Raw genomic sequence first — 72,089 nt, forward strand, 5'->3', positions numbered from 1 at the left:
GTCAGGTAAAATGTCTACCTCAGAAGTGTCTGAGTTGGTAGGGGCAGAGGCCCTGTTTAAATACCCAAATGTGCATTTGAAGTGGGGGAGTTTTCAAAGAGTGGCTTAAGAGTGCACAAGGTCCCCTTTCAGTTCAATCCTGTCTGCCAGGGTCCCAGTAGGGGGGTGTGGCAGTCTTTGTGTGAGGGCAGGCTACAGTCTTTTCACATGTAAATGTCAGACAGCTCAGGAAGACCCATTCAAAATGCAGATGTATGTAAGTGAGGCTGAGTATACAGTGTTTGGGGTATGTCTGAGTGAATGCACAAGGGAGCTGTCAACTGAACCCAGCCAGACATGAATTGTAAGGCACAGGATTTAAGTGCAGAGAAATGCTCACTTTCTAAAATATTAATATTAAATCCAACTTCACCAGTCAGCAGGATTTTGTATCACCATTCTGGTCGTACTAAATATGACCTTCCTATTCCTTTCAGATCAGCAGCTACCACTCCAATAGTATATGAGGGTAGCCCCAATGTTAGCCTATGAAGGGGGCAGGCCTCTCAGCAGTGCAAAAACGAGTTTAGGAGTTTTACACTACCAGGACTAAACAGGTACATGTCCTGCCTTTTGCCTACCCAGCACCCTGCCCTATGGGTTACCTAGGGCATACCTTAGAGGTGACATATGTAGAAAAGGGGGAGTTTCAGGCTTGGCAAGTACTTTTAAATGCCAAGTCAAATTGGCAGTGAAAGTGCACAAACAGGCCTTGCAATGGCAGGCCTGAGACAAGGTTAAGGAGCTACTTAAGTCGGTGGCACAATCAGTGCTGCAAGCCCACTAGTAGCATTTAATCTACAGGCCCTGGGCACATGTAGTGCACTTTAGTAGGGGCTTATGAGTAAATTAAATAGTCCAATTAGGTATGATCCAATGTTACCATGCTTAAAAGGGAGAGAGCATATGTACTTTAGCACTGGTTAGCAGTGGTAAAGTGCGCAGAGTCTTAAAACAGTATCTAAAAAGTGGAGGGAGGCAGGCAAAAAGTTAGGGGTGACCACACGAAGGCTGTCAGATCTAACATGAGCAAAAAGACAATACATGAAAAAAATTACTCTCAATACCTTCTGAACATCTTGGTTATATCGTGTGCATTGTTGGGTGTCAAGTGCAGTAGCTGATTCTGTATTCTGCTGGTCCCACAAAAAGAGCAGCCAATACATCAAAGGGTCCAAAAGATAGGGTCACCTTGCTATTTGAGCAGCACAGTTTAGCCCCGAGCTGATTTGTGTATCATAAGTTCTATCTTTGCCCTAATGTCTAACGTCTTCTGATACCATCTCCAAAATGTTAACATGGTAAGACAAGGATTAGGTCCCTATTCGCGGAAACAGCCAAAAAATCAAAGAATGTTGCCGTCCCCAGGTAGCATCAGCCTGATTGTTGCTACTTTGCTCCATTTCTTGGACCATGTTTGTCTAGGCCATTTCTCCCTTGTTGATTGCCTGCCTCTGGTTCAGTGATCCCCAAGAGCCTCCAGGCCTCCTCCACCAATCCTGGTATCATTTGGTTGTGCTTCCATCAAATCTGCAGGTCCTTGAGGAAGCTGCAGCATCATAGGATCTGTTTTGATTTGAGATGTACACCACCTTTTGATACATCATGGTATCATTTGGTTGTGCTCCTGTCAAATCTGCAGGTAATTCACGAAGATCCACCATCTTCCTGAATGACATGCAGATTGTGGAGAAGTGTGGCACAATGGCTAGAGCGGTAGAGCCTAATGCAGAGATCTGCCCTGGGACCAGGGTTCAATTCCCACCTCAGCAGGTCTTAGGCTCAATTCCTTTGGACCAGTTAATTCTCACCTTGGTACCTAATCTAATAAATGGGTCCCACTCTAGGCAATAGCTTGCTTAATCTCCACAACAGCTCTCACAGTGGTGGGATGCCTGGCTTCACCCTGGGGCTGTCCAGGAGTGGGCACCTCACAGGGAAAAGCCAGCAGGGGTTCCACAGTGGTATGTTAACAGTGTGTTGAGACCCTAACAGGTGAGTAGTGTGCTATGCAAGTGCAGAGTTTACAGTTTTTTTTTTTTTTTACAGCATCATAAGATGTGTTTTGATTTGAGATGCTACACTACCTCTTGATAGAGCAGTTGTCTTCTTGACATGGTTACTGCTAGTCCTTAGTGCAGCACTACCTGACTTTCCCTAAACTGTCTCCCTAAAGATCATTGAGAAATCATCCTCATATAGGATTGATTAGACGTGAGGGTGGACACAGCCTTGAATGTCACCTTCCTCCACTCCATCTCTCAGGTTTTTGATCCTAATGTTTTCCCTCTAGAAATTATTCACAAGATCCGTACACATGTCAGTGAATACTTGTATCTTGGAGGGTAGCATTGCAATGGAGGTTGTGACTACCTGACCAGTATCTGACATAGACTGTAACATGTTCTATTGCTTCTACTCTCTACCCCAGTCCCTGGATGTCTTTCTTGAGGTCTGAAATGTCCCTCCTTATGTCAATAGGTCTTTTGATAATCTATCCTCAAAGCCCCTTTCTAAGACCACTAGGCAGGAGAGAAGGTTTTCCTTTGTAAGTGGAGTTTTTTGTCTCCAAAAGTTACAGTGTACCCTTGGCTGTTGGGCCTCAGGTCTTGAGGCTAACAATATTGTATATCCATACAACGCATAAAAGAATGCTGGGCAGATTTATTAAAAAGCCACATAACGCAATGCAGCAAGACAAGTTGCTGCACTGCATTGTGAGACAGGGAGAGAACAAAAATGTGCCATATCTCCTAAAATATGATGTATTCTTGCTCTCTTCCAGTGCTTGCCTACTCAGTGCTGCTTAGCACCAATGGAGGCACCCTTACACCATGGTGCAAAGGTGCCTGTGTTACAGTTCAAAAACAATCCCTTGAGTCACTTTCCTCTTTATACATATGCTGCAGTATGCAATTTCAGGTTTACTAACCCTTGCATATTTTTGATTGCATCAAAATCTATGGAACACCTTCCCAATGCAGATTATTGCAAAGGCAGAAATTTGTGCTGCCTTGCCTTACTTTGGATTTACTAAGCAAAGCAGAGCATGTAGGTTGGCTTTGTATGATCTAGTACTAAAGGGCTTGTGTCACCTTGAGTAATGCAAGGACAATGCAAGCCCTTTCTAAATGTGGGCCAGGAAGGGTTTTATTGTAGGAGGCCTGGGCTATGCCTGGTCCAGTCCCAACAATGCTGCTAGCACTGACATCTGGATGCATCTAGTAGTGGGACTACAGTTTCACCATTAATGAATCTCCACTTGCCACTTTCCACTAATGTACCAGTCACATCCCAGCACTGACGCTGAGATCATGATCAAAACAGTCTTGATATCCAACCCCATCGAGCACTCCTTCATAATGAACCTCTTTAGGGACCATGTGAGCACACAAGTCAAAAAAGCCGGATCATCTTCTTCGGGTAGTCACAACACTGCGCAATTGTACTCCTCCACTTGACATTGCATTTGCTGGCCTGTGTTCAAGGACATAGCACAGGAAGAAAACTCTACCTTACGTTGAGCCAGACCATGTGGCTGTGCCTCAATTGTTTATGAGGCCTTTTTTGTAAACCTTTATTTTTGAGCTTTTATACCAACAAATACAGCAGAATTTACCATAGTAAACAGTACAGAAGCTGCAAGTCTAGTTATGCTAGCAGCAATAGATGGCATAGGTACAAGAATTAATGACAATAAATATGATCTCCCAGCTGTTGCAACATAGTAGAGGGGACAATCGCATGCATACATAGAGAAAGGTTCAGAATGGGGTTGTGAGTTTTGAAGCAGAGCCAGCAAGAAGAACATGAGAAAGTAGAGTAAAACTACATCAAGTGGTAGCTGGAGAGTGGATGGACCGGTTGTACATGTGGGACTCTGCGCAAGTGGTGGCACTGTCAAGAGATAGTTTAGAAGTGGCTGCCATATATCTTTAGGTCTTGAGGAGAGTGGCTGCAATGTTGCATAGTTTCGCTGGTAGTATCACAAAAGGACATATCGTAGAGCCAGGCTGACACAGTAGGGAGAGTACCACTTCCCCAATAAAGTGCAACCCGCTGCTTTGCAAGAAGTAGGGTCAGGGCAGCGAACTACCAAATGTGTTGAGGCAGTGGTTTTACATATCCCAGCAGTGTTAGCAGCGGCGTTGGGGTGAGTGGATGTCGTATCATCTGTGCGACAATACAATGAGGCCCATATTAGCGTCAGTTTAGCGTCAAAAAATTTAGCGCCGTCTAACGCCATTCTGAAGCGCCATGCGGGCGCCGTATTTATGGAATGGCGTTAGCCGGCGCTAGCAGACCGGCGCTGCCTGGTGTGCGTGGAAAGAAACCACGTAGACCAGGCAGCGCCGGCGTAGGGGGAAAATGGCGTTAGGGCGTCTTAAAATGGGGCAAGTCAGGTTGAGGCAAAAAAATCGCCTCAACCCGATTTGCGCCATTATTTTCGACGCCCAGACGCCATTTAAATGACTCCTGTCTTAGTAAAGACAGGAGTCATGCCCCCTTGCCCAATGGCCATGCCCAGGGGACTTATGTCCCCTGGGCATGGTGATTGGGCATAGTGGCATGTAGGGGGGCACAAATAAGGCACCCCTATGCCACCCAAAAAAAAAAAAAAATGTAAAAAATTATACTTACCTGAACTTACCTGAATGTCCCTGGGGTGGGTCCCTCCATCCTTGGGTGTCCTCCTGGGGTGGGCAGGGGTGGCAGGGGGGGTCCCTGGGGGCAGGGGAGGGCACCTGTGGGCTCATTTTGAGCCCACAGGCCCCTTAACGCCTACCCTGACCCAGGCGTTAAATAGTGGTGCAAATGCGGGGTTTTTTGACCCGCCACCTCCCGGGCGTGATTTTTGCCCGGGAGTATAAATACGACGCATTTGCGTCGCCGTCATTTTTTTAGACGGGAACGCCTTCCTTGCATCTCATTAACGCAAGGAAGGCGTTCACGCAAAAAAATGACGCTATTTGCCCATACTTTGGCGCTAGACGCGTCTAACGCCAAAGTATAAATATGGCGTTAGTTTTGCGCCGAATTTGCGTCGAAAAAAACGACGCTAATTCGGCGCAAACGGAGTATAAATACGGGCCTGAATGTATTCCCAAAAAGCGCAAATCGGGGCACAATTCCAGGCCAAGATGCAAGTCAGCATCTTCAGCAGAGCACTTGGGGCAGGTATGTGCACAGAAGGGGTCAAGCCTGGCCAATAGCTGTTGTGTAACATGTGTGCGATGCAGGAATTTGTAATGCAGCAGTTTGTGTCGATGATTGTTGGAGATCAGCTTAGTTTGGGCGTAGCAGTATAGCCATTGTTTGTCAGTAAGAGTGCTACCTAAATCCAGCTCCCAGGCAGCCCCGGGAGTTCTGCAGTCCAATGGGTCATCGTGTCAGCGAGGCGCTATAAAGCCTGGAAATCAGATGCGTTCCCTCGGGGGCAGCAAAGATCAAGGAGAGAGGTGGAAATTCAGGTGATTTCACCGGACACATAGGCAGAATTGTGCGCAACGTACTGTGTAGGCGGTGAAGGATGAATCTATCTGCATATGTCACGCTTCCCCCTCCAGTAGTGTGGGCACAGATTTAAGGGTGCCATCGCTGTAAAGCTCCCCCAGATTATACGAGCAATGAGTGATGAGGGTACGCTGAGCGTACCGCACCAGAGTGAGTGGTATCCAGGGATTGTTTGACAAGGGCAGGTGTGGGAAATACAGAGTGGTGCGTGAGTAGTTTGAACGAGTAAGAAGTGTCTGGATCTCATTCAGGCTTTTAGGGAGTCCCCACGGAAGCAGAGTGGGGTTGGAAATAGGGGAGCGCTTGCAAGTGTTCAGGTTTAAGAAAGGGTAGACGCGTGTCTGGCTGGTAGAAAAAATGAGCAAAATGTGCCTGGGCCACAAGATAATAAAGATGCAGGTCGGGCACTGCAAATCCATTTCTGTCATAAGGTAGAGTTAAAGTATCCCAGCAAGCATGAGGACGCTGTCCAGCCCAGACAAGTTTAATAAGCAAACCCCCAAGAGTGTTAAAAAATCTATTATAGAGAACAAGGGAAATGTTTAGAAACAAGTATAAAAAGTGCAGCACAACCATCATCTTGATTATAGCAATTCTGCCATCCATAGATAAGGGAAGTGCAAGCCACCTGTTGGTCTGCATTGTAGTTTGTCCACAGCAGGGCCATAGTTCAACCGCACAACTTCAGCATTGTCTCTATGGAGAAAAATGCCAAGGTATTTTTGTGGGTCCACGCACCACCTGAAGGGTACTCCAAGGAGCAGGGCACCGTGGCATCAGTCAATGGGAATATATCAGATTTTCTCCAGTTAATAGATACACCGGAGTTGGCTCTAAAGCACACAACCTCCCAAATGAGGGGAGGGAGTTTTATAGCGGAGTCCCAGACAAATAGTAGGATATCATCTGCATAGAGGAAGGCCAGCAGTGGGCCCCGAGGAAACATCAGTCCCGAATCAAGATGAAAAAATCGCACTAAAGGATCCATATCTATTATAAATAGCAGAGGGGACAGCGGGCAGCCCTGACGAGTGCTGCGGGTAAGGGGGAAGGTCCCCGATAGTGTACCATTCACCTGGACAAGGGTGAGAGGGGCTGCGTAAAGCAAGATTATCAGCTCTCTGGAACCTTTGGGGAACCCCAGCTTTGCCACAGTAGAATGAAGAAAGGACCGTTCAAGAGAATCGAATGTCTTTTGGCGTCCAGCAGCATCGCCGCAGCAGACACAGTCAGTTGATCATGGCGAAAATAGTAAAGAGGTTTATCACCGTTGAGTGGTGCGGTACAAACCCTGATTACATAGCAGGTATAATTTGGTTTATCAGAAAAGCCAGCCGAGTGGCTACAACCTTTGCCAGTATCTTTTTGTGATGGTTTAGCAACCATAGCAGTGTATACAAAGCACATTAATGTGACGGCTTGCCGGGTTTTAAGAGTAATATTATCACGCTTCCTTCACATTAGGGTGGAGGTTGCCAATCTGCTGGGACTCAGCATAAACCTCAAGTATGTGTGGGGTTAGAATATCTTTGTAAGTTTTATATAAGTCCCCTCAAAACCATCCATTCCCGGGACCTTTGAGCCACTCAGAGAATCGATGACGTGAGAGATCTCTTCTCAGGTTATAAGGGCAGCAAGGTACTGCTGCTGATGTCTCTCAAGCCACACCATGGCCACCTCTGAAAGATACTCTGCAAGAACCTCGGAAGAGGCACTGCTAAGCAAGGTGTATAATTCACAATAGTAAGTAGTGAATTCGGAAACAATGTCAGTGGTGGACATAAGTTCTGTGCCATCTGAATGACCCAATCTATTGACATATGTGGCCTGGTTTTGGGTGCGCAGGAAGCAGGCCAAAGTGCAACCCAGTCTCTCGCCCTCTCCATATTGGCGGGGTCAGGCATACTTACTAAGGTGGGCTACCTCACACAATGCCAAGGTGTGAAATTCATACAGCAGTTCTGCCCTCACGTGCGTAGCCGCATGGTCTGTATGCTCTACGAGCTAGCTGTCAATGTCAATCAGCTGTTTTTCTCCCCTAGCCAGGTCCCCCCTAAGAGCGCAAAGGACACCAGAGTGCTTTACTATACAAAACCCCTTATGTATGCCTTAAATGCTTCCTATAGCATGGACACATGTTGGACCGAGCCAATATTGAAGGTAAAATATTCAGTAACCTCAGACTGAAATACTTCGTCATGCAGTGAGTTTACAGGTAGCTGCCATGTTCTAACCATGGGGGTGGCACAGGGTATTTGTCCAAAGGGGGGAAATAGCAGTGATCAATACGTGTCCATGTGCTGTGCGGTGCAGAATAAAAAGTAAAGTCTGGCGTTTTAGGATGCTGGGTGCACCAAGCATCTGAAAGATTAAACATGTCCAATAGGTCTGTTATGATGTGTATAGCATGAGGTTTGGGGACTCCCGAGTGTCCTGTTGAGTCTAACAGTGGGTCATGGGTTATACTGAAGTGGCTACTAAGCAGGATCTGCTCAGCGGCCAAGGAAGTAATTTGGGTACGGAGATTAGCAAAACATTTAGGGGTGTCAACATTTGGAGCACTGACATTAGCTAGCAGCACAGTAATCCCCGCCAACATCCCGTGAAGCAGAAACTACCACCAATCTGGGTCTTGATCACATCATGGCGCACAAAGGGGACACTCTTATGTATTAATATACAAACTCCACGCAAGTAAGAACTTTAACATGCAAAATATCGGTTAGTTCCCCACTGTTCAGCATAGGAATGCTCAGTCCGAGGTGGTAGATGAGTCTTTCGAAGAAATGTCACTTTTATCTCATGTCTATTGAAGTAAGATAGAACCTTTTTACCTTTCTTCAGATTGCTCAGGCCCCTAATGTTCCAAATCATACACGCTATCTTAGTTATATGTGCAGCTGTGGCGTGCAGAGATGTATCAGAGAGTGGGTATATGAACCGATCAGCTGGTAACAATACCAGTTAAACCAGAATTCAGAGAAAGCATCAGCCTCTGCGGTATTAAGCATGCAACACAACCGAACCCTACTCCCCCCCCCACACTGATGGGCAGAATCCCCGCTGAATCCCAACACACAGTTCAACCCATAAACATTGAAAAGTTCTGGTGTTCACCAAATGTGCAGCATACAACATGGCATACTTAATATTGCACTTTTAGAGCAGTGACTTAGGGGGTCATTATGAACACGGCGGTAAACACGAATATAGAATAAAAACCCATTGCAAGGTGCAGCTCATTTATTGGGTACCTATAGTTCTTAATGAACCTACAAGCCCTATATATCCCTGCAACCATAGGAGTCCAGCTGACGTAACGGTACATATAAAAAATCTGACATTGCAGGAAAAAGTTACAGAGTAAAACGTGGTGGAAAATGGCCTTTTTTTCCCCCTCAATTTCAATATTTTTTTATTTCAGCTGTTATTTTTTCTGTAGGAAACACTTGTAGGATGTACACAAATGACCCCTTAATTAATTTAGAATTTTGTCTACTTTTCAGAAATGTTTAGCCAGTAAAATGTCAAAATTGTATTGAAACATTGGGGTTTCCAATTCAAGTCTGCCTGTTCCTGAAAGCTGGGAAGATGGTGATCTTGCCACCCCAAACCCTTTGTTGATGCTATTTTCAGGGGAAAAACCACAAGCTGCCTTCTGCTGCCCTTTTTTCCCATTTTTTTAAAAAAAACACAATTTTCACTGTTTTTTGGCTAATTTCTTGGTCTCCTTCAGGGGAACCCACAAAGTCTGGGTACCTCTAGAATCCCTAGGATGTTGGAGAAAAAAGGACGCAAATTTGGCGTGGGTAGCTTATGTGATCAAAAAGTTATGAGGGCCTAAGTGCGACTGCCCCAAATAGCCAAAAAAAGGCTTGGCACAGGAGGGGAAAAGGCCTGGCAGCGAAGGGGTTAAGGCCACCAGGAAAAGCCTGGTGGCCCTGATCAGAATTTTTTTTTAATGACCTCCGCAGTCTGGGAGAAAAATTGTAGGGTGTCGGAGCCATTTTTTTAAAAGTAATTTGGGGATTTTTGTAAATGAAAAAAACGGTTTCTTAAAAAAAATGTCATGCAACCTGGTGGTGACTCAGCAAACATGATGGCAGCTTCTAGTAAGGCAAAGAGATCTCTGACATAAGATCTCAAAATATAGCAGGGAGTCATCTGCCTCAGTGACAGATACTATAACCTTGCTACCCTGGTAGGAAGGCGGTCTGACCACCAAATATTAAATTATAAAACACTTTTTTTTCCAAGAAAGTGATATAGTCAAAGGATTAGAAATCAACTGTCAAGGACTAAGAACATGTACTTTACAGGTTTTGCAGGCTATGCAGGTTTTTAGTTTGATTCTCTTTTTAGCTGTCTGTATCTCATGAGTTATGTGAACTGGGAATTTATATTTTGTTGCAGATAGCAACATATTTTGAGGTAAGATAAGGTGCTTAACAACATTATGCAAAACTATCTATACAGTTTAAAATCAACAGTTCATATTTATGATATTGTTGTTATTTGACATTTAGAGGTGAATTGCAGTCCCACTAGGGTGGTGTCTGTTAAAACCTTGCTATTCCACCATATAACCTCCAATGATACTTAGAAATCTCGGCCTGCCTGGTGAAGATCTCTGTGGCAGTGGTCCTGTGATAGTATTGCATGTCGGCTGTGCAGCCAATAAAGAAACATTTTAGTTGTTGAAAAACAAGCTCACAAAATAGGAGCTCATGGCCCTGACATTATGGGAGTTTCTCTCAGGGTAGGAGGGGTCATTTAAATGTTTTTCTGTTTTTTCTGTATGGGACCTTTATACTTAGCGTGAAAATCCTGAACAAGAAAACGTGCATCATAGTATCAACATTGCATATGAGAGACGTTCTGAGGTACTTAGACTGATGGCCTGATGTCCAAATTGAGCAAGAAGTCCATCACCTTGGTTAACATGTTATTCTACCATATTAGCTTAATGAAATTATTATCCAGCGCTTTCCTAAAAATGCTACTAGTATACTTTTGCATTCATTTTTCATATTCTAAATTTTGATTAATTAACTAATAAGTCTATGGCCGTCACGTGCAAAATGTTATTAACTAAGCATTTGCTGTTTAGTGCAAAACAGGCATGGAAGCACTTGGTGCATGAGTACATACGCTTTGTTGTTTTCAAATATGTTACATAATTGAGTATTCTCTTAGGTCTATAGGGTGAGGAGAAATTTGACTTATATCGTAATATGTTGAACCATCACTCTGGGCCTGACTACGACCTTTGCAGAGGGGATAACTCCATCACAAACGTGACAGATATCCCATCCTCCATATTTAAAGTTCCATAGGATATAATGGAACTTACAGTTTGGAGGGTGGGATATCTGTCACGTTTGTGACAGAGTAATCTCCTCCGCAAAGGTCGTAATCAGGCGCTCTATCTGAACTTAGCATTTTAAATGCGCAAGCACATGCAATGATAAATATATTTATAAATGTATATGTTCCTCTTTTTTAGCATATCTATGTTAAGCCTCATCCATATTTAAATTGTGCTCAAATTGAGGTGTGGTGCATTGAACTAGTTGCAAATTACAGAGTGGAATTAGAATAAGAGACATGTAAATGAGATTGTATGACAATATATTGAGAAAAACAATATTGACATACAGAAATATCGCCAAAACATATTAAAAACATAAGTTGTGTGACCCCATGCTTAAACAGTAAAACACAAATATTAATGAAAAATACATTGGGGAAAGAAATATCTAAAAATACAACAACATTTGAAACAAAAAGAGAAATATCAAATATTGCTTATGCATTAAAACTATGAAAACATAACAACAACTAAGAAAACAAACTATTGAACACCAGAAAATCAACATACTGCTAAATAGAGCACATGATATTACATTAAAGATAGATAAACATGTATAAAAATGTCTAAATAAAATTTATATACATTCAATAAATAACAAAAACACTAATTAGAATTTACCATAAATGGTAAAAAAAAAAAACTAGTCTCCATCCAACTTATAAAAGTAAACTCAAAAAATGTTAAGAAAAAGAAATGTGTTTCCAATTAACAAACCGTTCAAAAAGGGTACAATGCTTCCTAAAAAAGAATTACAATAGGACAGCCATGTTCTGCTGGATTGCAAAAATACAAAAGAAGCCTGTGACCTTTCAACAAATCACTACACACTACAAATAAAGTAATTATGACAATAAATAATAGCTAACAAAATTAAAAAAGCAACTTAAAGTATATTAAAATAGCATAATTTACATTAGAGGTAAAAAAGGTCTACACAGAAAAGAAAAGAAAGACACGTGAACTGAATTACTTAAACTAAAAAAGACCACCTTGAAAGTAATTATGGTGACCAAAGTACAAAACTAATATTAAACTAAAAATTGAAAACACCTTAACAAAATAAAAATAAATAAATAAAATAAACAAACCTCATCTACATATTTACATCACAATTAAACTACCACAGCTATCAATGTTTTCCTCTCAACAGACTGCACCAAGAAAACTGTGCCAAAAACAACACCAAACAGTCAAGCAAAGCAAAAAATGACAATTAAAACGAAGTAAAGACAGCATCCAGAATGTACATTAGAACATGCATCTGCAATTTAAAATGTTAAAATAAATCTACCATCACATATTGTTTATGTAAAAATTAATACATGCTTTCTAGACACTAAATCCCACAGCCCAAAAATTGGTAACAGCAAAATACATCAAAAACTGTTATTACATTATAAATAATATAGTTATGTTAAACAGAGTACCACCAGAGGAAGAACACTCTGGAAAGGCAGTGAATGTGATTCAAATGCATGCTAAGGGGGGGGGGGGGGGCTGCCGATAAAAATGAAAATGTTTAAAGCATTAGGGAAAATAACAATCCCCGATATTACTGAAATATAAGTCAGAAATATTTACAGAACCTAAATGAGGCCAGTAAAAGGTCACAAAAGCCAACAGGAGCTATACTTAAAATAGAACAAGAAACAAGCCAACTCCCTGGTGTGCCAACCCTAAAATCATTAATTGCCAGAACAGGTAGAAAGTCCAGGAAAGCACCAGTACCACCTAAAAAAAATTAAGCTACCCCCAACACTTAGGGCCTCATTACGAGTTTGGCTGACTTTTGACAAGACCGCCGCAGTGGCGGCCACCAAAAGACCGTCTTGTTAGCAGCAATCCAATCGTATTAAGAGTCACACTGTGAAGTCTGCCAAAAAACAGCCGAATTTCCGAAACTGCCAGGACAGGGGAGGACGGAAAAGAGGCGATCACACCACCAGCACCATCAGTTCAACAAAAATGCACCCATCAGATTACAATCCACAAATCACGAAAGCGGTTCTTCCATGGCGGAAAACCATTGACGGTGCAAACCGCGGCGGACTCAATTCACTTCTGTCAGAATACAACACCACATTGGACAGTTTGAATACCCCACACCGGATACATATCCACATCCCCGACTCATCTATTCACTGCACTATATAACACACCCCAACACAACCCACAACCCTTTGCAATCAAAATGCCAAACACAACAACACAGACAACCAACATCCCAAAATGTTCAAAATAGCAAGATTAGGCTACATACAACCCCAACCCATTGACACTTCACTAAGCACACATCACACACCTGCACAACATACCAAACACAAACATTAGTAGCACACACAATACACAATTCCCATCACACACTCACATCACAGCACCTACACCTCACAGTTTTCTAAACTCTGCGCCCATTCACTTAGCACACAACCACATCGTCTGCACAACCACTGCCATGTCCCCACAAAAAAAAAAAAAGATTCACTGATGAGGAGTTGAGGGTTATAGTAAATAAAATTGTAAGGGTATATCCACACCTATTTGGAGCACAGGTCCAACAAACATCTATTGCCAGGAGAATGGAGTTGTGGTAAAGGATAGTTGACAGGGTAAATTCTGTTGGCAGTTATCCATGCACAAGGGAGGACATCAGGAAGAGGTGGAATGACCTCAATGGAAGGGTCCATTCCATGGCTTCCAGGCGCCAGCTAGCTGTACTGAAGACTGGCAGTGGGTCCTTACCTCCTCCCCCTATGTTCACATCATGGGAGGAGAAGATTTTGAACATCCTGCATCCTTAGGGCCTGACAGGAATTCCTGCGGGAGTGGGGTCTGGTAAGTACCAACAACATTCATGTCACACAATTGTCCTGCATGCCGCCTCACCACCTATACCCACCCAATTTTCAGTCTACCCACTACAACTCTCTCCTAATCACCTAATACCTGTCCCTTGCATGCCAGATGTCCACTAAACACATCTAGCAAATGGCACGTGAAGCAATGGCTAATTATTGCACTAAAACTCCCATAATGCAAAATTCCAACATATTCAACACAAGTATTGCTTTGTCATGCATGTCAAACCAATATTTGATCCAACCCATCTTGATTGTGCTATGGTGGAACAGTACATGGAAATGAAAGCAATGCAGTGACTTATACACATTAAAATCCCAAGAAAAACACAGCTATAGCTGACTGCCAAATATAATGGCCACAGATCAAAGATCCCAAGCTAGAAATATCCTTTCCTGGTTTGTAAAGTCAGATGGCTGAGTGGATGCACATGCAGTGCATCGAGATACAGGTCAATGTCCATTGTAACCTCAAAAACTGTGTTCCTACAAACATACCAATGTGCATTCTCCAGCTCTTATTTGTGCCAGCTGTCATGCCAGACAGTTCACTAGGTAACAGAGGTGAACAGCTATGTCAATTATCAGACATTATAAGATGCCAACAGTTGTACTATCACTACCAACATAGATTACCAACTTAAAACATAGTGTATAGAATTGAAGTTACAGAGTTTCATGTTGTACCAAGTTACGTAGTGCATCAGCTATCAACGTCATTGCTGGGGATCATGTCAAGTCACTGTCTGCACCTCATACAATAGCTACCACACCCCCATTGTAACCTGAACTCTGTGTTCCACTCCCTCCACAGGTAACCTTGCCATTGTCAGCATGGAGAGGATACTAGAGACTGCCAGTACCCCTTAGGATGAAGATCCCAGTGAGGACAACATCCCTGGATGTCTGGACACTGATGAAGAACTTGGTCCATCTTGGGACACCTGGTCAGTCAACAACTGTCAGCCTCACCCTGCCCACATCAACTCCTCCCAGCCCTTTTCCTTCTATATCACAGGCACCCGTTCGCCCCAACCCGTGTCCCAAGGACTGTTTCATTCATTGTGCGCCCCACAGTACAGGTACCTGAGTCTCACCTTGCCACCCCCGACAATAATGGACCTGCCACCACTCGGAGTGGGCACACTATGCCAGGGGCACAGGCACATGGGGACCGGGTGTGTGGGAGAGATGCTGTGGGCCAGAGGATGGGGTCTCAAAGGGACATTACTGACCAGGAAATCATCTCCCAAGTTTTGGGAGCCTACCAAAGTTCCCAAGGCATAAAGGGCCACGTAATCACCATGTTGGGGGAAAACCAAAAGCTGCAGAGGGACAACCACCTGGAAGTCATGCAGCAGTGGCAGGCACAAAATACCCACGTGGCTTCCATTGCAGGGGTGCTGAGAGACTTGAATACCATACTGAGTAGGTCTTGTAACCAACATCTGGCCCCTTCCACTAGCAATGATATATAAGGTCCTTCTACATCTGTTGTTGCTAGTGGAATGAAGGCCCTGCCAGGGGACGGACATGCCTCAGACATCCCACTGTCTGGAGCTGAAAAAAAACCTCCCCCTGCAAACGTGGACGTCCACCCAGTCATCCAGCACGAGCAGATGCCAAGACCAAACACACTGCCAGGAAGTAAGCCTCTCCTGAACTGTTCCCCTTGTGTGCCACAGATGCACCCTGTTGACTGCTCTGTAACCAATCTCCATTTTCCTATGGTGCAAGGACACTGGGCCTGTGTTCCCAAATGGTGTAGCAGCTACCCTGATGATGTCATCCGCCATGACTAAACCTATCACCATTATCTGTGTGTGTCTAACGTTTATAGTCTCATATGTTGTTTGTATTTCCACAATAAGTCACACTTTAACACAGGTCCTGTGTATGTCTCATTTATCAACCATGTACAATAGTTAGGCATGACAGTTCTAGTCTGATCATGTCCCTCTGTATTGTACACCCATTGTTATGGACCCCATACATCCAATCCATCAACAGGAGACTCATTACAATAGGATTGTACCAGGACAGATAACAACTAGGTTGTGAACTACACACAATCAGTGAAAGATATGCTCATAACACAAAAAGCATGACTGAGAGTAGTATCAGGATGTCTGCTAAGGTGTAACACAATGCTAAACTACATGATACAGATGTTAGGGTCATATCACTCTACCAACAAGGCAAGAGGCACACAGATTTGTTCTTTGTATCACCTGTACCCGTGCCATAGCTTCCAAATATACAAATCCTATGGTACAGACAGAGGTCAGTACTGATTTACGCATACCTGGAAACTTTCTCTTGCATTGGTCACAAACCCGTAGGCTTGTCACTCACCTATGTCAGTCCACAGTGACATGTACGTTGGTCTGCAAGGTAGGAACACAGTGGCAGCTACATTCAAGGTAGGATACTTTAAACTGTTACCATTGTCCAGGGAGAGGCTATAGTACAACATTTACAATTGGGCCAGACACATATTCAGACACAAATGACAGCTTCTGACAATCTCATGTACCCTTCAGGTTACCTTGACAGGAATACACTTTTACACTCCAGTGTCCTGACAGTCTAACAATGTCAGTCAAACTCCACATAATCAAGACTCAAAGTACCTGGTATCAGCCATGTCCACTTCTCATGTTTGTCTGCAATTCCCATGTGCTTCTGACACTATCTGTCGTTTACCAACAGGATCTAGGCAAATCTAAGTTTGTAATAGAATACACTCCTTAAATCAGAGAAGTCATGTCCAGAAGTGTAACTTTGCATCTGCTATTTCAATACATGAGACTGTAGACCACTCTGTTCTGTACACAATACCAATTACAGTTTGCATGCACATCTCGCTCATAGGCATTGGAACTATCTACATCCCCACAGATGATGCAAGAAAAGAGGTGGCATGCTACCCATCTACTTCAGGTTGCAAATTTGAACCACAATATTATGTCTGCTTCACATACCTTTTAGTCAGTTGAATTACTGATTGATAAGATTTCCCATAGAGTCTCTTGCTTCATCTTCCTCTGGCTCTTCAACACTTGGCAAATCTGCATTTCGACCCACAGGTTCTGCTGGATCCCCCATATCTGGTATAAATGGTATCTGTTGTCTCAGGGCAAGATTGTGGAGCATACAGTAGGCAACTATTGTTTGACATACCTTGAGAGTAGAGAAGAGCTCCTCCTGATCTGTCCAAGCACTTAAATCTTATCTTCAGGAGCCCAAAACTCCACTCAATGACACACCTTGTCCTCCTGTGAGCCTCACTGTAGTGGACTTCCCCTGGCGTGGTTGGGTACCTTACTGGTGTCAACAATCAAGGACGGTTTGAAAAGCCATACTCGCCTGTGAACAAATTGGTAGCACAACACACACATATACGTGGGACATCAAACATTGTGATGGCAGGAGACATTCATTGTAAACACACATTCAGTTGTAACTTACGAACCAGCCAGGCCCTCTCTGTGTGGAGTTGTGTCATCAGCAGTGAGACATTACTGTTACGCATGATGAAGGAATCATGGACTGATCTTGGATACTTGGCACTGATTTGTGGAATGTGCTGGTCTGCTAGACACACCACCTGAACGTTTATGGAGCTGTAGTGTTTCCTGTTCCCATACACTTGTTCATTGGCATTGGGGAACCAAGGCTACTTGAGTGCCATCTATGGCTCCAACCACATGTGGAATGTGCCCCACAGCATAAAACTCTACCTTCACGTAGGCCAGATCTGCAAGTTGGGGAGACCTGATGTAGCTGTCCAGGAGTTTCAACAATGCATACAGCACACCCCTAAAAACCAGACTGAACATGGGCTCAGACATTCCTGCAGTTAGGGCCGCTGTATTCTGAAAGGACCCAGTGGCCAGGAAGTGTAGCATTGACAAGACTTGAACAATGGGAGGTATGTTATACGATACAATGGCAGGCATCAGATCTGGCTCCAATTGATCACAAAGATCAATGATAGTATGACAATCAGCCAATATGCCTGGATACAATGTCGCTCCTCCATGGTGTGCAGGTCTACTAGTGTACGGTACACTGGTGGTTGACGTCCTCTTCTCATGGCATGAAAACTATGTGAAAAAAATTCAAAATAGTATGGGCCTGATTACGACTTCAGAAAAGGGGATTACTCCGTCTCAAATGTGACAGATATTACGCCTGCCGTATTACGAGTCCATTATATCCTATGGAACTCGTAATATGGCGGGCGGGATATCCGTCACATTTGGGACGGAGTAATCCCCTCCGCCGAAGTCGTAATCAGGCCCTATGTGACATGCAGCATGCAGATATCATGTAGAGTCAAGAGGGACAACTCACACATATTTCCTGTCGAGCTCAGTTACAAACTCAGATATGTACAGTACAGCACATAGTTATGAACCAGATGACACCCTTTGTGGTGCACAGTCCCCCAATTAACTATTGAACTACACATACAGATTCATCTGTTACTGTACATGGTTGTAAGTCCAACCGATTTGACATGTCTTACATAGCTTGCACATAATTAACGTTTTCAAAGCACATGTGTACATTGCTATAACCACATGTCCTCCAGTAACACAGCATTTACGGGAATCATCACTAGCAACGCGGTCAATGTAACGCTATGCATTGGCCATGCTGCCATTGCCACGCATATGCGTTTACTATACCCCACACATATGCGTGGTAGCGGAAGCGAGAGCAGTCTGGGCTGAACAGGAAGAAGCAGCGACCAGGAGAGAGAGAGGTAATTGGGGCTGGGTTGGGGGGGTTTGGGGTAGTTCTTAAGACAGGGTCAGAGGGTAAGGGTGGTTTTTGGACAGGGTGGGGAAGGTTTTAGGGTTCGGTGTAGTTTTTAGGATAGAGTAGAGTTTAGGGTGTAGGGCGGGGAGGGGAGTTGGGATAGTTTGTTGGACAGGACAAGAGGGGATAGGTTTTTAGGACAGGGCAGCTTTTGGGTTTAGGGAGGGGTAGTTTTTAGGACAGGGAATTATAGGTTTCAGGGTTTAGGGTGGAGATGGGGAAGGTTTTAGGAAAGGGTGGGGTAGGATTTAGGACAGGGCAGGATAGCTTTTAGGGTTTAGGGCAAAGGCGGGGGTGGGAAGTTTTTAGGACAGGGCGGGTAGGTTTTAGGGTACAGGGTGGGGAGGGTTTTAGAACAGGTAGGTTTTAGGGTTTAGGGTGGGGCGGGATAGTTATTAGGACAGTGCAGGGTAGGTTGTAAGGTTCAGCATAGGGGTGGGGGGGTGGAGTCATTTTTAGGACAGTGTGGGTTAGTTCTTAGGACAAGATAAATTTGAGGGTTTAGGGCGGGGTTGGGATAATTTTTAGGACATGGCAGGGTAGGGTTTAGGACAGGGCAGGGTAATTTTTAGGATTTGGGGTGGGGACAGAAGATGGGGTAGTTTTTAGGGCAGGATACGTTTTAGGACAGGGCAGGGTAGCTTTGTGCGGTTAGTGTGGGGAGGGGTAGTTTTAGAACAGGGCAGGGTAGGTTTTAGGGCGTGGCTCAGGGTAGTTTTTAGGACAGGGTGGGGTAGGTTTTAGGACAGGGTAGATTTTAGGGTTGGGGTCAGGGTAGTTTTTATGGCAGGGTGGGGAAGTCTTTAGGGTAGGATGAGTTTTAGGGTTGAGGGCGGGGGGTCGGGGTAGTTTTTAGGAGAGGGCAGGGTAAGATTTAGGAGAGGGCAGGGTAGCTTTTAGGGTTCAGGGTGGGGTCGGGTAGTTTTTAAGACAGGGTGGGATAGGTTTTAGGACAGGGCAGGTCACTTTTAAAGTTTAGGGTGGGGGTTAGGGTAGCTTTTAGGACATGGCGGGGTAGGTTTTAGGTTTCAGGGCGAAGGTCGGGTAGTTTTCAGGACAGGGAGAAGTAGTTTTTAGGAAGGGTAGATTTTATGGTACGGGGCAGGGTAGTTTTTAAGACAGGGCGGGGTAGGTTTTAGGACAGGGCAGGTAGCTTTTAGGGTTTCAGGTGGGGTCAGGGTAGTTTTTAGGACAGGGCAGGGTAGGCTTTAGGGTTTAGGGCGGGGGTCAGGGTCGGGTAGTTTTTAGTACCGGGTGGAGTAGTTTTTAGGACAGGGCAGGCTAGGTTTTAGGGTTTAGCACAGGTAGGTTTAGGGCCGGGTAGGTTTTAGGCTTTAGGGCGGGGTCAGGGTAGTTTTTAGGACAGGGCAGGGTAGCTTTTAGGGTGAAGGCGGATGGTCGGGGTAGTTTTTAGGACAGGACGGGCTAGGTTTTAGGGTTCAGGGTGGGGGCAGGAGAGCCAGGGTAGTTTTTAGGACAGGGTGGGGTAATTTTTAGGACAGGGTAAGTTTTAGGTTTTAGGACGGGAGATCGGGGTACTTTTTAGGACAGCACAGGATAGGTTTTAGGAAACAATAGGGCTTAGAGTAGGAGGTGAGAGGGGCAGTTTAAAGGGCTTGGGTGGAGTATGGTCTCAGGTGTAGGGTGTGGATGGGAGGAATTTAACACACATTTTCTTTTACCAAACATGCTTTTACAACAAATTTTGTTGTAAATGCATGAGTGGTAAAGGCATGTTTGGTAAAGACATGGCTGTTGTAGAGACCGCGTTGTAAAGGCATGCGTGATATACACATGCGTTGCTCCATCATTCAATGAACTGATGCACAAATTGACAACTAAAAATGAAGGCAGTTCTCACAGTTGTACTGCACAATATAGGGTATAGTTAATGACGCAGATGATAAAACTTTTCCATGCAGGGGCGTGGCCGGGCCATGAAAGAAGATGGCCGCCTAAGTCCTGAGCTCCGTGCCGCAGCGGTCCCGAGGAGGCGGCGGGGGCCCTGCGCAGGCCGAAAAATCATCTTAACGCATGTCGAAACCCTCCCACAACCTCGAGCTTCCGACCCGAACCTCAACAACCGGCCGCCGAGACCTTACCGGCCGGCAGCGCGCCTCGGAGGGAAAGGGGGAAAAATGGCCTACAGAGAAGGCGGAGCCGCGTCTCCTCGAACAGAAAACCGGCTCTCTTAAGGACGGAGGAACCCAGTCCGGAAGACCCTGAGGAGCCTTCCAAAGCCCAGGACCTCCGATCTCAAGTGGGGACACGCTCCGGAACACCAGGGGATTTAGGGTGCACAATATCGAAGTAGGCCCAACTGCGGGGGAGGAGCCGCGCTCTTGAGCCGAGAGAGGAGCCGGCCTCCCTACCATTACGGCGACTGGAGTCACAGGCACAGCCCTTCGCACCCAATTTCCAAAGGGAGGCTGTGAGCATCTATCCTCTATATGGCCCGGGAGAGAAAGGAAGACAGTGCCGCGGAGCGGCGAGGGGAACGAGGTGAGCAGGAGAGGAGGAGCGAACCAGGACAGTAAACAATAGAAAGGATTAAAGACACGGAAACAAGAGAAGAAGGGGAGTAAGGGAAAAATAAAAGGAAGGAAGAAAAAAGAGCAAACAGAAAAGGGGAAGAAGAGAGCTAAGAACCAAGTTAAATAAAGAAAAGGAGGAGGGGGGAGGGGAGGGGAGGCGAAAGGGAGGAAAGGGGGAAAGAAAAACAAAAAAGGGGGGAGAAGAAAGAAAGAAAGAAAGAAGAAACAAACCAAAAAATCCTCCCTCCCCCAATCCTCTTACCGCCTAAACCAAAAAAAGAGGAGGGGAAAAGAAAGGAAAAGGAAAAAAAAAAAAGAGAGAATATCAAAAGTCAGAACAAGACAAGAACCGGCTGACTGCGTAACGCTGCTTTCGCCAGACTCCGAGGAAAACTCTGGAATTAGCTGAACAACATACGCAGACGGATGAGGCGACGCCCGGCAGCAAAACAAACCAGAAATCCACTGGTAAGTCGGCACGGCAATTATTATTCTCGGAAGCTTTTCATCACAGGCGCCCAACATCTACGATAACAGGGCCTCACTCACCACCCTCCCCAACGCAATCCACCGCAATGTCTGACAAGAAACAATCCATAACCATGGAAAAAATACTACAGGAGATCACTGCTGTCAGCCGCCGAATAGAGGGAATGGACGCTTCCCTATCTTCACTGACCCTGGAAACCAAATCTATGAGATCAGACATTGCAGGTTTTCAAACCAGAGTGACAGGCTTGGAACACCGCATGGGCTCATTGGAAACGCAGGTGACCACTTATCGAGACAGAGACCAAGTCCTCCTTTATCTTAGGAGTAAACTCACAGACCTAGAGGATAGGAGTCGAAGAGATAACATTCGCCTACTGGGAATCCCGGAGCATGAAGAAGGCACAGACATGCAGGCCTTCCTGGGCTCCATTCTCCCCAAACTAACCTCCCTGGACTTTGACCCACCGTTGGAATTCCAAAGAGCACACAGAGTAGGCCCGAAACGTTCTGACACATCTTTAAGACCCAGACCGATAATCGCTTGTCTATTACGCCACAATCATGCCCGACAGATATTACAAAGGGCGCGCAAACAGGGCCCTTTCCGGATAGGCCAACATGACATCCGAATAACGGCTGACTACTCCAAGGACACCAACGAACAAAGAAAAGCCTTCCTAGCTCTAAGACCTCGACTTCGCCAACTGGGGATGAAATTTGGCCTCTTCGACCCCGCCAGAATGTGGGTCACCAATAACAGTATATCCAAAGACTTCTATAATCCAGATGAACTGAGCCTCTTCCTTGACTCTTTACAACATCAGCCTATGGACTATACCAATCCAGACTGTTCACAAGATACCGGGAGAGAAAACGAAGGAGGAGGACTCTTACCCCTGGGCCCAGAGAAAGAAGGCCCGCTCCATCATGACGCCGACCTCAATCAAAGGGGCAGGGACGCAGAGAGACTAGCCAGACTACACGACGACAGGGGTCAGGTTCTCCACGCTGTGGCAACCTACACCCAACTGTCAGAAAGGGACAAATCCAGATCACCTCTAAAACCAACGACTGTACCCCCCTAACACACGATCCCTCGCTGGGCGCATGTGAGATGATTACAAGACATTGAAACCTGAACGACGAGAACTCACGGAAGGATGAGTACAAACCCGGGTTTTGTTTGTAGCCATTATTACTTAACAATCGTCAAAAACCCTTTTAACACCATTAGATGACCATTATGTTTACATGTCCTACAAGATAACAAGGGGCTTTATTCCATAACACTGTTGCATAGACGTCCATTGTATAACGCAAAACACAAAAGCCGGATCTTGCAGACCCCACAGGTGATGCAAACACATACATCGGGACCCTGCTCAGTAGGGATACGTTCCAACACCTAAAGAGAAGCTGCCATTCACCCCCTCACAGCACTACTACAATATAGAACATCCAACAACACAACACCACTCAATAACAACAAGACTACATGAACAGGCCCGATTCTGCAGACAAGTCGTAATGCTGACACCTTCCAGCTGAACCTACCACCTTCCACTCCTCCCTTAAACGGCCGCACAGGGCAACAAATGTAATATAATCTACACGCAATAATACACATCCCGACGATCACCAGAGTACCGGCACAACATGATCACCTGCCACAGGGGACGATAAGATATAATACAACACAACATTACATATTACGGAGATGCACCACTACTTCTTACGGGAACACTATATCTCCATGGAGGCATAACAAATAGGCCGACATTCACATGCACTCCCCAGAATCCTCCCCATGAGGGGGATGCAACCCCTCCATATACTCGCGATGGCACCTGACCACGTAGATGATGAGCAGTAGATCAGCCACTTGCATATACAACCCATGTTCCACTCTTCTATAACAACACCCACCCCTGGGCTGGTCCCACGACATATAAACTAATAGAATATAATACGATTACCTGTGTGGAAATAAGTTATATTGTGTTACGTTATGCTATATTATATTATGTTATGTTATACAAATTAACAGTTTGCAGTGACATTATGCTGTTTGACATTATGTTGTTTGACATAGCGATATTGGGCCAGATGTACTAAAGAAGCATTTTGCGAGTTGCAAATAGCGAGTCTTAGCGACTCGCTATTTGCAACTCGCAAAATGTCATGCAGAACGGTGTCTCAGACACCGTCTGCGAGTCGGTATGGGGTCGCAATGACCCACCTCATTAATATTAATGAGGTGGGTCGCAAATTGCGGCCCCATACCGACTATGGGCACTCGCAAACATGGAGGCCTGCTGTAGTCAGCAGACCTCCGTGTTCGTGACTGCTTTAAATAAAGCATTTTTTTTTTTTTAAGTGTAGCCGGTTTTCCTTAAAGGAAAACGAGCTGCACTTAAAAAAAAAAACGAAACCTTTAGTTTCGGTATTTTTTCAGGGCAGGGAGTGGTCCCTTGGACCACTCCCTGCCCTGAAAAAATGTTTTTGGGTCCAGTCACAAACTGGAAGGGGTCCCATGGGGACCCCTTCCAATTTGCGAGTGGGTTACCATCCACTTGAAGTGGATGGTAACTGCAACACCATTTGCGACCGCATAAGCGGTCGCAAATGGTATTGCATACCACTAGGAATCGCAAATAGGAAGGGAACACCCCTTCCCATTTGCGATTCTGAAATGCATTTTGCGAGTCGGTCCGACTCGCAGAATGCATTTCTGCATAGGAAAATGCGATTTGCAACTCGCAAACGGCAGTTTTTGCCGTTTGCGAGTTGCAAATCCTTTCCTACATCTGGCCCATTATGCTATATAAGTATAGTAATATTTCAACTGTTATTATGTGCAAATGTACTCCAATATCCTGATCTGAACCAGCATTATGTTACTTTACACACTTCCCCCCCCGCCCTCTCCTCTCCTCTGGCCCTTTAGGCACCCACCCTTTGATCCCACAAATCATTTCTCCCCCCCCTTACACCTATACCAACATCTACTGTAACATCTACATTAAAATCATTATCACATTTACATCTATCATTATAATCATGATTACAAATACACACCCTGATCCACACCCATCCCCCTCCTCGACCAACATACCCTCACAACATAGAATCCATCGCGATGACACACATCAAGTACAATGATCGCTAGCCCCCTTTCACTCGAAAATAGGATAAACATTTAACCTATTATATTAGACATTGGACATTGCGAGGTATCAACTGGATCTTCCTCCATCTCTTAATCCAGGCCAGTGTGAACTCCCTCTCTACCACCTTTCCCACTATGCCCACCCTCACCATATTAAACCTATGTCACCAAATACCCCCCCCATTATCTGCACACCACACTCTCCCTTATCAACATAGCTACTACCCTCTCCCGGGCCCCCCCAAACCCCCTCCCATAATATGCCCATGGCTTTCCCCTTTATCCGTTCCCCCCCTCTGGAGCTCAGCTCAGAACCTGTGCATTCGACCGCCTTGGATCAATACTGGCCGCCCCTTGCCCCAATGCCGCCTCCTCGGCAGAGAGGCTGCACCGACGGCATTAGGAGCTCGGATAGGACTCAGACTCGCCGTTTACAGACCGTCCCCAAGGGAGCATAGCACTCCTGGTCCTCCCTATATCCCTCCAACCTCTTCCCCTCCCAATCATCACATCCATCCTACTTCACAGACAAATTCTAACTCTAGCCTTCTTTCCTCCCATATTATCCCTTTCCCCTCCCTCACCAACCCCTCCACGTTCTCGTTTCTTCCCCCCCCCCTTTTCTTGTTGGGGTACCCGACCCTCATCAGCTGCCTCCGTCTCACCCCTCGAACTCTCAAATATTCACATTACAGCTAACACAGCACCACACGACTACCACCCCCAGTATTGCTGAAATTCCTTCCTCTAACTCAGTATGCCAGAGACAAACCCCACATAGTGCACCCACTACGAATCCTCTCCTGGAATGTCCATGGCATGACGAACTACATCAAGCGGAAAAAGATCTTGTCATATTTTCAATCTAAAAAAGCAGACATAGCCCTGATCCAAGAAACGCACCTTGACAAAGTAGAGTCCGATAAACTTAGACGTGACTGGGTAGGAAAGGTCTCCTTCAGCTGCTGTCCAGAAGATCAGGGAACCAAGGGAGGCACACCTCGTAAATGTGGAGTAGCAATACTAATACGTAAATCTCTGCCGACCACGATCATTAAAACATGGAATGACACAGAAGGGAGATATACATTTGTCAAACTGAAAATAGGAAATACCTTCCTATGTGTGGGTTCTGTCTATGCACCAACCGTGTAAAAGCGTTCCTTCTTCTTACAACTCAATCGTGTACTGACCAAAATAGGGACCACACGTTATATCATCGGGGGGGATTGGAACCTTGCTAGAGATGCCATACTGGACAGGACAGGCCCCATCGATGTGGGCAATAATTCCGATAGGGCCTTACTGACGGACATCACAGCAGATGTAGGCCTAGTCGACTGCTGGAGACTAACACACCCAAAGGACAAGGAATTCACATTCATTTCGTCCGTCCATGGCACCCAATCACGCCTGGACTATTTCCTTGTATCACACACCATAATCCCCCAAATACAAGACCCTAGCATCTTAGATAGCGGACTCTCAGACCACTCCCCGATTTTACTCTCTATACAGGTGGGCTTGACCTCTCCTGGTCGTAAAAACCATGGCGCTTTCCCATACACAGATACCGTTCCCCCCAGGGGAAAGAGCAACTCAAGGCCCACATATCCACATATATGATCGAAAACATAGGATCTGTGACATCTAAGCGGGTCTTATGGGCAGCGGCTAAGGCCACTCTGAAAGGGAACATGATGAGGGACACTGCACTGGCCAATAGAGATAGGGAGGTCAGCTACCGCACCCTAGAAGACACGATCCAACGCCTTACCAAACAATACACTACTCACCCGTCCCCAGCGCTACGCCGCTCCCTCTAACAAGCCCGAATGGCACATAACGATCTTTACACAACACAGGCAGAATATGCACTACAAAGGTTACGCCACCGCCACTATGAACAAGGAGAAAAGGCCGGAAGCCTCTTAGCGGCACAGCTCCGACAGAGAGATGCTGCCTCAGCTATCCCGGCCATAACGCCTCCCTCCGGAGCAGTAATGACCCGCCCGCAAGACATTGTGAATGAATTTGCTACATATTATCAACACCTTTACACCCCCGAAACAACGACCAACCAGGCACAGACAGAGGCATTTCTCATTGCGGCAAAATTGCCCTGCCTATCAGAAGCCGGCCGAGCTCTCCTTGAAGGCGATATAAGCAGGGAAGAAATCACACAGGTTATCACAAAACTCCCATACCATAAATTCCCGGGCGAAGATGGATTCCCCGCGGAATTTTACAGATGGTCAGGAGAAGAGACAACCACGGCAGTACACGAGGCACTCATGGAGGCATGCCAGGAGGGCTCTCTGGGTACCCTGTGCAACAGGGCCACGATTGTCGTTCTGCCTAAATCTGGAAGGGATCCCCTACTCTGCAGTAGCTATCGCCCCATCTCCCTTTTAAACGGAGACGTTAAATTACTAGCTAGTGTCCTTGCAGCACGTCTACGCAAAGTCATACCGTCCCTAATCCATAATACCCAGGTGGGATTTGTACCGGGCCGCACTTCCAGAAACCATATGCGCACACTATGCCACACCCTGCTTGAATCGTTAAACCTACCAGAAGAAGCCTTGGCACTATCCCTCGACGCGGAGAAGGCATTTGACTGCATCGAATGGCCATATTTATTCACCACCATGAAACATTTTGGTCTCGGAGATCAATTTATTTCTAAAGTCCGATTATTATACGATCACCCTACGGCACAAGTTAACTGTGGGGGCTTCCTGTCGGACCCATTCCCCATCGGAAGGGGCACTCGACAGGGCTGCCCCTTGTCTCCGCTCTTATTCCTACTAGCAATGGAACCGCTGGCGGCAACTATAAGGAATTCTCAACAGATAACAGGCATCTCCTTACCAGGGGGTTCCTCCAAGATTTAAATATATGCAGACGATATTCTGTTAATCTTGTCTGACTTAGAAAGATCCATCCCATCCCTACTCTCTATCATAGAAAGCTTTGCACCCTTGTCCCGGTATCGAGTAAACTGGGACAAGAGTGAATCGTTGCCCCTATCTCGCGTAACAACGAGAGCTGCAATCCATGGCCGTCCATTTAAATGGACCCCAGCCCACCTCAAATATCTGGGGACATATATTAACCGAGGCTTAGAACATATGGCCAGGGATAATCTAGACCCTCTTATATCCCGGATGAAACAGGACTTTTCCGAGTGGACCTTACTCAGCCTATCTATGTGGGGCAGAACACAGGCGGTTAGGATGGTCACCCTCCCCCGCTTCACATATGTTTTAGGCATGCTCCCCCTACAGATTCCGCTCTCTCTTCTCCGAAGGATTGATACCTTGATAAGGTCCTTTGTCTGGGGTTCTATACGGCCAAGACTAAAACCGGGGACAATATTAGCGCGCAGACCCTATGGAGGACTAGGCCTACCCTCGGTAGAACAATACGCTTTAGCCCTACAACTATTACAACTAGCCTACACATTACCAGGCACCCCAGACCCTCCACAATGGACAATCACAGAGAAACACATACAGGGACAGCACTCCAAACTAGGCGGGATATATACCGACTACTCTCACTCGTCCAACCCTATCCTCGCGGCCACAAATGCAGCGTAGCGCAGAGCCCACCGGCTACTGGGAGTGCACCCTTCTCTACATGCTCAAGCCCCTTTAGCGGGAAACAAATGTATAAAAATAGGGGGAAGTACCCTAAGATGGCCCCAGTGGAGCGATGCTGGTATCCACAACATAACCCAAATAATAGATGGCAATGATTTCTGGCCCTTTGAATACCTACGGGAAGAATTCGGAATTCATAAAAATCAGGAATGGAGGTACATGCAACTTATGCACTGTATGCGCAAGGCCCTAGGACCCCCCCGTGGACGATCAAAACCTCACCCGTTGTCAATTACCTGCAGAAATGGGGCCGACACAGAGGAGTCATGGCCGGTCTATACGCAGAGATTACGAACCACCTTTACTCGCAACCTCTCCTAGAGCGACTGCGTCTCAGATGGCAAGATCGACTAGCGATAGCCTACACAGAAGAAGACTGGCAAGACATAATCGAAGCCCTAGACAGGGGGGTACGCGAGGACCGCCTGAAATTCTGTCTCTTCAAAATCCTCCAGGACTGGTACTGGACTCCCACAAAACTCTTCAGGGCAGGTCTGATACCACATGCGAGGTGTAGGTAATGTGCAGATCTCCATTGCGATCTACTTCATATTTTATGCCACTGTCCGACGATACAGCCCCTATGGGAAGCTGTGTTCCAGACACTTAGGGATTTCATATCAATACCAAACCCGTCACCGATAACACTCATTATCCTACATGACATGCGCCCATACCCCTCCCTATCACGTCCCCATAAACGGCTACTTCATACGGCAATTGCCACAGCGAAAATCTGCATTCTTCAACACTGGAGGTCTGCTGTCGCCCCAACACCAACGGAATGGATGACAGCCATGTTCCAAACAGCTCCCCATGAGCGAGTCATTTATAACCTACAGGATCAAGCGGCCCTATTTACAGAAATTTGGAGCCCTTTCCTGACAAGACCATGAGGCAGCTGGCTGATGGTCAGTGGATGGCAGTTGACACCCCATCATCTTCCTTTCTTTCTTTCCCTCGCTTCCCACCCCGCCCTCCTACCCTTTTCCTCCACTCCGGAGACTATTCATCCCAGAGAACACCCTTTACACCATGCCATATCGACCCGCTTAAATAAGTACTAGAAACTATCCTTCTTTGATCTGCTCGACCAGAGGCTAACTGTCCAACATTAGTAGGCAAGGCCGGATTCTTTATACATCTAACCCTGAATCTACACAGATACTCTCCCTTGTCTACCCTCCCCCGGAATAGCCCTCTCCGCCCCATAAATGTATCCTCTTGGCCCACCCTAAAATACACTTTGATAAATGTACCACATGGCACAATCCTGTAAGATCGTCGGCAAATGACGAGGAACAACCGGAATATCCATCGAATAACCCAGAAACACTGAGCCAAAATACCCGCCCTTCCCCCCTAATATTCTACCTAACCTCCCTATCGCCCCACTCTCCTCTCTATCATTCTTCTCTCTCTCCTGCTCCCCCCTTCTACAATCTGAGCCCCAATAACCTTTACCCCCCCTTCCCCGCACCCTCCCTAATCTTCAAACCACAGTCTATGTCGACAAATCAGTGTACCTATTAGACAATGTACATTCAGATATCATTTGTAAAATTACCGACTGAACTACGGATTACTGAAAAAATGTCAATGTATACTGTGTACCGTCTTATATTTTTCTCTAATAAAAAAAAATTACGAAAAAATATATACTTTTCCATGCGTGTGATATGCTTAAAATGGTAGCCGCCTGACCTACAGTACTGCACACATGGAAGTGACCTAAGTCCACCGGCGAAAGTCATCATAACGGTAGGCGGTCACAACCGCGGTGGAAATTGCCATTGGAAGACACTACTGCCTTTGGCAGACTTGGGCCAATGGCGATGTCCGCAGGTGGTGACGGTCATGTACGTGGCAAACGTGATGGCCATCTTCTGAAGTATTGCTCACTTGACTCCTGACCCTGCTGCCAGCAAGACCTCTACTACCTGAGTTGCTGTGTGCTGCCTCTGGGAACTATCATGATACGTTCTGCAGGTGAGACGGCCCCAGCCTTCACCCCTGAGGAGCTAGAAAAGCTCAAGGAGGACGTCCTACCCCTGTATCGACAGCTATATGGTGCACCAGGGGAGCAGATGATTCCAATGCAATACCAATGTGTGATAGGTGTGGTGAATGATGGTGTAATGTAAAGTAGTGAAAGTGTTGATGCATGCAGATGATAATTTGTAAATGTGTGTGAGTTGAAAGGATGGGACAGTTTTCCTATTTGCTGTCACTAATGTGTACTGTCTACTACTATTGGTACGGTGCATGTAGACATGACTTTTTCCTTTTGCCTGTGTCATCCGTGCAGGTCAACGCCCATCGGAAGAAGGGAATTTGGCATGTCATCACCAAGCAAATGTGGACCCTGGGGGTTCACAGCCGGCAGAGCACCAACTGTAGGAAGCAGTGGGAGGATCTGAGACGCTGGATCCAGAAGACCGCAGAGGACCAGCTGGGGATGTCCCCTGAATGAGGGAGGGGTACCTGTCGGACTTTGACCCCCCCTAGTGGCCTGCGTCCACCCTGAGGTGGATGGGCATTTGAGGGCAGCACAGCAGCCACAAGGTGGTAAGTACTGACGGAACCCATGTACCCAAAGTTTAGTGTATGATGTCTAAGTATTGCAGCTGAGATGATGTGGTAAGTGCTACAGGTATGGTGACTACTAGGAAGACATGGTACCACAGTTGCCAGCATACAAACACAGATATGGCCATTGGGAACATGTTGTTCATCTTTGTCTATCAAATAGTATGACTGCATGTGTCATATGTGTGACTCTACCAAGCCATATATATTTGTAACCTGCTTTGTCATCCTTTCCACCTACGGTTCCCAAGTCCATGTACCCAAATGGTAAGTTGTATAGCTCTTTGGTCTCTGACCACTCCTATTCTACTGGATCTGCTCTATATGCAACATTTGGTCTGACAGATGAGTAACAGGGCCAAGTAACCCTGCATTCTGGAATAGTTGAACATGTCATGTGAGGCTGTCATCCCAATCAGGCTTTTGGTATTGCCAAGTTACTACACTCCCTATGAGGTTTGGGGAGGTGTCCCCATTGTCATGTCAGACTCATACATTGGGAAATGCGAAGTTTGTTAAGGGTGGACATCCTACAATGTGAATATCATGGTGACAATAAGACATTACCATGTCATGGTATTACATTGACATGTGTACAAATACCTTTCATCCTAATGTATGTGGTATAGAGAAGGTATGTGACTAGGCTGCTGATTCCTTAGCCCATGTATATTGCACATGCTACAAAGGGCAATACCATACCTATATGAGTGCACCATTCGCTGTTTGCTGCCTCCATCATGTATCTATTGATACTTCATGCCTGATATGATGTTGAAGCCTCTATTTTCCCAGACTTACCTTAGCAAATCTGAGGCTGTTTAGACAGCCTTAGGTATGGCTGTGCTCATTTCTGCCTGACTAAATGGTGTGGCGGGTATCACATTTCACATCCACTTGTTGGTGTTGTGGGATATGTTGTCATTCAATTTGCTTGCCTCTGGGTGTATCTGTCAAGTCCTGGGTACATTAGTAATCAGTTGTGTTACTGTTAGTACTAGACTAAGGTAGTAGGAATCACGCCTGGACAGTTGTTAGTGATGTAGGTGTTTGGATATTGTCACATAAAGGTTCCTATTCAGCCTGTACGGTGGATGTATGAACAATTCATGCACATTGTTTGGTGTCAAATGTATTGTTGGTGTTACTATGCTTCCTGTGGTTGTCTGTGGATGTGTCCTGTATGCTAAGTAGGCCCCTATTGCAGTGCGTACAGTTGTTATCTATGTGACAATGTATCAGAATAGTGGGTGTAGAAACTCCTAAGGTATAATTTCCTAGTATTTAGATAGATGTTTCAATGACATGCTATGTCACTTTGTGATGCCACATGTAGGCCCTCATTATGACATTGGCGGTAAGTGCCGCTACCGCCATGCTGACTGCCACCAACATACCACGACCGCGGCGGTATACCGCTATGCGTATTATGACCAACACATAGAAATCCGCCACTATACAGACACACACACAAGTCCGCCACACCAAAGGTCAGTGATGAAATGGCAGTACCAAAACACACACCGTTATGCCAACAGAAATACGCCCACAGCATTATGACCCACGAATCACTGCAGCGGATATTCAACAGTAAACCATTGGCGGTACATACCGGCGCACTCAAAATACACACACACATACAAAACAACACCACATTGGTCAATACAAACTACACACACCTGACACACATACATACACCACACCCACACCCTCACCCCACTATAAAATACACACCCATATTACCCACAACCCTTTACCACTACAAACAATTTACAACAGAGAGAGAGAGACACTCCAGGAGCATCACAGAACCAGAGCCACAGAACACCATCACCCATACACCATCCACGCACCTCACAGCACACACCCCAACACATCACCCCATACACCCTCACACACACCACACACACTACACCCATGGCACCACAAATACACCCCAGATTCTCTGAGGAGGAGCTAAGGGTCATGGTGGAGGAAATCATCCGGGTAGAGCCACAGCTATTCGGATCACAGGTGCAGCACACCACCATAGCTAGGAAGATGGAGCTATGGCGAAGAATCGTGGACAGGTTCAACGCAGTGGGACAGCACCCAAGAACTAAGGATGACATCAGGAAGAGGTGGAACGACCTACGGGGGAAGGTGCATTCCGTGGTCTCAAGACACCACATCACGGTTCAGAGGACTGGCGGCAGACCCCCACCTCCTCCCCCACAACTAACAACATGGGAGGAGCAGGTCTTGGCTATGTTGCATCCTGAGGGCCTCGCAGGAGTAGCTGGAGGAATGGGCTCTGCTAAGTCAAATCTTCCATTGCTAGGAAGATGGAGCTATGGCGGAGAGTCGTGGACAGGGTGAATGCTGTGGAACAGCACCCCAGAACAAGGGATGACATCAGGAAGAGGTGGAACGACCTTCGGGGGAAGGTGTGTTCCATGGTAGCAAGACACCAGATAGCAGGACAGAGGACTGGCGGTGGACGCCCACCTCCTCCCCAACAACTAACAACATGGGAGGAGCAAGTCTTGGCAATCATGCATCCTGAGGGCCTGGCAAGAGTAGCAGGAGGACTGGACTCTGGTAAGACAAATCTTAACTACTTTCACCCCCCTACCTGCATGCCATCACATACCCCCACCCCTACCTCCACCCCATCACTCCACCACCTCACATACACCCCACCATCACAACCCACCCCTCCCAGTACCCAGCACTGCATGCAACAACAATGCATGGACACCACTCACAGCCCTGCATGGACTCCCATCACCACAGGATGCACAGTAGTGACAATCACTTCGCCAACCAAATTACAACTCACACAAGCCAAAGCTGCATTGGTAATAACAACCATGGAGAGAAACATTCCCATGCACAAGATGTCACACGCAGTAACAATAACACTGCATTTACATCCCCACAAGACCCCCACACAACGTGACCGGAGAGGAGATGCCAGCAACATCCAGTCCCCCCCCCGAATTGACCCACAGTGATGACAGCAGCTCTGCACGCCTGGATCTCGATGACCAACCTGGCCCATCAGGGACCTCTGGACAGTCCATTACCCAGGCACAGTCCCATCCCACCACAGAGCCTCCCCACTCAGGAAACACCACCACAGCACCCACCCAGCGGGCCCATACCACTGTCCCCAGGACATGTCAATCAGCAGTATGTCCACCACTACAGGGACCCCAGGCCAACCCACAAACACAGGACGATCAGGGACCTGGGGTCAGTGGCACTGGGCACACGGTTCGGGGGACAGAGGCACAGGACAACAGGGAAGCTGGGAGGACTGCTGTGCGACAAGGGGAGGACAGGCCCAGGGAACCGACTCTCCACGAGGCACTCACCAACATCCTGGGAGCATACCACCATTCCCAGGAGACCATGGGCCAGATCCTGGCCAACTTGCAGGAGACCCAGCGGCTGCAGGAGGGACAGTACCTGGGGATCAGGGAGGACCTGAAGGACATCCACACCACCCTGGACACCATTGCAGGGGTGCTGGCAGATATGGCCAACACCATGAGGGAGGCAGTGGCACACCAACAGGCCCCTGATACTACCCACACCGATGAACAGCCTTCCACCTCCGCTGACGCTAGTGGACAGGAGGCCCGGCCACAGGAACAACAGACCACCAGCACCCCACCCCCTGCAGAAGGAGAACCACCCCGCAAATGGTCCCTGCAATCCAGGCAGAAGCCAGAGAACATTCCCAAGACTCCAGCCAGGAAATAAGACTCCCCTGATTGTCACGTTGTGTCCCTCTCTGTCACCCTGTCCACCTTGAACTGACATTCCTCCCCTTCCTATGCCCCCTTGTACAATGCACTTTTGATACCAATAGACTGGACCCTATCCTGGACTTTCCTTTACCATCACCCAAGCCCATTGCACATCCCCATTTACTTCTCAGCACTGAAATAAACACCCTTGGAAAAAACAAGTATGGAGTATGTCAAATGATAAAAGGATGTAGTTGTATAGCAATCAGTAGACATTGCAAATAGACTGTACAGTGATGTATACATAGTTATGACCTGTAATGTGCTGCAATCAATACACCAGGAGTCACAGGACAACACTAATATCTGCAAATAGACATGTTAAAGGGTACAATAAGTGGCCATTGTAGTGGGAACAGCAGCCAGCCAGAGAAAATTCACTTCACAAAACAGCAATGGGAGATGAGGTTACAGTGTCTTACCTGTGTGTCACTGGAAGTACTGTTGTATTACAGTTGTTCTGTTGTCCACATCCTCTTCCTCTGCCTCCTCTTCATCACTGTCCACAGGCTCCACCGCTGCCACACAACCATGTCCAGCCTCATCCTCCTTCAGAAAATGCACCTGGTGTCTCAAGGTCAGATTTTGCAACATGCAACAATGATCTGGCAGACCTTCTTGGGTGAGTAGTACAGGGATCCACCTGTCAGATGGAGGCACCAGGACCTGGCCTTCAGGAGGCCAAAGGTGCGCCCAATGATCCTCCTTGTTCACCCATGTGCCTCATTGTAACGTTCCTCTGCCCTTGTCCTGGCATTCCTCACTGGGGTCAGTAGCCATGAGAGGTTGGGGTAACCAGAGTCACCTGTAAATATCGAGGGATGCGTGTTAGCAAGACACTCACCCTTAGGGCCAACACCACACCCATATACCAAAAGACACAGTGTGGGGACCATGGGCTCACCTATTGGCCACACCCTGTGCCTCTGGAGTTGACCCATCACATATGGGATGCTGCTATTTCTCAGGATAAAGGCATCATGCACAGACCCAGCATACTTTGCATTGACATGGGAGATGTACTGGTCTGCCAGGCACACTATCTGCACATTCATAGAGTGAAAGGTCTTTTGATTTCTGAACACCTGTTCATTTCTTCGGGTTGGGGGGGGGACAAAGGCAATATGTGAACCTTCAATAGCACCAATGATGTTGGGGATATGTCCCAGTGCATAGAAGTCAGCCTTCACTGTGGCCAAATCCTCCACCTGGGGGAATACGATGTAGCTGCACATGTGTTTCATCAGGTCAGACAACACTCTGGTCAGCACGTTTGAGAACATAGGCCCTCATTACAGCCCTGGCAGTCAGTGTTAAAGTGGCGGTAATACCGCCAACAGAAAAAAAAATGGAATCACGACCATGGCGGAAACCGCCAACACAGACAGCTACTTTAACACTCCGACCACCACGGCTGTAGAAACAAACACCGCGGCGGTGATCACCAACAGACAGGCGGAAGACAATGTACCGCCCACTGTATTACAAGGCACCAATCTGCCACCTTTTCAGGGGCGGTACCGACGCTATCAAAAGCACTGCGGAAACAGCCTTTGGAACGGAAACCACTCACCTCTCGACACCCAACGAGGAACCAGGACACCATGGAGCCCAAACTTCAGGTGTTACCAATGTTGGTTTACCTCCTCTTCTACCATGAACATCAAAGACGGCGGCGGCGACTACAGTGAATACTGCACCTAGCACACAGGGGAGAGGGGGAAAAGAGAGTGACACACACGCAACATGCAACAGCCCCATCCCCACCCTCACCCACAACACCATACACACAAATATACGCATCAACATTACATATACACCCCGTAACCCTCTGGAAGAACGCAAGGACCAAATTAAATGATTGTAATGGGTGTAATCATCGAAAATCCAGATAGGGCAACATGTCTGTAAGAGATCAATATATACAAATATGTATAGCAACTATACAAGTCCGGAAAGTGTTCCATTCAATGTCTGTGGACCAGTGGTCCCAAAATGCATGGGCGAAGCCCACACATGACACCTGCCTCAAAACAAAGAGAACACTGCTGGGGCATCATTGCGAAAAAAAACAGGCACCTCAGGGGGAATGGCAGGGGGGCACCTCAGCCGGATGATGGGACGACGCCACTGCTCCACGAGGGGGCTCCATGCCCACTGCTTGCTCCTGGGGAGTGCAATGCCACAGTCTCTATAGTGGGTGGTTTGCCCACTGCTTGCTCCTGGGGAGTGCAAAGCCACAGTCTCTCAAGTCTCTCAAGTGGGTGGTTAGCCCACTGCTTGCTCCTGGGGAGTACAAAGCCACAGTCTCATTAGTGGGTGGTTTGTCCACTGCTTGGTCCTGAAGAGTACAAAGCCACAGTCTCTCTAGTGGGTGGTTTGCCCACTGCTTGGTCCTGGGGAGAACAAAGCCACAGTCTCTCTAGTGGGTGGTTTGCCCACTGCTTGGTCCTGGGAGTACAAAGCCACAGTCTCTCTAGTGGGTGGTTTGCCCACTGCTTGGTCCTGGGGAGTACAAAGCCACAGTCTGTCAAGTGGGTGACATGTTCCCTAGTGGATGTCTTTCTCCACTGGTTCTGGAGGGGGCTTAGTGCCCAGAGTGCTTCATCCTGCCAAGGACAGGGGTAGTGGATGTCTTTCTCCACTGGTATTGGAGGGGGCTTAGTGCCCAGAGTGCTTCATCCTGCCAAGGACTGGGGTAGTGGATGTCTTTCTCCACAGGTTCTGGAGGGGGCTTAGTGCCCAGAGTGCTTCATCCTGTCAAGGACTGGGGTAGTGGATGCATCTCTCCACTGGTTCTGGAGGGGCCATGGTGGCCAAAGTTCTGCACATGGTGTGTGGCAGTTCCCATTCCTCACCTGGGTGTCAGAGCCATGAGATTTTCTGGGAACAGGTAGCATGATACTCCATGGGGGCAGAGACACACTCCACCCTGCGGCGACTTTGCCTGCCAACTCATGGTACTGCCAGTGCTGGTTGTGGTGCCTCATGTAGTGTGTGCAGGGTTCAGGACGTCTCCTGCAGCCTCAGACGACTGCACACTGGGGATGATGTTGATCTCGGCTGTGGTGGCACTGTCTGAGCACATCGCGGGGCAGGTGGCGGTGGGTGCGGCGGGGTCTGCGGCGGAGATGCTGCCGGTGGTGCATGTGTCAGCACCTGTGGAGGGAGACAGCAGGATGTCTCCTGCAGCCTCGGTCGGCTGCCCACTCGGGATTATGCTGGGGACTGTAGCAGAGGCAGCAGAGCTGCAGGTGGCGGTGCAGGTGACAGTGCAGGTGGCGGTGGTTGCGGCGGTGGCCACCGCCGTACAGGTTGCTGTTTTGTCTTGCAGAAGGGGTGACACCAGTCCCTCACCCGGAGGCTCTGTGCCCTGAATTGACTTCCCTTTAGCCTTGAGTCCCTTCCCCACCTTGGAAGTTGCTGCTGGGACCTTGGCACTGTCCTCTTTTGTCTTGGAGGAGGCCTTGCTGGGTGGTTGGTGTGGCTTTTCCCTACGGCATGTGGGCCACTTCTTCACCTTGGCAGGTGGTGGAATAGGGTGATCCTTGGCCTCACTAGGTGGCATACTGGCAGCCCTGATGGGTGCCACCCGCGATTTTACTGTACTTGCAGGGACCACAGTGCTCGATGATTTGGTGGCTGAGGTGCTGGGCTGTGATCTGGACATCCTGGCCCTAGGGGAAGGACTGGGGGGGAGGTGTAGGGAAAAGGTCAATGTTAGCCAGGAAAAGTTTTTTAGACACACTGGGACGGGAAGATGGAGGAGGTTTGGGAGTGGAGGAAGAGGTAGTGGTTGTAGGAGGTGTACGCCTGCTGAATTTGGGTAAAGGTGCATGGGCTGGAGGCTGTTGTGAGGTGGATGGCTGTTGAGTGGGTGTGTGCCTGCGTTTGTGTAATTTGGGAGGAGGTCTGACAGACACACTGGGAGAGGACACAGGGGACATGTGCATGGTAGTGGGGGTGGTGATCGCATGTGAGCGGTGTGTAGTGATGGGCGTGCTGGTGATGGAGGTAGTGGCTGAGGATGTAGTGCATGCAGGTATGAGTGGAGAAGAGACTGGGAGGGAGGAGGAGGACATGGAGGAGGGGGACACAGTGGAGGCAGTGGGTGTTGGTGTGTCTGCATGGGTATGGTGCTTGTGTGAGTGCCTGTGGGATGTGTGGTGCTTATGTTTACCATGTCCACTCTTGTGTGTTGATGAGTGTGTGTGCTGGTCTGATGGTGAGCTTGGGATAGGCTGCGGTAGAGGGGATTAGGTCTGGGTAGTGGAAGTTGGAGGGGGGAGGCTGGATACAGGGACAATGGCTGCCATCAGTGCTGAGGCCAGAGCCTGAAATGCTCTCTGTTAGGCTGCCACGCCAGAATGAATGCCCTCCAGGGATGCATTTGTTTGCTGCAAATGCCTCTCGGCACCCTGGATGGCATTCAAAATGGTTCATTGCCCAACAGTGAGGGATCCCAGGAGGTCAATAGCCTCCTCACTGAGGGCAGCAGGGCTGACTGGGGCAGGGCCTGAGGTGCCTGGGGCTAAAGAGATGCCCATCCTCCTGGGTGAGCGGGCACGGGAAACATGCTGAGGGGCTGCTGGGAGGGCCGTGCTGGTGGGGGGGGGGGGTGTACCTGTTGATGTGGTGGGCACAGAGGTGCCCGCCACCGCAAGGGAGCTCCTATCAGAGGAGGAGTTGCTGTTGTTGGTGTCTCCTCCTGTCCCCGTTGTGGAGCTCCCCTCGCCCTCCGTCCCACTGGTGCCTTCAGACTCCATAAATTCACCCTCCTGGACCATGTGGGTTGCAGCTTCCTCCTGCTCCAGTGCCACTGCTCCTCGGCCAGATGATGCTAATGCACACAAGGACAAGGTGACAAAACAAAAAGGGGAGGAAAGACAGAAGAAACACATGGTCAATGCCTGCAACAACACCACCGTTGGCGGACACAACACAGAGGAAGCAGCCCTATGCACTAGGCCATGCACAAACAGTTCAGGGGAAAATCACATGCCCATGGGGGACTGTGGCTAGACCCATTTGATGCACTCCTGTAACCCACAGGACCCTGACTAAGTGTAGATGGCCACTAACACTTTTGGGGTTGGAGTGCCACAGAGCCTTCCTAACAAGGGACCTACCCTGGCACGTTTGCCCTGGCCTAGGGGAACCCACAACCCACTTCCCCCACCCAAACACCTCATGCAGCGCGCAGTCAGCTGAATGAGACTGTACTCACCCCCTTGTGGCTGCTGTGATGCCCTCAAGCACCCATCCAACTCGGGATATGCCACCGCCAGGATCCAGTACTCCACGTTGGGAGGCCATCCCCAGCTGGGCCTCCACCGTCTTCTTGGTCAAGCTGCGCAGGTCCTCCCATCTTTTGCGGCAGTGGGTGCTCCAGCTATGGTAGACCCCCAGGGTCCGCACTTCCTTGACGATGGCATGCCAAATACCCTTCTTCTGGTGGGCGCTGACCTAGAGGAAAGGTGAAGTCAGGATGGATTTTACTCCCCTGTCCGGTTCTTCTTACTCATTGGCCACAACTGCCCACCCTGGCCCAGAAAAACATACAGTGACCATCCTCACATGCTGGCCTCTACCCCCCGTAGCTTCCATGCACGCCACCTCATACATTTATGTCCCATCCATCATGCTCACAGTGTACTCACCTGTTTGTCTGGAGGACCGTAGAGTAGCGTGTACTGGGGGAGGACCCCAGCCACCATGTTGTCCAACTCATCCACGGTGAAGGCAGGGGCTCTTTCCCCAGACACTGTAGCCATTGTCGCTTCCAGACTCAGGTCACAGCAGCACTTGCAGTGTAGGTCCTCTCCTGTTGAAGGTCAGGTATCAAGTGAGTGAACAGATAGAAAATGGCGGTCACATCCACGGCGGTGCGTACTGTCACCACCGGCGTACATCGTCATTGGCTCCTGGAACCCATAGGGCCCAATGATAACTAATGCTGAATTGCGCCGCGGTCTTCGTCCGCCTACCTCGATGCTGCACAACACCAGCGCAGTTACCTTATTTCCACTTGTCCCTCCTTACAGGTCAGGCAGCCGCCATTTCAGGGGGCCAATTGGCAAGCCAACTGACTGCGTCACATCACTTTTGTGCAGGAATACGGACAGACAGCACCACACACCAAATACATCACAATTGTTCTAGACACCCTTGTGAAACCTATATGGTGTATGACCCTCTGCTCATCCTTCTCCTCCATAGGGCATGTCCGCTGGGACAGCTGACCAGATGGCGTCATCCTCCGGTGTAAAGACCCCTGGTGGACCTGTTGACAATGGAAGACAGACACATCATTATCACCTATAGACTTGATCGTGCCACAATCCATGAACTGTGTGCCCAGTTGGAGCCAGACCTGATGTCAGCTCTCCGCCATCCCACAGGAATCTCCCCTCTAGTGCAGGTCCTGTCAGTACCCCATTTCCTGGCCAGTGGTTCCTTTCAAACAACAGTGGCCATGGCATCAGGGATGTCACAGTCAATGCTGAAACACATGTGCAACTACATCGTTTTCCCCCAGGTGGAGGTTTTGCCCACAGTGAAAGGTGACTTCTATGCCCTGGGACATATCCCCAACATCATTGGTGCCACTGATGGTACACATGTGGCATTTGTCCCACCCAGCAGGAATGAACAGCTGTACAGAAACCGCAAAAGCTACCATTCCATGAATGTGCAGATGGTGTGTTTGGCAGACCAGTACATCTCCCATGTGAATGCCAAGTATCCTGGCTCAGTGCATGACGCTTACATTTTGAGGAATAGCAGCATCCCTTATGTGATGGGCCAACTTCAGAGGCACTGTGCGTGGCTAATAGGTGAGCCCAAGGTCCCCACACAGTTTGAATAGGTGTCTGGGTATGGGAGAGTCACTAAGGGTTGGTGTGTGTCTAACAGATACCCCTCGATATTTGCAGGTGACTCTGGTTACATAAGCAATGTGAGGCCCCCCTATCCCAATGTTAACCACTCCACAAATCAAAATATGTTGAAACTCTAGTGAGTGTTGTTAGAGAAGACACATCCTATAGATTTAACGCCCACTGTTACAATGTCCAATCCAATCCAGAAGTTTATTGAATCACATCTTCAAATTTTACAGCAACCATCCATGGAAATGCACTCCGAGCCAACACGTGTTTCGTCAAGGGAAATTCTCTAATCCCAAACAACTTCTTCAGGGCTCTAAATCATAAGCAAATTATTTAAATTAGAAACCAAAATGCTCAAACTGCATCTTTAAATAAAGTGTATAAGTCCCATTTACATCAATTTGAATCAGACCCCAAAGTCAAGTGAGAGGAAAGAGATTCCGTCTGTTAGCAAGAAATGTTTTGTTGTATAAACCAAAAGAAAATTAGTATACCCAAATCACAAATCACAAGTCACCAAGTGAAACCAATAAAAGTGCTTCCAGTCACTAAGTAGACCATATTCCACATGCAATCCCAAACTCATGCGACAGTGTAGTCATCTCCCTAGTTTACAAATACACATGCTTTGTGTCAAGCTCTAGACGCCCAGTATATGTTGTCCAAGCACTATATCCAGTGAATTAATAGTAGACAACTCACAATTATCCTCTACCATATTATGTATACCTCCTAATCGTACCTTGTATACTCAAAATCCAATAAACTGTAAGTCCTTCCCATTAGTAACTAATGTTCCTAATATGTCTGCTCAGTGTAAATTATCCACGCCTATTTAAACAAAGAAGAATAAAAAAACTCCAGTTAAGTGTATAATGAATAATCCCAAAACACATTACAATTTTACATCATTTCTAATTACAAACATATGGCAAAAATAAGCTCATACAAAGTACCTCACTTTAAACTCCTGGCTCACTGCGTGCACTGTAATTGAAGTGAAAAACCGCTTCCATTCATATACTACAACAAAATAGAAATACAAACTCAACACTCAAGGTCTTTCTTTACGTTTTTCACAATCATTAATTTAGAATTTGAAAACCACCACAGTCGGGAAACACCATTTTGCAGTCACTTACCCAATGTAATTAAGCTGGTCAAAATACGGCGTTCAACTATTTTGGAACGTCAGGCTGCGAGTACGCATATTGGCGCTTCTGAACACGGAAGTTAAATAAACTTCCGGGAGCGCGATACCAGCTTACATTCTAAACATAGAAGACGGACTATCGTCCGTTGATACAAAAGACGGGACTACAGGTTACCAATGCGTTTCTAGATAAGAAACATTTCCTAGAGCTAAATATTCCTATCGTCTATAAATAGACTGAAAGACAATCATATGATACAAAGCAAATTACACTTGAAAAACACTCCAATTGAAAATTGTTTAATATTCTAATTGAAAAAGTATCATCTTTGTCGTGAAGAAAAAACTCTAGCATGGTCAATTCAACTTATTAAGTCCACTTCATTTGATAAAAACGTAAATTAGACAGCAACTAAATAGATTAAATCATATAATACTCCTGATCATTCAAAAAAGAAGAAGAAGAAGCCACCTCATACCATATAAACTCTACTTGAATCTCAACCTCAGCCCAGACCAGTACTCTAATTTCTATCTGTTTTATATTTTACATACAATGCTAAGATAGCATTATACCAACACTCTCCATCAACCATTGTTCAAATCAGAACGCCCATCTCAAAACGTCAATGATCAATAAAATTAAACAGAAATAGAATTGCTAGTTCAAATCCAGTCAAATTGTAGAACCCTCACATCCCCATATGTTGTAAACTGTTTCAACAGTTTTTTTTAGTTTGAGAATTTTGGTTCATAGCTGCAATTATTGTATAAATAAATTATAGTTAAAACCAATAACTTGACATCATAACAATACAGTTTGAAATAAATTTGACAAGATGAAATAAATCGTATACATGTTTTTTTCAATCACCCAAAAAGAATTCCAACTCTCTATCAGAGTTAAGGCCCGATTCCACAGCCCTCAATCTCATTATCCATAATGCATCTTTCCTACGTAAAGATAATTCTCTATTGCCACCTCTCGGATCACGGGGAACATGTTCTAATCCAAAAAATTCAAAACTTTTGTGAACTGATTGTGAGTTACAAGCTGTAATATGAGCGACTAGTGGATATCTTACATCACCATTTTTAAGCATCCGAATATGTTCTCCAATTCTAGCCTTGAGTGGGCGTATTGTACTCCCCACATATATTCGAGTACATTTGCATCGTATTATATATACAACATGAGTAGTGTTACAGTTGATCATTGTACATATTTTGTAAACTCTCCCATCCAAAGAAAATTCCTTAATCTTGTGGCATGCCCAACGACATACTCCACAATTGCCACATTTGAAAAAGCCCATTGTTTGTGTGGATAGCCAAGTTTTGTTGGGAGACAAAGTAGTAAAACTAGGGCTCAAAATACTTCTCAAGGTCCTGCCCTTCCGATATGTTGTAGGCACTCTTTCTGGTATTAGATTTTTAATTGACTCATCTTGTGATAATATATTCCAATGTTTAGCCATAAACTTTACCAAAATCAAAGAGGCATCATTATAATCTGTTATGAGTCCAACCTTCTTAGATTCATCACTCATGTTTTTTCGATCTTTGGTTCTCAAAGTATCATTCCTGTCTAAACGTTTAATTCTAGATTGTGCCATCTTGACCACCTTATTCGAGTAGCCTCGTGCTCTAAACCTTCTACCCATATCATTTACATGATTTAAAAATTCATCATCCAAACTACAATTGCGTCGTGCCCTCACCATTTCGCCAAAAGGAATAGAAGCTATTTGATGTCTCGGGTGTGCACTTTCAGCATGAAGAATAGAGTTACAGGCTGTGGCTTTGCGGAAAAGTCTGCTTTGGATTTTATTATCTGCAAAAAAGACCTCTACATCTAAAAATTCAATTCTCTCCGAACTAAATTGATATGTAAATTTAACATTCATGGTGTTGGAGTTTAAAAAAGTAAAAAATTCCAACAGCTTTTGTTCTCCACCAGTCCAAATCAAGAAACAATCGTCTATAAATCGACCCCAAAACAATATATGGGTTTGCCATTGAGTGGATTCCGGGCCACAAACCCATTTATGTTCAAACCAACCCATGAAAAGATTCGCATAGGAAGGGGAGAATTTGGAGCCCATTGCAACACCCCGTTTTTGTCTAAACCAGTCTTTATTAAACAAAAAGAAGTTATTAGTAAGAATCAAATTATCATTTCAATTACCATTGCAGTATGTTCCCATAGACTCGCTGATCTTTTATTTAGAAAAAAACTAATGGCTTCCAGTCCTAACTCATGTTCAATGCAAGTATACAAGGATACTACGTCCAGTGTGACTAACAACATATTCTTATCCCATTCCACATCATTCAAAATACTGAGAATATGTGTGGTATCCTTTATAAAAGACGGGAGATTACCAACCATTGGTTGTAAAAAGCAATCCACAAATTCAGAAAGTCTTTCAGTAGGACCTAGTATACCAGAAACAATCGGTCTTCCCGGTGGAAAAGGCAGACCCTTATGAACCTTGGGTAGTGTGTATAGACATGGATATCTGGGATGATTGACCTTCAAATAAAGATATTCGTCCCTATTGAGTAACCCTTGTTGTTGCCAAGTAAATAACCTTTTGTTAATCAAATCCACCAGGTTGGGAATGGGATTACCAGTAATATTCTCATAGCATACCCTATCATTTAGTTGTGACAATATCTCATTGTCATAATCTATCTTATTCATGAGGACAACATTCCCACCTTTGTCTGCTTGTCTGCTAATAATATCTTTGTCCTGTTTGAGTATTTCCAATGCAGCTAGTTCATAAGGACTCAAATTTTTTGAAAATTGTCTATATTTATTCTTCGCCAAATACTTGTCATAGTCCTGACTCTGGTTACCCCAACCTGTCATGGCTACTGACCCCAGTGAGGAATCCCAGGACAAGGGCAGAGGAACACTACAATGAAGAACATGGGCGAACTAGGAGGATAATAGAGTGCACTTTCGGCCTCCTGAAGGCCAGGTTCCCGTGCCTCCATCTGACAGGTGGCTCCCTATACTACTCACCGAAGAAGGGTGCCAGATCATCGTGGCATGCTGTATGTTGCACAACCTGGCTTTGCGACGCCAGGTGCCATTTCTACAGGAAGATGGGCCTGATGTTGGTCTTGTGGCAGCTGTGCAGCCGGTGGACAGTGAGGAAGAGGAGGCAGAATAAGAAGATATAGACAACTGAAACAACATCATCATGCAATACTTCCAGTGAGACACAGGTAAGAGACTGGCACTGCTCCTCTCATATCAGACTACAGTAGGACATTGCATGATTATGCATTTTTACCTCTGTGTATGAACCCTGACAGTTCACTTTGGCTTTCCATTTCACAGATCTGGGTACCACTTTCTGCCTTCTGCTATGTTTACTGCTGCCCAACAAGTGTCGAACATTGGTATGTGAAAATGAACATTGACATTGCTATTTGTCAGAGAGGTTGCAATAACACATTTGTGAAAGTACAAACTGACTCCAGATTGATTTGTGATTCAAGGGTGTTTACTTCTGTGCTAATAAGTGGAGGTGGGTGTGCAATGGGCTGGGGTGATGGTGGGGGAATGTCCATGGTGGAGTCCAGTCTATTGGTATCACAGGTGCATTGTCCAAGGGGGCATAGGAAATGGGAGTAATGGCAGTTCAAGGTTGTCAGGGTGACATAGTGGGACAGAAGGGTGACAATCAGGAGAGTCTTATTTCCTGGTGGGGGTCTTGGCAATAGTCTCTATCTTGTGCCTGGATCGCAGGGACCGTTTGCGGGCTGGTTCTCCTTCTGCAGGGGTTGGGGTGCTGGTGGCCTGTTGGTCCTGTGGCGGGATCTCCTGTCTACTAGTGCTGGCGGAGCTGGAGGGCTGTTCATCGTTCAGGCTAGTGTCAGGGGCCCGTTGGTGTGCCACTGTCTCCCTCATGGTGTTGGCCATGTCTGCCAGCACCCCTGCAATGGTGACCAGGATGGTGTTAATGGACTTCAAGTCCTTCCTGAACCCCAGGTACTGTTCCTCCAGCAGCCGCTGGGTCTCCTGCAACTTGGCCAGGATCTGGCCCATGGTCTTCTGGGAATGGTGGTATGCTCCCATGATGTTGGAGAGTGCCTCGTGGAGAGTGGGTTCCCTGGGCCTGTCCTCCCCCTGTCGCACAGCAGTCCTTCCAGCTTCCCTGTTATCCTGTGCCTCTGTCCGCTGAACTGTGTGCCCACTGCCACTGACCCTAGGTCCCTGATTGTCTTGGGTTAGTGGGTTTGCCTGAGGTCCCTGTAGTGGTGGACACACTGCTGATTGACGTGTCCTGGGGACAGTGGCATGGACCTGCTGGGTGGGTGCTGTGGTGGTGTTTCCTGAGGGGGGAGGTTCAGTGGTGGTTTGTGACTGTGGCAGGGGAACCGAATGTCCAGAGACCCCTGATGGGCCAGGCTGGTCATCTTGATCCAGGTGTGAAGAGCTGCTGTTGCCTCTTCTGTGGGGGGAATGGATATGTCTGGCACCTCCTGTCTGGTGACATTGGGTAGGGGTCCTGTTGAGGTGTAAATGCATAGTTATTGTATCTGTGTGTGCCATCTTGTGCAATGGGTGAGTTACCCTCTACTCCTGTGCTTGCATTATTGTCTTTGACCTAATGTGATTGGTGATTTTGAGGCTTGGGTGAGTCTCTCTACTGGACATTCTTTGGTGATGGGTGTCCATGCAGGTCTGTAATGGGTGTCCATGCATTGGTGTTACATGCAGGGCTTGGTATTGGAATGTGTGGGTTTTGATAGTGAGGTATCTGTGAGGTGTTGGGGTGATGGGTGTGAGGGTTGGAGTTTGTGATGGCATGCAGTAGGGTGATGGTATATAATAGTAAATATTTGCCTTACCAGAGTCCAGTCCTCCTGCTACTCCTGTGAGGCCCTCAGGATGCATTATCGCCAAGACTTGCTCCTCCCATGTTGTTAGTTGTGGGTGAGGAGGTGGGGGTCTACCGCCAGTTCTCTGTACGGCTAGCTGGTGTCTAGAAACCACAGAACGTACCTTCCCCCGTAGGTCGTTCCACCTCTTCCTGATGTCATCCCGTGTTCTTGGATGCTGTCCCACTGCGTTCACCCTGTCGACAATTCTCTGCCATAGCTCCATCTTCCTAGCAATGGATGTCTGCTGCACCTGGGATCCGTTTAGCTGTGGCTCTACCAGGATGATTTCCTCCACCATGACCCTGAGCACCTCCTCCGAAAACCTAGGGTGTCTTTGAGGTGCCATAATGTGGTGTGGGTGATGTGTGAGGTGGTGTTTGTTGTGCTGTGTGATGTGTTGTGTTGGTGTGTGTTCTTTGAGGTGCGTGGATGTTGTATAAGTGATGGTGTTGTGTGCCTGTGAATGCTGCTGTTCTGTTTGCTATTCTCTCTCTCTCTGCTTCTTCCAAACAAATCGTTGTAAGGGGTTGTGGGTAACGTGGGTGTGTGTTTTCTAGTGGTGTGAGTGTGTGGGTGTGGTGTGTGTATGTATATCAGGTGTGTGTATTTAGAATTGTCCAATGTGGTTGTGTTTTGTAAATGTGTATGTATTTTGAGCGCAGCGGTGTGTACCGCCAATGGATTACTGCGGTTGAATGAGCGCCGCGTTGATTCGTAGGTCGTGATAGTGTGGGAGTATTCCTGTTGGCGTGAAGGTGGAGGTTTTGCTATCGCCAGTTTATCACTGACCTTTGGTGTGGCAGACTTGTGTGGGTGTCTGTATTGTGGCGGATTACGAGATGTGGGTCGTAATACCTGTAGTGGATTTCTGCCGCGGCCACAGTATCTTGACGGCCATCAGCGCGGCGGAAAGTAGGATTTACCACCAAGGTTGTAATGAGGGCCATAGGCTGTGACATCCCTGCTGCCATGGCCGCTGTCGCTTGGAAAGAGCCACTTGCCAAGAAATGGAGCACTGATAGGACTTGCACAAGATGGGGGATCCCAGTGGGGTGACGGATAGCTGAGATCAGGTCTGGCTCCAATTGGACACACAGCTCTTGGACTGTGGCCCTATCAAGTCTGTAGGTGAGGATAATGTGCCTGTCCTCCATTGTTGCCAGGTCTACCAGGGGTCTGTACACAGGGGTATGTCTCCATTACCTATTCATCCTCAGCGGTTGAACTCTAGGGTGAAAAACGGTGAGCAGATGGTCATATTCACACCTATCCTCAGAGTAAAATGCCTTGCATGTTGTGACAGAAACAGTATCCACCGACAGTGAGGTCACCAGTGAGACGGAGGGCGAGGGGAGCACCACAGCAGAGACTGGAGGGGACAGTTCAGACAGCAACATCTCCTCCGATGGAAGCGCCCTGGTGGTGGTGGACAGTTCTGTGGCCATCCCAACTACAGGTACAGCTTCCACCCCCCGTACCAGCACCACCCTCCCAGCAGCCCCTCAGCGTGTTTCCCGTGCCCGCTCACCCAGGAGGGTGGGCATCTCCTTCGCCCCAGGCACTTCATGCCCTGCCCCAGTCAGCCCTTCTGCACTCAATGAGGAGTCTATTGACCTCCTGTGATCCATTTCTGTTGGGCAGTCAACCATAGTGAATGCCATCTAGGGTCTGGCAGGGCATTTGCAACAAACAAATGCATTCCTGGAGGGCATTCACTCTAGTGTGGTGGCCCAACAGAGATCATTCCAGGCTGTGGCCAACTCCCTGATGGCAGCCATTGTCCCTGTCTCTAGCCCCCCCTCCAACATCCTCTACCCAGTCCCATTTCCCTCAACCCCAGCCTATCCCAAGCACACCTTCAGACCAGCATGCTCCCAAATCAACACACAGAAGTGGCTCAGGCAAACACAAGAACCACACTTCATCCCACAGGCACTCACACAAGCACCATACAGACTCAGACACACCAACATCCACTGCCTCCAGTGTGTCCCCCTCCTTCTCCTTGTCTACCTCCCACCCAGTAGCATCTCCACTCACACCTGCATGCACTACTTCCTCATTCACTACCTCCATCACCAGCACGCCGATCAGTACACGCCCCTCACTGGCAGTCACCACCCCCACATCCATGCACACGTCCCCTGTGTTCCCTCCCACTGTGTCTGTGCCCCCCCCTCCCAAAGTACACAAACGCAAGCACACAGACACCCAACAGCCATCCACCTCACGACAGAATCCAGCCCGTATACCTGCACCCAAACACAGCAGACACCTCCTAACACCACTCCCTCTTCCTCCACTCCCAAACCTTCACCCTCTTCCAGCCCCAGTGTCCCCAAAAAGCTTTTCTTCTCCACCCTTGACCTATTCCCTGCCCCTCCCCCCATCCTTCACTTCGGGCCAGGGTGGTCAGGACACAGGCTAGCACCTCAGCCACCCAGTCCACGGCCACTGTCGTTTCTGCAGCCACTGCAGTTGTGAGAGGCATCGTGAAGACACCCGTCCACACAGCCAGTATGCCTGCACCAGCTGCTAAGGGCAAAAAGGGAGCACCAGCTGGCAAATGCAAGGAGGCACCACCAGCTGGCAGAAGCAAGGAGGCACCACCAGCTGGCAAACGCAAGGAGGCACCACCAGATGGCAAACACAAGGAGGCACTACCAGCTGGCAGAAGCAAGGAGGCACCACCAGCTGCCAAGGGCAGGAAGGGAACACCAGCTGCCAAGGGCAATGACAAAGGCACAGACGCCGCAGGCAGGATGGATATGGAGCCTGGTGCTGGAGCAGCATCTGGGCAAACAACACCAGCTATGGTACTTCAGCCGTCTGAGGCTGTGGGGGAAGGGCTGGAGCCTCCCCCCACAGGCAGAAGCCCCGCCAGCACCGCCACCTGCACCCCCACCGCCACCAGCACCACTGCCAGCACCATTGCCAGCAGCAGCAGCAGTCCCAGTGGACAGCCGTCCGAGGCTGCGGGGGGAGGGCTGGAGCCTCCCCCCACTACTGGCAGCACCGCTGCCAGCCCCACCACTGCCAACACTGAGCAGCTGTCACTGCCGGCAGCCAGTGTGTAGTCGTGCCCCCATGGGCTGTAGTGCGTCCTGGCCCCTGCAAAAACTGTAGGTGTGACACCCAGGTGAGAGACTGTGACCTTGCACCCTTCAGGATCTGGATAACAGGGCACAAAGCCACCTCCAGAACCAGTGGAAGAAGGCATCCACTCACCCCCTCCTTGCCAGGATGAAACACACTGTGTCAAGGGCCCTTCCAGAACCAGTGGGAGAAGGCATCCACTCACCCCCTCCTGGCCAGGATGAAGCACACTGCGCAGAGGGCCCCCTTCAGAACCAGTGGAAGAAGGCATCCACTCACCCCCTCCTTGCCAGGATGAAGCACCCAGGGAACAAGGCCCCCTCCAGAACCAGTGGAAGAAGGCATCCACTCACCCCCTCCTTGCCAGGATGAAGCACACTAGGCACAAGGCCCCCTCCAGAACCAGTGGGCAAACCACCCACTAGAGAGATTGTGGCTTTGCACTCCCCAGGACCAAGCAGTGGGCAAACCACTCACTTGAGAGACTGTGGCATTGCACTCCCCAGGACCAAGCAGTGGGCAAACCACCCACTAGAGAGAGACTGTGGCTTTGCACTTCCCAGGAAAAGCAGTGGGCAAACCACCCACTTGAGAGACTGTGGCTTTGCACTCCCCAGGACCAAGCAGTGGGCAAACCACCCACTAGAGAGACTGTGGCTTTGCACTCCCCAGGACAAGCAGTGGGCAAACCACCCACTAGAGAGACTGTGGCTTTGCACACCCCAGGACATCGCAGAGGGCATGTAGCCCCCTCCAGGAGCAGTGGTGTTGTACCATCTTCTGGCTGAGGTGCCCCCCTTCCCCTTCCCCCCTGAGGTGCCTGTGCATTTTCGACCTGATACCCCAGCAGTGTTCTCTCAGTATTGAGGCAGGAGTTAAGTGCAGCCTTGGCCTATGTGAATTGGCCCTGTAGGCCACAGACATTTTGGACTGGGCAGTGTCCCTCCATTTGTATATATTGTAGATACTGTTTTGTGCTTTGAGGACATATTTCTCAAAATGTATATTATTACACTGACTTTATTCACTTCCTTTTGTCCTTGCGTTATTCCTGAGGGGTATGGGGTGGATATGTAATGTTGTTGCATCTGTTTGTGTGTATGGTGTTGGGGGTGGGGGTGTTGCGTATGTGTATCACTCTCTTTTTCCTCCCACCCTCCCTTGTGTGCTAGGTGCGGTACTAACCGTGGTCGTCTTCGCCGCTGTTCGTGTTCTTGGTGTAGGAGGAGGTATACCAGCATGGGTAACACCTATAGATCGGGCTCCAGGGTGTCGTGGTTCTTCCTTGAGTGTCGAGAGGTGAGTCGTTTCCCTTTTGTGTACTGTTTCCGCCGTGCTTTTGATGGCATTGGTACAGCTCCGGAAAAGGTGGCGGATTGGCTTGTTGTAATAGAGTGGTACATTGTCTTCCGCCTGGCTGTTGGTGGTTACCGCCGCAGTGCTTGTTGCTACCGCTGTGGGGGTCAGAGTGTTAAAGTGTCTGTTTGTGTTGGTGGTTTCCGCTGTGGTCATAATTCAATTTTTTTTACCACCGGCCTGTTGGCTGTATTACCGCCACTCTATCACCGACCGCCAGGGTTGTAATGAGGGCTGTAGTGTCCTTTGAAGTGAAATTATTTGATGATGGACAGTGATGATCTTTATGGTGATAGATTTTTGATGGAGCCAATCCATCTTGATGTTTTGTTAATGTTGTGAATGTTGTAATGTATGTGAGTGTGGAGAATGTGATGACCCTCTCTCTATCTCTTTCTGTGCATCAGCATTGGCAGGCGAAGGAGACGGGGCACAGCTGAGTGGGGAAGCTGCTGGCCATATGACCCAGAATGCTGAGACCACCGACACCGAGGGAACCAGTTGCCCGGAGGGTGAGGAGTGTGCCACTGGGGAGGCAGGAACCACATCTTCATCATCAGAATCCTGCTCTAGTGGACATTCCCTGGTGGTGGTGGACCCATCTGGGAGCACCCCAGCACCATCTCTGTCCACCAGCCCCCTTACTACCACCGCCCTTCCTGTAACTCCACACCCAGTTGGCTGTGCCCGCTCACCAAGAGGGTGGGAGTCTCCTTTGCTGCAGGCACCTCTGCCCCTGCAACCTGCCCCTGTCAGCCCTGCTGCCCTCAGTGAGGAGGTTATTTACCTCCTTAGTTCAATCTCTGTGGGTCAGTTGACCATCGTGAATGCCATCCAGGGACTGGCAACTCGAGCTCAACAGAGTAATGTGTTCCTGGAGGGCATTCACAGTACACTGGCTGGCCTACAGGGATTCTTTAAGGCTATGGCCTCCACACTGATGGCGCCAGTCATGCTTGGTCTTCTGTCCACCCTCCACCTTCCTCTTCCCTATCCCAAATCACTCTTCCCTGACCCAACCAAAGCACACAGACAGACAAGCATGCATCCACGTCAACATCAAAGGGTAGCTCAGACAGACACAAACACCACAAGTCACATCACCGGCATACACACAAGCAACATACAACTGCACACACATCAACCGTCACAACCTGACCTGACACCCCCACGACCCCGAGCATCACAGACACAACACCCAACACACCTGCAGACACCACACCAACATTCACAGATCTAGCCATTACACCTAACGTACCCATAGATAGCACCACAGCAGACTGTCAGACATCCACCCCAGTCACCACAACTGCAGACATCACAATTGCTGACACTCCTATGTGCAGCACATCCACCATACCTGCAGTCACCACCCCAACAGCCAGTAACCCACCCACCACAGCATCCCCCAGCACCTCCACCCCCTCAGTCCCGTACACATAAATGCCCTCTGTCACCCACCCAACAGACAGCCACCACCCACAAGTATACCTCTCACACACATGCACCAATGACAACCACACCAACATGTCAGACAAGTACTCCCTCACCCTCCACTCCCAAACCCCCTTCTGATGACCGTCCGGTTATGTCTTAAAAAGTGTTCCTTTCATGTTTGACCTTTTCCCTACTTCTCTTCCCTCATGTGAGACCCCAAATGCTCCATTTTCCTCCCCAGGCCTGTCTCTTACGCCTCCAAGAGAACCCAACCCTCTCCTAAGCCTAGACCTTAATCCCCCTCCCAAACCCAATCCCAAAGGACCCCCTCCCAAGCCTAAACCCAACCCCCCTTTAGCCCCCCCAATCCCTGAGGTGCCTGCCTGCTCCTTTGATGACCCTACCTGTGGAGGTTACATGGCAGTCAGGAGTAAAGTGTGGGGTACCAAGATATGCATCAAGTGTAGGTTGCACTATTTATATTTGGACTGGCCTATTGCCTTGGACATTTTAATACTGGTTAAAAAATGTAATATCTGTGTGGACCAGCCTTATGTTGGTTTCGACGTTACATATTTGTCCTGGATTCCTTTTCTTAGGGCAGATTTGTTCATGGCTGACATTGTTTGTGTGACTGTTCGTGTGTAAGTGGTGCTTGTGCTACCTGTTTTGTCTGGGCAGCATGTGAGGTTGTGTCCAGTGCGTATGTCCCTCAGTGATGGGTGTGTGTTGTGTGATGGGCATTTTGCATGTTGGAGACATGTTGTTGCCATGGTATTGAGTGGTGTTTGAGTTGCCATGTGTTTGTTGCAGTTTTGTGTGGCTTTGTGTGCTTTGACTGTGTGCATGTTTGGTGTATGGTATGTCAGACACCTTGCAATGTGTGTCTGCTGGGTATGTCGAATGCTGCACTGTATGGTTATGTGATAGTGTGTGTTCATTCACGGTTGCTGGTACATTGTGTTGTCTGTGTGATTTGTCAATCGGTAGTGTCTATTGTGGGGGCTTGCCAATGCATTAATGGTGTTGTGGTTGTGGTGTTGTAGTGTAATTTAAAGGTGTTGTGTGTGACTGTGCTGTTGCTGTGTTTCTGGGAGTAAGTGTGTGTTTTTGACATGTGTGTGTGATGGCCATATTGTGTGTACTGTGTATGTGTGTGTATGTATGTGGCTTACAATGAAATGCTAACACATTTAAAGCAACAAACTAACAACTGTATTCCACAAAAATCATCATAGATTTTAAATAGGCAATGATTTCAAATATACTTAAAATCTAACAGTGCAGTGCAGTTTAGGGGCGTTGCTATCACTGAACCACCGCATATCAAGAGGCCTTCAAAAATCCACCATGATCATAAAGTATGCTACTAACCTAGAATTTCCACATGCCAAAAAAGCTAATAGCTTGAACCCTATGTTCCTGGAACACATCACTAAGCATTGTGATATGCTAATTGAAGTTACTCTGCAACATGAAACAAAACAAGCTACGCTAATGGATTATTTTGAGCATACCCAAGTATCACATTCTATGACAAGACTATGTCCAAAGAAGCAGAGACAAATAATGCAGTAGAAGAGTAACACCACTCCTCCTGTGGAACACTTGGAGAAGCCACCCTACATTCTACCACATCTTAGGAATACTCCAAAAATAAGAAAGCTACCAGGAACTGAGTGAAACAATCCTTAGCTCAACTCAACTCAAACTAAAAAATATCCAAGCAAACTAAAGAAATGCTTGAACTCCTTACATTCAGAGTTGCTAACAACCCAGGTTTCCATATGTAGATTCAGTAGCAAGAACCATAGTTTAGAAAAACACACAAACTTCATAAAGAATCCGAAATGACAAAGAAAGACTACAGAATCAAAGAAACTGAAAAAAGGTGGAAACATGAAAATAAGAAAATACTTCCATAGAAATCTGTTAAAGCTGTATTTTTTTTATCTATGTTTATAAAATAATAAACAACATATAAGTAATTTATAAAAATGCTTTGTTTAAAAAGTATACCAAAATGTTTTATGGATGAATAGATTTTACAAACACTAATAAAATATAAAAACGTTATTAATACTTTTAATTAAATCATATTGATTAAAGTTTAGTTAGAAAATACGATGCAACATGTTTTAAAAAATTGCAGAACAGCAACTCAGTTTATGTACACTTCAACTACATTGATTGTTAAAATGGATTTATTCTTAAGTTATTTTTTTCTTGGAAAATTGTTTTAAAACCTTTAAGCTTTAAGTTAATCAATCATATCCCTCTCTCTATCCCACTTTTTATACATATGTTATATATATCACCTAGTGTTGGGCACTAGGTAGGTATAGTTAGGACCATGTTTCCATAGAAAAAGCATTTTTTGACTTAGCAATATCTTTGACGTTATTTGACGGTTCTTCACAATTTCTATTTTGAAAAGTGTACCTGTGATTTTTGTTGTGCATGGGAAGTTTCGGGGTGGTATGCCAAATGGGGGCCAAGAAAAGGAAAGGTAAAAAAAGAATTGCATTTCCCATAGGAGTTTTAAACACAACTACAGCCTGGACGGCTGGATGGAATTGCACCAAATTTGTCAGAAAGCTAGATTTTGTCCCACAGATTGTGCTTTTAGCTATTTGGTGTAAATCCATTCAATAGTTTATGCAAATTTAAAGAAAATACAAATTTGGATATCAGAGGTCGCAAATAATTTGCGACTATTTGCTAATATTCAAAAATGCACGCACAAATAAAAGCACTGTAAATGGTTGGCCGCAATCTGAACCGAAAGATGCATCTGTCATTTTAAGGTCCCTTGACATGGTCCCAGGGGCTGAAAACAAAATGAAAAGTACCATAAGGGGACAGGGTGGCGGTACCCTGACCCCAGGGGTGTGATATAGGGGCCTTTCAGGTTCACATTTGGGTTTAAAATGATTTTTCTTCACCATGCTCAATATTCGCAAATATTCATGCAAATTCAAGAGTAATCAACAATGTTTGAGAATATTCTAGAATAATTCAGAATATTAGCGTGTAAGTAAAACAAAATTTAAAAAACCACATTCACACATTCATACACTAATTAATTCACTCATACATGCACTCAGAGTCATGAGCCCACTCACACACCCACTCAGACACTCATACACCCACTCAGACCCACTCATAGTCACACACACACTTTCAGACCCACTGAGACACTCACTCACACACTCACAGATCCACTGACAGAGACAGTCCCTGTGTCCAGCTCCCGCTGCATATGGCCAAAGGTCGTGTGCAGTGCAGGGCTGAGTCGTTATAAAGCCTTGTCTTTAGCACCTGGCTCCAGGCCAGGCCGTGTGGCCAACTCCTGCCATGCACGGTTGAAGGCCGTGCAGTGCACTGGTTGGATTAACATATAGGCCCTCATTACAACCCTGGCGGTCGGTGATAAAGCGGCGGTAAAACCGCCAACAGGCTGGCGGCAAAAAACTGGAATCATGACCACGGAGGAAACTGCCAACACAAATAGCTACTTTAACACTCCAACTGCCACGGCAGTAGCAACAAACACCACAGCAGTAACCGCCAACAGCCAGACGGAAGACAATGTACCACCCACTGCATTACAACACTCCTATCTGCCAGCTTTTCCAAGGCGGAACCAACGCCATCAAAAGCACGGTAGAAACACTACTCTGAAGGGAAACTACTCACCTCTCGACACTCAAGGAAGAACCGGGACACCGTGGAGTCCGAACTGCAGGTGTTCCCCATGCTGGTGTACCTTCTCATACACCAGGACCATGAACGCCGGCGAAGACGACCACAGCGAGTACTGCACCTAGCACACAGGGGAGAGGGGAGGAAAAAGAGAGTGACACACACGCAACACTCAACACCCCCACCCTCACCCCCAACACCATACACACAAACACATGCAACAACATTATATATACACCCCGTACCCTCTGGAATAACGCAAGGACAAAAGGAATGGAATCAAATGAGTGGAATTTAGGTAATTTTTAGAAATACGTTCTTAAAGAAATAAACAGTATGTACAATATATACAATATACACAATATATACAACAGGAGAGACAATGGGCACTCCAAAATGTCTGTGGCCCACTGGGCCAAAACACATAGGCCAAGGCCACACTTGACTCCTGCCTCAAAACGGAGAGAACACTGCAGGGGCATCAGGTCGAAAACACACAGGCACCTCAGGGGGATGGGGAATGGGGGGGGCACCTCAGCCGGAAGATGGTATAACGCCACAGGCCAGGAGGGGGCTCCATGCCCACTGCTTGGCCCTGGGGAGTGCAAGGCCAGTCTCTGAAGTGAGAGGTTTGCCCACTGCTTGGTCCTGGGGAGTGCAAGGCCACAGTCTCTGGAGTGGGTGGTTTGCCTACTGCTTGGTCCTGGGGAGTGCAAGGCCACAGTCTCTGAAGTGGGTGGTTTGCTGACTGCTTGATCCTGGGGAGTGCAAGGCCACAGTCTCTCAATTGGGTGGTTTGCCCACTGCTTGGTCCTGGGGAGTGCAAGGCCACAGTCTCTGGAGTGTGTGGTTTGCCTACTGCTTGGTCCTGGGGAGTGCAGGGCCACAGTGTCTCAAGTGAGTGGTTTGCCCACTGCTTGGTCCTGGGGAATGCAAGGCCACAGTCTCTGGAGTAGATGGCTTCTCCACTGGTTCTGGAGGGGGCATTGTGCCCAGTGTGCTTCATCCTGGCAAGGAAGGGCTGAGTGGATGACTTCTTCCACTGGTTCTGGAGGGGGCCTTGTGCCCAGTGTGTTTCATCCTGGATGGGGCAAGGTCACAGTCTCTCACCTAGTTGTCACAACGACAGGTGTTGCAGAGTCCAGGACGCACTGCAGCCCATGTAGTCACCACTACACACTGCTCTCTGGCAGTGACGGCTGCTCAGTGGATGCCAGTTGCGCTGCAGGTGGGGGTGCAGGCAGTGGTGGTGGTAGCCTCTAGGCCTTCACCTGCAGCCTCGGAAGGCTGCCCACTGGGGCTGCTGCTGCTGGCAGTGGTGCTGCTGGCGTCAGGGCAGGTGGCAGTGCTGGCCGCGGTGCAGGTGGCAGTGCTGGCAGTGGTGGTAGTAGCCTCTAGGCCTTCACCTGCAGCCTCGGACGGCTGCCCACTGGGGCTGCTGCTGCTGGCAGTGGTGCTGCTGGCGGCCGGGCAGGTGGCGGTGCTGGCCGCAGTGTAGGTGGTGGTGCTGGCAGTGGTGGTGGTAGCCTCCAGGCCTTCACCTGCAGCCTCGGACGGCTGAAGTGCCATGGCTGGTGTTCTGTGCCCCTTTCTGCCCTTGGCAGATGGTGGTGCCTCCATGCTTTTGCCAGCTGGAGTCGTTGTCTTGCCTGCCCTTGCTGGCTAGTTGTGCCTCCTTCCCCTTGATGGCTGGTGTCCCCTTCTTGCCCTTGCTAGGTGGTGGATCCTTCTTGGCTTTGGCAGGTGGTGCTGGCACACTGGCTGGGCTGACGGGTGCCTCCTTGGAGCCTCTCACACCTGCAGAAATCACAGTGGTCCTGGACTGGGTGGCTGAGGTGCTGGGCTGGGTTCTGGCCATCCTTGCCCGAGGTGAAGGACAGGAGGGAAGGGTAGGGAATAGGTCAATGTTGGCGAGAAAAAGCTTCTTAGGGACACTGAGGAGGGAAGAGGGTGAAAGTTTGGGAGTGGAGGAAGAAGGAGTGGTTGTAGGAGGTATTGTCAGTCTGCTGTGCTTGGGTGCAGGTGCATGGGCTGGATGCTGTTGTGAGGTGGATGGCTGTTGGTTGTGTGTGTGTGCTTGCGTTTGTGTGCTTTCGGAGGAGGGGTCACAGACACAGTGGGTGAGGACACAGGGGACGTGTGCATGGATGTGGGGGTGGTGACTGCCAGTGAGGAGCATGTAGTGATAGGCGTGATAGAGGTAGTGGATGAGGATATAGTGCATGCAGGTGTTAGTGGAGACGCTACTGGGAGGGAGGTGGACGAGGAGAAGGGGACACGGTGGAGGCAGTGGATGTTGGTGTGTCTGGATGGCGATGGTGCTTGTGTGAGTGTCTGTGAGATGATTTTGTTTGCCTGAGCCACTTCTGTGTGTTGATTTGGGTGATTGTTGGTCTGAAGGTGTGCCTGGGATAGGCTGGGGTTGAGGGGATTGGGACTGGGTAGAGGAAGTTGGAGGGGGGAGGCTGGAGACAGGGACAATGGCTGTCAGCAGTACGGAGGCCAGAGCCTGGAATGCTCTCTGTTGGGCCACTACGTCAGAGTGAATGCCCTCCAGGTATGCATTTGTTTGTTGCAAATGCCGTGCTACACCCTGGATGGCATTCAATATGGTTGACTGCCCAACAGAGAGGGATCTCAGGAGGTCAATAGCCTCCTCACTGAGGGTAGCAGGGCTGACTGGGGCAGGGCCTGAGGTGCCTAGAGCGAAGGAGATGCCTAACCTCCTGGGTGAGCGGGCACAGGAAACGCACTGAGGGGCTGCTGGGAGGGTGGTGCTGGTACGGGGGGTGCCGGCTGTACATGTTGTTGGGGTGAGCACAGAGGTGTCTGCCACCGCCAGGGAGCTTCCATCGGAGGATGAGTGGATTCAGCCTCCAGGCCCATGTGGGATGCAGCTCCCTCTGTCGACGGTGCCTCTGCTCCTCCGCCAGATGATGCTAATGCACACAAGGCCAGGGTGACAAAACAAAAATGGGGGGAAAGACAGAGGATACACTTGGTCAATGCCAGCAATACCACTACAGTTGGCGCACACAACACACATGGAACAGCCTATGCACTAGGCTGTGCACTACCAGTTACACAGCTAGTCACCAGCCCATGGGGTACAATGCCTAATGCCATTAGCTGCACACCTAAAACCCACAGGACCCTGCCCAGTAGTAGATGTCCACTAACACTATTGGCGTTGGGGTGCATCTGATCTTGCCCATCATTGAAAATACTCTGCCATGTTTGCCCTGGCCTAGGGGCACCCACAGCCCACATCCCCCACCCAGGTAAGACCTTAACGCGTGCAAAGTCATGATTCTGAATCTGGTCTCACCCATTTGTGGCTGCTGTGATGCCTTCAAGCGCCCATCCAACTCCAGATAGGCCACCGCCTGGATGCGAAACATCAGGGGGGTCGGGTCTGACAGGCACCCCTTCCTCGTTGGGAGGCCAGCCCCAGCTGGGCCTCCGCCATCTTCCTTGCCCAGCGGCGCAGGTCCTCCCACCATTTGCGGCAGTGGGTGATCCGCCTGGGTCCGCACCTCCTTGGTGATGGCACGCCAAATACCCTTTTTCTGATGGGTGCTGACCTGCAGAAAAAATACAGCAGAAAAGGGATTAGTCATACCGTCTGGACTGTCATACTCATGGCCCACCAAATCCCTCCCATCCCCTTACACACATACATTGTCCCCCATACATGCAGCACTCTGCCCAGGGCCCCTCAGACACCCCCTTACACTGGGCTTACACACACAGCAATCCATACATTTATGGCCCACGCATCATGCTCACAGTGTACTCACCTGTTTGTCTGGAGGACCACAGAGTAAAGTGTACTGGGGTAGGACCCCAGCCACTAGTCTCTCCAACTCCTCGGAAGTGAAGGCAGGGGCCCTTTCCCCAGACACTTGAGCCATTGGGGGTCATTCTGACCGCGGCGGACGGCGGTCGCCGCCCGCCACGCGGTTCCCGCCGAAAGACCGCGGCAGTCATTCTGGCTTTCCCACTGGGCTGGCGGGCGACCGCCGAAAGTCCGCCCGCCAGCCCAGCGGGAAACACCCTTCCCACGAGGACGCCGGCTCAGACTTGAGCCGGCGGTGTGGGAAGGTGCGACGGGTGCAGTTGCACCTGTCGCGAATTTCAGTGTCTGCTAGGCAGACACTGAAATTCTTTTTGGGGCCCTCTTACGGGGGCCCCTGCAGTGCCCATGCCATTGGCATGGGCACTGCAGGGGCCCCCAGGGGCCCCGCGGCACCCCCTACCGCCATCCTGTTCCCGGCGGGAGAACCGCCAGGAACTGGATGGTGGTAGGGGGTGTCAGAATCCCCATGGCGGCGGAGTGCGCTCCGCCGCCATGGAGGATTCTCAAGGGCAGCGGAAAGTCGGCGGGACACCACCGACTTTCCGTTTCTGGCCGCGGCTGAACCGCCGCGGTCAGAATGCCCAGCAGTGCACCGCCAGCCTGTTGGCGGTGCTACCGCCGACCTCCGCCATGGCGGTAATTACCTCCAGGGTCAGAATGACCCCCATTGTCACTTCCAGACACAGGTCACAGCAGCACTTGCAGTGTAGGTACTCTCCTGTTGAAGGTCAGGTAGCAAGTGAGGGCACAGGTAGAAAATGACGGTCACGTCCGAGGCGGTGCGTACCGTCACCGCTGGCGTACATCGCCATTGGCTCCTGGAACCCATAGGGCCCAATGATAACCAATGCAGTGTTGCGCAGCTGTCGTTGACCGCCGACCCCAATGGAGCACAACACCAGCGGAATTACCTCATATACACTTGTCTCTCCTCACAGGTCAGGCAGCTGCCATTTCAGTGGGGCACAGGCCATGGCACCTAACTGCGTCACAGCAGACATTGGCACATCAACTGGCTCACGAATTCACATACTGTTTCTATAAAGGAAGAAATGCATATTAATATTGACATATGTGTGAATATGACCTTCTGCTCACCATTTTTCACCCTGGAGTTCAACCGCTGAGGATGAATAGGAGATGGAGACATCCCCCCATGTACAGACCCCTGGTGGACCTGGCGACAATTGAGGACAGGCACATTATCCTGACCTACAGACTTGAAAGGGCCACAATCCAAGAACTGTGTGTCCAATTGGAGCCAGACCTGATTTCAGTCATCCGCCACCCCACAGGTATCCCCCCCTTTAGTGCAGGTCCTGTCAGTGCTCCATTTCCTGGCAAGTGGTTCTTTCCAAGCGACAGTGGCCATGGCATCTGGGATGTCACAGCCTATGTTCTCAAACGTGCTGGCCAGAGTGTTGTCTGCCCTGCTGAAACACATGTGCAGCTACATTGTATTCCCTCAGTTGGAGGATTTGGCCACAGTGAAGGCTGACTTCTATGCACTCGGAAATATCCCCAACATCATTGGTGCCATTGATGGTACACATATTGCATTTGTCCCCCCCCCGGAGAAATGAACAAGTGTTCAGAAATAGGAAAAGCTTTCACTCTCTGAATGTGCAGGTGGTGTGTTTGGCAGACCAGTACATCTCCCTTGTCAATGCCAAGTATCCTGGCTCTGTGCATGATGCCTTTATTTTGAGAAATAGCAGCATCCATTATGTGATGTCTCAACTCCAGAGGCACCGGGTGTGGCTAATAGGTGAGCCCATGGTCCCCACCCAGTTGATGTAGGTATATGGGTGTAGGTTTGGCCCTAATGGTGAGTGTGTGGCTAACAGGTATTCCTCGAATATTTGCAGGTGACTCTGGTTACCCCAACCTCTCATGGCTACTGACCCCAGTGAGGAATGCCAGGACAAGGGCAGAGGAACATTACAATGAGGCACATGGGCGAACAAGGTGGATCATTGAAAGAACCTTTGGCCTCCTGAAGGCCAGATTCCGGTATCTCCATCTGACAGGTGGATCCCTGTACTACTCACCCAAGAAGGTGTGCCAGATCATCGTTGCATGTTGCATGTTGCACAACCTAGCATTTCTGCAGGAGGATGAGCCTGGGGATGGTTGAGTGGCAGCAGTGGAGCCTGTGGACAGTGACAAAGAGGAAGCAGAGGAAGAAGATGTGGACAACAGAAGTACACTAATTCAACAGTACTTCCAGTGACACACAGGTAGGACACTGTAACTTCACCTTCCATTGCAGTTTTGTGTTTGACATTGAACATGGCAGCCTGATTTCCCTATTTCTATGGCCACTTACTGTACCCTTTGGAGTCTCTATTTTCAGATCTCTGTGCCCCACTCTGGCTTCTGGTGTGTTTACTGCTTCCCACTACAGGCCATACCTATGTAAATATTACAGAACATTTGAATTGCAATGTTTACAGTTTGTGAAACTAATACATTTGTCAAAGAATTGACAGACTCCATATTTGATTTTGTTCCAAGGGTGTATATTTCTGTGATAATAAGTGCAGAGGGTATTTTAATGGGCTGGGTTGCTGATGGAGGAAAGTCCAGGGTAGAGTCCAGTCTATTTGTATCACAGGTACATTGTCCAACGAGGCATAGGAAGGGGAGCAATAGCAGTTCAAAGTGGACAGGGTGACAGAGTGGGACAGAAGGGTGACAATCAGGAGAGTCTAATTTCCTAGCGGGGGTCTTGGCAATGTTCTCTGGCTTCTGCCTGGATCACAGGGACTGTTTACAGGGTGGTTCTCCTTCTGCAGGGGGTGGGGTGCTGGTGGCCTATTGGTCCTGTGGCAGGGCCTCCTGTCCACTTGCACCGGCGGAGGTGGAGGGCTGTTCTTAGGTTTGGATAGGATCAGGGGCCCATTGGAGTGCCACTGTCTCCCTCATGGTGTTGGCCATGTCTGCCAGCACCTCTGCAATGGTGACCAGGGTGTAGTAGATGTCCCTCAGGTCCTCCCTGATCCCCAGGTACTGTTTCTCCTTCAGGCACTGTGTCTCCTGCAGCTTGGCCAGTATCTGGCTCTAGGTCTCCTGGGAATGGTGGTATGCTCCCAGGATGTTGGTGAGTGCCTCGTGGAGAGTTGGTTGCCTGGGCCTGTCCTCCCCCTGTCGCACCGCAGTCCTCCCAGCTTCCCTGTTGTCCTGTACCACTGTCCCCTGAACCATGTGCCCACTACCACTGACCCCTACCCCAGGTCCCTGATCGTCCTGTGTTTGTGGGGTTGCCTGGGGTTCCTGCAGTGGTGGACACACTGCTGATTGACATGTCCTGGGGACAGAGGGATGGGCCCGCGGGGTGGGTGCTGTTGTGATGTTTCCCGAGGGGGAGGCTCTGTGGTGGGTTGGGACTGTGGCTGTGTCACCGACTGTCCAGAGGTCCCTAATGGGCCAGTTTGGTCATTGTGATCCAGGCGTGCAGAGCTGCTGTCGTCACTGTGGGCCTCTTTGGGGGGGGGGACTGGATGTGGCTGCACCTCCTCTCCGGTGACGTTGAGTGGGGGCCCTGTGGGGATGTAAATGCAATATTATTGTATCTGCGTGTGCCATCTAGTGCATGGATATGTTTCCCTCTATGGTTGTTATTAGCAAGGCAGCTTTGGCTTGTGTGAGTTGTGCTTGGTTTGACTAAGTGATTGTCACTAGTGTGCATGCTGTGGTGATGGGTGTCCATGCAGGTCTGTGATGGGGGTCCATGCATTGGTGTTGCATGCAGGGCTTGGTATTGGGATGGGTGGGTTGTGATGGTGGGGTATATGTGAGGTGGTGGGGTGATGGGGGTGAGGGTAGGTGTTGTTGTTTGTGATGGCATGCAGGTAGGGTGGGGGATAAAGTAGTAAAGAATTGACCTACCAGAGTCCAGTCCTCCTGCTACTCCTGCAGGGCCCTCAGGATGCATGATCACCAAGACTTGCTCCTCCCATTTTGTTAGTTGTGGGGGAGGAGGTGGGGGACCACCGCCAGTCCTCTGCACAGCTACCTGGTGTCTTGCTACCACAGAACGCACCTTCCCCGTAGGTCGTTCCACCTCTTCCTGATATCATCCCTTGTTCTTGGGGGCTGTCCCCCGGCGTTGACCCTGTCCACGACTCTCCACCATAACTCCATCTTCCTTGCAATAGATGTCTCCTGCACCTCTGATCCAAATAGCTGTGGCTCAACCTGGATGATTTCCTCCACCATGACCCTTAGCTCCTCCTCTGAGAACCTGGGGTGTCTTTGTGGTACCATGGGTGTAGTGTGAGTGGTAAGTGTGAGGGTGTGTGGCGTGATGTGTTGTGTGGTGTGTGGATGGTGTATGGGTGATGGTGTTTTGTGGATCAGATTCAGTGGGTGCTCCTGGCTTGTCTCTCTCTCACTTGTCAAAATATTTGGGTTCTAAAGAGTTGGGGGTATTGTGTGTGTGTGTTTCATATTGGTGTGGGTGTGTGGGTGTGGTGTGTGTATGTGTGTCAGGTATGTGTAGTTTGAATTGTCCAATGTGGTGCTGTTTTGTTAGTGTGAGTGTATTTTGAGCGTGGCGGTGTGTACTGCCAATGGTTTACCACAGTTGAATGTCCGCTGCGGTGATTCGTGGGTCATGATGCTGGGGGCGTATTACTGTTGGCGTAACGGTGTGGGTTTTGGTACCGCCAGTTTATCACTGACCTTTGGGCTTGCGGATTTGTGTGGGTGTCTGTATAGTGGCGGATTTCTATGTGTGGGTCATAATACCCGTAGCGGTATACCGCAGCGGTCATGGTATGTTGGCGGCAGTCAGCATGGCGGTAAGTGGCACTTACCGCCAATGATGTAATGAGGGCCATAGTAATTAAAATTACTTTACATTAGAAAAACCATAGATATTCACGGAAAAAACAAAGATTACAGGGTTGTTATCAATCAATCAATCAATCTATTTATAAAGCGCACTACATGCCTGTGAGGGTTTCAAGGCGCTGGGGGAGAATAAAAGGGGGGGGTGCTGCTACTGTTCGAAGAGCCAGGTCTTGAGGTGTCTTCTGAAGGTGAGCAGGTCCTGGATCTGTCTAAGGTCAGACGGGAGGGTATTCCAGGTCTTGGCGGCGAGGTAGGAAAAAGATCTGCCGCCGAAGGATTTGTGTCAGATGCGGGGGATGGAGGCGAGGGCGAGGTTGGAAGAGCGGAGTTGTCAGGTGGGGTTGTAGAAGCTGAGTCTGTTGTTAAGGTAGGCTATGAATAAGTTAGTTTATGAATGTACTCATACAAAACCATAGAAAAACAGCAGTTATAAGTAAAGTTATTTCAATTAAGTATATAACACGTGCCCTAAGGTAACTATAACTCGCGCCTTTGCCATGCACAGCTAATTACTCCACATATATCATTGATGACATCTTCTACGACATCTTTGATATCATCACTGCAACTTTTGAAATGAAATTATTGATGACAAAACTGAGAATGGTGAGGGTGTGAGATATGGTTACCTTAGGATGCGAGTTATAGTTACTTGAAATAACTATTACTGCTGAAATTCTATGGTTTTGTACAAGTAAATTCAGAACCTCGCTATAACATCCCTGTATCCTTTTTTATCAAGTGAATACATGTATATATATATATATATATATATATATATATATATATATATATATATACAAACGTAGTTGCAGCCAACACTAGAAAGTTATAGTTAGGACCTAGTTTCTAGAAGAAGCTGTTTCTGTTTTTTGCTTGCCTATATCTTTGGCGCCGCTTGATGAATCTTCACAAAATGTTTCCAAAAAAATTCAACAGTCCTGTGAGCTGCTGTCTAGATTGGGGTGATCTGTCAAATGGGGGCTTAGATAAAGGGGGAGGTGAAATTTAGAGCATTTCCAATGTTAATTCCCATAGGAAAAACTGAACAACGATAGCGCAAAAACCACTGGACGCAATTTGATTGAAAGAGACCTTTTTGTTATTTGGTGTAAATCTGTTCAGTAGTCTTTGAGAAATGTAAGAAAATCAAATTTTATGTCCAGCGAGGCAAGGGATTTGCAGCTCCTCTCGATTTAGTGCTGAGAACTGATTGCCTGACAACATTTCAAACCAGGAAATGTTAGCAGCCATTTGGGGACTTGGCTTGAGCCAAGTCACATCAAAAAATGAATTAAAAATACAAAAGGGGACAGGGTACTAACACTCTGCTCCCTTAGCTCTGGTGCTGGTGTCCCAAAGGGCTAAAAAGCATTTAGTTTTTACCATGGAATCACAGCAAGGTTGCAAATGGTGGTAAAAGGTAAAAAAAACAAATAGAGCGGGCTCCGGTCCTTGTCTTTAAAAAAGCCTCCGGGTGGGCCAGGTCCCGGGGGCACTCTTTTCTTTTGAATGGGGGGGCCCACAGCCCCAGGGACCACCACCTCCCCGGGGTTATTTCTGAAATATGTGCGAGGGGGCTGCATGGTTCCTGTACCCCGGGGACCACCACCCCTTGGGCAAAAATGCTTTTAATACGTGGGGGAGGCCGACGGCCTCCCCCACCAGCCCCAGGGATCACCACCTCCCCAGGGATATTCCTGAAATGTGAGAAGGTGCCCCATGGCCCCTACACCCCTGGGGCCACCAACCCCATGGCAAAATGTTTTTATAATGTGGGGAGGGCCGATCCCCTCCCCCACAGCCCTCGGGACCAACACCTCCCTGGTGCTGTAGTGAAATATGAGTGGGGAGGCCATACACTCCCCACACCGCAGGGACCACCACTCCTGGGGCCAAAAAGCTTTTCATATGTGGGGGAGGCCTGATGGCTTCCCCCATAGCTCCTCCGCAGTGCTATAATGAAATATGAGCAGGGGGTCAGGCAGCCCCTCCCCACACCCTGAGGACCACTATCCCTGGGCCAAAAGGCTTTCATAATGTGAGGAGGCGCGATGGCCTGCCCCACAGCCCCAGGGACCACTACCTCCCAGGGACTATGATGAGAGAAGTGCAGGGGGCCCTGGGGTCCCCTACAGCCTAGGGACTACCACTCTTGGGGCAAAAATGCTTTTAATATGTGGGGCATGCCTGATGGCCTCCTGGCAGACCCAGGGACCACCACCTCCCCGGGGTTATTTCTAAAATATGTGCGAGGGAGCTGCATGGTTCCTGTGCCCCGGGGACCACCACCCCTTGGGCAAAAATGCTTTTAATATGTGGGGGAGGCCGATGGCCTCCCCCACCAGCCCCAGGGATCACCACCTCCCCAGGGATATTCCTGAAATGTGAGAAGGTGCCGCATGGCCCCTACACCCCTGGGGCCACTAACCCCATGGCAAAATGTTTTTATATGTGGGGAGGGCCGATCCCCTCCCCCACAGCCCTCGGGACCAACACCTCCCTGGTGCTGTAGTGAAATATGAGTGGGGAGGCCATACACTCCCCACACCGCAGGGACCACCACTCCTGGGGCAAAAAAGCTTTTCATATGTGGGGGAGGCCTGATGGCTTCCCCCAGAGCTCCTCCCAGTGCTATAATGAAATATGAGCAGGGGGCCAGGCAGCCCCTCCCCACACCCTGAGGACCACTATCCCTGGGGCAAAAGGATTTCATAATGTGAGGAGGCGCGATGGCCTGCCCCACAGCCCCAGGGACCACCACCTCCCAGGGACTATGATGAGAGAAGTGCAGGGGGCCCTGGGGTCCCCTACAGCCTAGGGACTACTACCCTTGGGGCAAAAATGCTTTTAATATGTGGGGCATGCCTGATGGCCTCCCTGGCAGACCCAGGGACCACTACCTCCTCGGGGCTATATATAAAATAATGATAGGGGGTCAGTTTCGGACCCCTTACTCCTTGGGACCACCACCTCCCCGGGTCATTCTTGGTTGTAGCCATTGATACCCCTGGGGACTGCATCCCCCCAGGGCCGGCTCATGTTATGTCCCAGAAAGCTCACCCCCAGGACATAGCTTTTGCTGCAGCCAAGTCACAGCAAACACTCCAGTTTTTGACCAGGTCCATCTGTCAAAAGGTCCATCTGTCAAAAAGTGGAGCTTTCATCTCTGTTCCCTGCAAACAGATATTGGTGCAGGGAACAGAGATGAAAGGATTGCGTCAGCAACCACAGAGCTTCTACTTGGTTCTTGAAGCAATATGACCACGGGGGAGACCTTGAGACTTCCCCCGCAGTCCCAGGTAGCCCGTGAAGGGCTTGATATCAAAACTAATTTTTTAAAATGTAGGGACCATAGGGGAGCCCTCCCAGATAGGGCTAAAAAAACTTTAAAAAAAAGAAATAGCTCACTGTGAAGGCCTAGGACCTTCACACCAAGCATTGAGGGTTTGAGTCCAGCCGGACATGTTTCCCTCCTTTTTTTTAACTACTTTAATTGTTTAAGACTCGTACTGAAAGGTGAACTTACTTTCTTTAAATAACAAATACATTTGTGTTTTCAAATTCGTCAAGAAATATCTCATTCTAAGTAGATCATATCCCAAAGCCTAAAAAACGTCTATCTCTCTCCCTCTCCCTTTCACTCTCTTGCTCTCTCTCTCTCTATCTCTTTGAATCTTTCTCCCACTCACACACCCACTCAGACACTTATGCACCCACTCACAGACCCACTTAGACACTCACGCACCCAGTCGCAGACCCACTCAGACTCTCAATTACCCACTCACAGTCCCAGCCAGACCCTCGCACACCCACCCATAGACCCACTCACAAACTCATAGACTCACTCAGACCCTCATGCACCCATTCACTCAGACACTGACACACTCACTCAGAGACCCACTCGGAGACTCATGCACCCACTGACAGACCAACTCAGACACTTACACATGCATTCACAGACCACCTCAGACACTGACACACCAGAGACCCACTAAGACACTCACACACCCACTTACAGACCCACTCAGAGACTCATGCACCCACTCACAGACCCATTCAGACACTCATGCACCTGCTCACAGTCCCACTCAAATACTCATGCACCCATTTAAAGACCCACTTAGACACTTCTGTATCCACTCACAGACCTAATTAGAGACTCATTAACCCGATCATAGACCCACTGAGAGACTCACTCACTCACAGCCCCACCTAGACACTCATGTACCCACTCAGAAATTCAAACACCCACCCACAGACAAATTAGGCACACACCCACTCATAGACCCACACTGGCACTCACACACCGACTCACAGAGACACTCTCACACCCACTCTCACACCCAGGGACGCCCCCTCACACTTTCTCTCACACCCAGACAATGTCACATCTGCTCTCACACCCACACAGACTGCCTCATACCCACTCTCACAAACAAACACTCTCACACCTGCTCTGATACCCAGAAACATCTTCTCACACCTATTCTCACACCCAGAGAGACAGACCCCTTCCTAACAGCACGGCGCAGGGTTGGGTGATTATGGAGGTTGGCCACTGCTAGCTATTCTAGATATTATAGCACTCATGACAACTTTATAACATCAATAAAATATCAATGAGCACATTAGCAGTCGAATAATTGAAGAAAAAAGTGTGTATGGCGAGGGAGCGAGTTACCTTAGGACATGAGTTATAGTTACTTGAAATAACTCTAACTATAACTGCTAAATTTCTATGGTTTTGTATGAGTATATTTAGAACCGCCCCTTTAAGTACAATTCCATTTCCAAACTATAAAGTTCCAGTAACCTTTGGATTATTCAGTGAATCTATGTATATATAGCTATATATATATCTATAGATTTGTTAATGTGCTATTGTAAATTGGCACTTGCTGACTTTCTCCTGGATGAACACTGCATGTCTAGGATGTAGATTTGTCCTTGAAATGGTGGTTGCTTCTGGCTTGAGCCTCGGATCGAAGGAGGATACAGGCTTGTAATCCCCAAAACAGTACACTAGAAGATGAAGGATCACAAGAGAACAACAGCCAGCCAGGGCAAAAATCTGGATCCCAAAGGATACAATGAGTCACAAGAAAACGTAATATCCAAGAAAGACGTGACTGAAACAATGATCTCACCAAAGAACAAAAATATATTTCCACTACAACGTTTCAGCTTCCACCTTCCTCAGGTAGTACAAGATGGTTTGCTCAGTGGCTGCACAGTTGACACTGGTGGATTTTCAAAAAGCATTATGAGTAAAGATTCCAATTGGAATGTGAAATCAATGCAGTCCTGAGAACTCATCTGATATGCATGCAGAAATCAAGGGGTATTGTCAGTGATGTTCAGTCCATCTGGATGCAGTGATTTTAAATGGTACATCCAGAAGTTTTCTCTGATGTTCAGTAGTTCGTGCTTAAAGACATATTCCACAAGTAAAATCTTCAAATCTGACAGCAAATGGTCCACAAGGCTAAAATGACTGGCTACAGGCTGGTCAAGTTTCTTGTTAATTATTGCTGATTTGTGGTTGATGAATCATGTACGGAGGTCATTCACTGTTTACCCTACATATTGTGTTTTTTACAGCTTTGGCGTTGGTACTGAATCACATAAATAATGCATGTTTAGCAACATGTGAGATGCTGTCTTATTCCATGGGTCCTTCGTGTAACAGACCTAGTTAATGATGATGTTTGTAAAAGGTATTCACATGTTATGTACCTTTTAGAATCACAGCAATGAACTCCTGCCTTTGTTACAGTTTGCATAAGTTCAGCTCTCACAATAAGCAGTAGTAAATTGGGAGTTCTGCGGACAGCAATGACTGGTGGTTTGTAAAAAGCTTTTGCAATTTTTCACAAGTGGAAAGTAAGGGAAAAGTTGTTTGTGTTTTATTTCTGTATTTGGGAGCTGATGGATGATAGTCAACCACAAATGGGATTCTGTCACTTT

This window comes from Pleurodeles waltl, chromosome 2_1 (assembly GCF_031143425.1).
Source record: "Pleurodeles waltl isolate 20211129_DDA chromosome 2_1, aPleWal1.hap1.20221129, whole genome shotgun sequence".
NCBI classification, from domain to species: domain Eukaryota; kingdom Metazoa; phylum Chordata; class Amphibia; order Caudata; family Salamandridae; genus Pleurodeles; species Pleurodeles waltl.